This window comes from Oxyura jamaicensis, chromosome 4 (assembly GCF_011077185.1).
Source record: "Oxyura jamaicensis isolate SHBP4307 breed ruddy duck chromosome 4, BPBGC_Ojam_1.0, whole genome shotgun sequence".
In the NCBI taxonomy this organism is placed as follows: Eukaryota; Metazoa; Chordata; class Aves; order Anseriformes; family Anatidae; genus Oxyura; species Oxyura jamaicensis.
The window spans coordinates 18,426,037-18,493,907 of record NC_048896.1 but is presented as its reverse complement, the minus strand read 5'-3'; the positions used below and the strand labels follow the sequence as shown (position 1 = coordinate 18,493,907).

The window sequence follows — 67,871 nt, the reverse complement described above, 5'->3', positions numbered from 1 at the left end:
CAGAAAAAAAATGAGAGCTTCAAATCAGGTGTTTTACCCAATGACTACTCACAAAGGCAATACTGCAAGTTTTTTGTCCACAGAAAGATCAAACCCCAGCCCTGTAGGCAGAGTGAGGCATAATTGTTTTCTAATAACAAGCCCAGCAGCTCATCAAGATCTTCCTGCATAAATCAACAACTGAGCTGAACAAACGGGCTGTGTGGCTCATGCACTGTGTTAAGACAGACCTCAGAGAGGTCTCTTCTATATATACCTTGATTCCAATCAAAGGTGCAATTTGTGAAGCATTGCTCTGCAGTTCTGAACTGATCCCACGACTGCCTGATTATTCTGAAATGGAGCATCTCACCTACGGGATGGTCCCGCATACACAATTTAAGCCCCAAACTCTCATTTTCCCTGTTGTGAGACATCTGCAAAACAGTGCTCTTCCAACTTACTCAGCACCCTATTGCCATCTGCCCCTGTTGCATAGTTTGCAACAGGACAAGGCCCACAGCACCTGCAGTAGCCCTTCCATCTGATTCATTTATAAAGGCTTTGGGAAGAACATTTTTCTTAGCACAACTGAGATGAGTAACATGACTGGTTTTTAGAGAGTAATCCAAATAGCTTTTCCAAGCAGGGTTCTCTAGAAAATGAAGCTTAACATCAGCTAAGCAAAGGTCTTTAAGGTAGGAAAATTCCAGTCTCTGATGCATTTGTTCTTAGACTTTACGGAAAATAGCCTACTGTTTTTTTGATATCTGGCTTTCCTACTGCAGTTTCAAATGCTTGTAGCTTCTGTTTATACAAAACACTCTCAAGTGTTTCTCACAGCTTGCTTTTTACTTGCAATTCACAGGAATATTACGTGCTGTACAAAACAGTCAAGCTGCTGCTTTCATGAAAGATCCCCTTTGGATATATTTTTGCTTGCATGCTTGACATTTGCATTTGGCACTTTGCGTGGATGTGCCTGCTTACTTCTCATAGGTTATGTTGTGTACTCCTGAGGGTCCACAGGCCATTGTTTGAAAAATGACTCAGTCATACAACAGTATTTTCAAGTGATAATCTGATTAATTATTTAAAATGTACACAAGTGCTTTTTGTATGTATATATTCTTTCTTCTTATACTTACATAATATCTTTTCTAATATATTTGCAAAATTTCACAGAATTTCTCCTTTTTTTTTTTTCTTTCTGTGGTTGGGAAGCTGGGAGTTAGTAGTCATGTAAAGCTGTAGATGTGGCTATTGGTTCTTTGCTTTCCCAGCTTTATCCCCCCTTATTTTACAGTCTGCAAACACAACTAGGAAAGCTGAATGCACAGTCCCCTCCACACAGAGGTTTCGTAGCAATGAAGAAGGCCTCCTCTGTCCAACCCAGAAAGATGGCACTCAACACATTGTATGACAAGAACTATGTTTTCTTGTCAGAAACAGGAAGAACGATTGCGTATCCTTGGGCTCCGTGTTGTCCATTTTTACATTTTGGACCCTGCTGAAATACAGAAGGAGTTGATGACATGCAGATCCAGAGGCATTTTAAGTCCTGTCCAGATAAGACTGCAAGACTTCTGAGATCTTGTACTGTAGCAACTCAGCCTCTCCCAGACAGGGACTATTTGTCTTAGTGTGGTGAATAAGAGACTAACTGTGATGCTCTTCGTTTTTCTAACACAGATATATTGGTTTGGGGTAACTTTTAAAAATTGAACCACGCGAGGAAACGTGTATGAATAGCCTGAGTAGTTACCAGTTGTGAAATCTTGGTTCTCTTAATAATAGCAGCTTAAATAATAAAAACTGATGGAAATATTGGTTGTGATTTCTGTCTTCTCTGATGTGAAGCTCTGTCAGGGACAGGTGTACTTAGAGCAAGCGGCAGCAGCCTGCCCAGTGTCACTAGGTGGCAATGACACGCCGCGTGGGCTCGAGAGGTGGCTGCAGAGCAGTGGCGCCAGGTGACAGGGCGGCCTGTGCAGCATTTCGTGGGAAGCTGCCCAGTCTTAAAGCGGGTCTGATCAAGAAAAGGAACAGGATTATGCAAGTCTGATTTGTAATGCACCCTGCACCTGCTGCTGTTTAGTCATCCCCAGCGCTGCGTTGCGCCAATGCCGCAGTACTGGGCGAACCCAGCACCGCAGGTTGTTAGAAAGGGCTGGGGGCCCTCTCCTCGGATTTGGGTCTGTTGGCTCCCATGTGCACCATGAAGAGACGCTCCATGGAGCACTGTAGTCTAAAATCCCCATCAGCGATGTTGGTCATTTCTAGCTCGAATGTATGAGCTGAGTTCAGACCACAAATGCTGTGCGAGGCCTGTCCACAACAGCTGATCTGCAAATACATCATTCAGCACTGAAAAATGGGATAAAATAGCTAACACATCCTCTGTATCTGGTTCAAAGGACTGATGGTAGCTGTACAAATACCCATTGCTTTTTCCCACCTTGTACGCAATATTGAATTTTTAGTTCCAGGTTTTAGCAACCAAAGCTTTACTGTGATACTGCAAAGGCTTCAAACATGCCTGAACTTCCCAGCCACAGTTTTTTTGCTAAACCCTTTTATCACTTGATACTCACTTCTGGGGGGATTTTTATCCATTTGTAAAGGGAGAAGGCTGTCATCTCCTCCTGGCCACGACAAGCAACGTTTGTGCAGTCACGTTAGAACGTATACAAAATTTACCAAGCCCCATCAGCAACTTCTTGCAGATACCTTAACCAGCCATAAGCATACCTTTAGCCCTTTGCACTCTGACACTCAGTGCGGTGGCTCCTTCCCCTGTGCTGTGCCCCCCTCTGCATTCCCCAGCCCTGGCACTGCTGCTGGTGTTCCCGCAGCCAAGCAGTGGGTCTCTACAAGGTCTAAAAATCCAGCCCAATGGGGAGAAATACTGGTTTTCTCTCAGCTCAGCTTAGCAAATCTCTCCAGCTGCCCACTGTCACGAGGTAGAATGTGTCCACTTAAGCTGCCATAAACCAGGCTCTAGTAAGCAACAGTACCACTGTGTTTTTTGCCCTGTGAAAGACTTTAAAAGTGGTTTTTAGATCAAAGCAAAAGCTGTCAAAAAAAAAAAAAAAAAAAATCCAGCTGAAATAAATCTGAGTAGTACTTGGCTGTTCAGTGCAATTGCATCCCTTTCTCTCCTAACCTATGCAGTGGTTTTGCAATATTGAAAACCTATAAATAACCTGCCTAGAGCAGAGACAGACAGTATCTCACAACATTTTGAATATCTGTGAGTATCCAGAAAGCAGTTCAGTGCAGTATAGGCTTGAACTCTCTTTAAAGCTGCTTGAAATTGTTTCTTCACAGCTTCTATGCCCCAAATAAATTATCTTAAGCGAAAGCTTGTTTCTGGGGTTTGCTTTCACTCTGTCATCCCTAAGCCGATGGCAGGGTATTTGTAAATGTAACAGTTCTTGCTCAGAGGTTTTAGCATGCACCAGGATTTCCTTTAAGTACAGGAAACGTGTGGAAGGATGCTGCACAAGTACTGCCTCCATCAGCCTTGCAAGCATGGCAGATGCACTGCGTAAGCCAAACGGTACCGCTTCATTGCCTTTTTCTTCTGTGGAAGCCCTTTTGCTGCCAACCTTTTCACCTATTTTTATTTGCCAGCATCCACTCACTGTGGAAGACCAGTTCTGCCTAAGGAGCTGGAGTAGCTGTGCTTCATGGATTGTAGCCCACAGAGGATCTGCTTCTGCCCCCCATGCTTTGCTGTGGTGCTTCCCTGCCTGCCTGGCTGTCTTTCTTCCTCATCCTGCCATCAACCTCCCTCTTCTGCAGCAGTCTCAAGCACACAGCTGCCACCAAATCGTTCTTCCTTCCCTGCACTCACACTATTTACACGGGGCATCCTCTTACGCACGGGGTTCAGAAGTCTGAGCTGCCTGAAATTTGGTCTCCTTGCCGCAGTGCCCTCTCCTAACTACACACGGGAGCATTTCATTTTTCCCCGGTGTTTTGCCATCTTGGTGAAAGTCTCTCACAAACCACAGTGTAAGTTAGGTAGGGTTCCTGCAACCGTCAGTAAGGCTTTTATTGAACAATGCCAACAACGGAGGCAGGCTGTGTCCCACTTCAATTCTCCTACCTCAGTTTTCCCCTTGCTCTGGGGTTCTCTGGGCTCAGGAGGGACGTGCCGGGAGAGCCTCTCACACACGGGCTGAGCATTATTTATGATTACATATCAGAAAGGAAGACGGCTTTTCTTAGCCTCTGCACATAATGCAATGAGGAAAAAAAAAAATAAAAGGTTTAGATTTCTGAAAAGAAATCATCATCTTTCCTCCTGTATGTCCTCCCTCAGCCGTGAGGACTAGTGGGGCCACTGATAGAATAATATATTTGTGTGGTGAGGACAGGCTACAAGAGAAGAGAAGGGGCTGAACCGAACCCTGCGAGGCGGCTGAATTTGTCCTCGTGAGGGGACAGAGGGCGAAATGCGCCGTCTGCGGCGGGGAGCGGGCTGGGAGCTGTCAGGAGCAGCTGGAACATGCAGACCGTGTCACGGCTTTTCGGGGGCACGGGGCTTTCTGCCTGCCGTGGGAATGCCGCAGAGGCATGCGAGCGTTTTGCTGAGTAAGTGCGGTGCGAGCTCCGTCTGTAAACAGGGCACTGGGGGAGAGAACAGGGCTGTCCGCCCCGCGCTGGGGCTGTCCCTCGCGGGCTTTGCGGGGTTTTGTAAGCCCGTGTGGGGCTGGGCTGTTAATTGGACACTCTGGAGTTATGAGCCACTTGTAATTGTACATTTGGTGGCTGTCAGAGAGTACGGTGTGGTAAAACACCATTCTTAACTCTGCATACAATTCCTAGATGCCCCTGTGAGGTTATTATCATTTTTGTTGTTGTTTTAAGAAGAAAACACCATATTATGTACACAGGCAAGAGAATAGGAGGTCGCTGGCAATGCAGTCACCTTCAGCACCCAGCTATTCTGTCACAGCCAGCTCTGCAGCTTCGGTGGCCGAAATAACAAAGAGATGCTCAGTGCTGAGGGCATGCTAGCCGAAAAAGATAAGGAAGGACAAACAAGAGGCCAGAAAAAAAGGTACGGGGCAAAAATGCTCACAACGATGGGGTTCTTCTTTTGTAATTTAACACAGGCAAGTACCAAACAGAACAGAAGACAGGTTATGTGATGGGAGCACATCTTCCTAATCAGTGTCCCAGGAACATCTTAGTGTTGCCATTTCAGTTGCCCGAAGATGAATTCTTAGAGCAACACAGTGAGAAGCAGAAAACAGCAATATTGTTGGGGGGCGGAGTAGGAAAGTGCAAGTCATTATTAGGGAAATAGTGACCACCAGAGTAGTGGATACCAGCTCCGGGCTCTGTATTCCAAGAGCGAGATGGAAATAGCTGGAGAGAATCTGAAGGGGAAAACATGGTATTATTCAGACACCAGTAAACAATCCTCATAAACAGCTGCAAGGGAGCTCAACCCACAGATTACAGAGGAGAAGGTGAGAGGTGAAGTGATCTCTGTATGTGCTTGATATTTACTATGGGGGACTTGTCTAATATACTAAAAGTCACAGAGAAAATAACTGGAATGTTAAATTTAGATAAAATAAATTGTAACTTACTCAATAGACCACTGGAACAAGCTGGGAGGAAAGGGTTTTCTCTCATCATTGTTTGGCATCTTGAAGGTCAGATGAGGTAGCTTTTAAAAAGATATCCTTTAGTCCAGGCTGTGGGAAAACATTTGCTTGTGGGAATGTCAGCCTAGGTTACTCTGGTGTCTCTTCCTGCCTTGATACCCACAAATTTGTGAACCAAATAAGTCCTCCTGGTCCTTCCTTTCCTCTCCCTCCCTCCCGATTACTCTTCTTTCCACAGGGGAGGAAGGGTTTTCACTGCTCTCAGCATTCATCATAATCCTATCTGCCCTGCAATAATATGGAAATGGGCAAGTTTAAGTAGCGCGCTTGCTTCAGTCAGTTGTCCGTAGGGTCATGAAGGAATTTCCCATCAGAACGCCATTACCCAATTTGTTCTCTTCTCTTTTACTAGTAGCCAAGTGCTATTTCTCTCCGAAAAATCAGGAGAGGAGCAGAGCATCACTTTCACAACGAGCAGAGAGCTCTTGGGGACCAGGCTGAGGCGAACTGCACCCACATGCGTGGTCAAACCGATTGAGCCCATGCTGGTCTGCTAGGGGCACGTGTCAGATTAGTTTGCTGAGGACTTCAGCACTTTGTTTTCTCTGTAACAATGGCTACTGTTGATATCTACGAAGGCTTCTCAGCTTATGATTTTATTCTAGGAAGTTTCACTGCAAGAAATAAAATCTCTCTGCAGACTTTGAAGATTTGGTGAGGCAGGTTCTGCTCTTGTGCAGGAAAAAAAAAAAAGAAATTTCATCCTTATTGCAAGTTATTTTTCTTTTTTCCAGTGGTCAGTAATGTTTTTGAGAATATTCCTGTAGCTCTGCCTACAGCCGATTTGGAGAGGCAGGCACCGCTGCCTGGAGGCACCATCAGCCAGCCGAAGCTGCTCTCTTCCCAGGAAGCACCAGCTTATGTGTAAAATAAAAGCTTCAGAAATGAGACAAACAAACCTAAGCAAACAGCCAAAAATCCTACAGTTGCAAGCCTTTCAGCATTGCGGTGAAATTAAGAAAATAATTTTTATTTTGTATTTTTTTTAATTGGGGTTTGCTAATGATTTCTGCTTGAAATCCCAAACTGAATGCTAATGGACAAGTGCAAAAGCTGGAGCTAACACAGAGCACCCCAAGGGTTGTGCAGGATTGTTCAGCCAAAATTGACTTTCCTCTGGTATTCTTTCCCTTCGCTTTCCACTTGGATTCCAGCCTCAGCTCGCTCTCTACAAATGCCTTCATTTGGTAAAACTTTTAAAACAAAGACCCTGGCATTCACCATCTTGGTGAAGCGTATGCTTCAGTAAAGGATGTTGTAACTTGCAAGTTGTTGAGAAATTTGTGCACAAAGCAGGGCAAGAGTGAAATCCCTCTTCTTCCATCAGGGCTGGGTACTGCTCATTTTGAAGCCTGCTCTTGTCCGACACGTACCCGGGAGACACGTTATCAGCACAGCGAAACCCGCTAGGCTAAGAAATAACTTTGTTTGGAGCACAAATACCAAGAAGGCACAGCAGCTTTCATAACAAACATGTTACCCCCCTCCCCATGCTCTGTTTAATTTTGCTTTCTGGCTTCCTGCATTTCCCCCCAGGTTACAGGCACAGTGAGCAACCTGCCGTGGCTTTCATTTATCCTGAACGCACTGGGGAAGTGTGGGCAGGAGCCATCAAGGGAGCAGCCACACGGCCAGCAGGGAGCAGAGCCGCCGTGCTCCTCCTTGGCACCATAGCTACTGCCCAGCATGTGCTCTGGGGACAGAAGTGACAATTTAAGCAAGTGTTGATGTCTTTTGACTGCCCTGCATCACTGCCTCTGTTGATCACGCACGAGCGTGTGGTAGGCCACGGTATTTATCAGATCAGGAAACTAGTCTCGATCCTGCTGAAGAAAATAGCCTTCTTTATTTTGATTTTGGACTTGCCGTGTTCCCAAAAGTCACTTTCCTGATTCTGTTCATCACCAACCTGTCCAGTCCCTCCCCGCCTCTTGTACCACCGCACGGGAAGCAGCATGGAGGAGCTGGCGGGGACCCGATCGGTCTGAAAAGGATCTGGGGAAAAATCGGGTGTTGTTATGGCACTGCGGGGACAGCACACGAGGCATGCCCCCCTCTGCTCTGCCCTGGTGAGGCCCCACCTGGAGTGCTGCGTCCAGGGCTGGGGCCCCAGCACAGGAAGGATGAGCGGGTCCAGAGGAGGCCACGAGGATGATGAAGGGGCTGGAGCACCTCTGCCGTGGAGGAAGGCTGAGAGAGCTGGGGATGTTCAGCCTGGAGAGGGTCTGGGGGGACCTCACTGCAGCCTTTCAGTACTTGAAGGGGGCTTGCAAAAAGGATGGAGAGGGACTCGGGTTGATAATGGTAGGACGAGGGGGTTGGCTTTCAACTAAGAGGGGGAATTCAGATGAGATGTTAGGAGGAAATTCCTCATTCGGAGGGCGCTGAGGCGCTGCCCAGGCCGCCCCACCCGCGGAGGCGCTCAGGACCGGGCTGGACGTGACCCCGGGGCTGACCCCCCCCGGCCCCAGCCCCGCGGGGCCGCCTCGGCGCCGGGCTCCGCGCCGGGGGCGGCGGCCGGGCGGGGCCACCCCGGGGAGCCGCCCGGACCCGGGGGTGTCGCAGCGGCTCCCCCCGGCCTCCATCACGTGCTCGGCGAGCCGCGGGGTGGCGGCGGCGGAGGGAGGGCCGGCCGAGCCGGGGATCAATGTCATGACTTCCTCCAGCGCGCCCCGGCCGGGGGAAGCCGCTCGCACAGCGCCGGGGAGGCCGGGAGGCGCGCCCCCGCGGCGGGGGGAAGATGAGCGCCGGGGACGTGGTGTGCACCGGCTGGCTCATTAAGTCGCCCCCCGAGAGGAAGCTGAAGAGATACGTAAGTGGGAGATGCTCCCCCGCCGCGCCGTCGCGATGCCCCGGCGGCCCCACGCGGGGACGGCTCGGGGGGGACGGCTCGGGGACAGCCCCCCCCCGGTCCCCACGGTGCCCCCCGAGCGCTGCTCGCCCGCTCCGCTCTCGTTGCGCAGCGGCGCCGAGGTTGGAAACCGCAGCTCGGTTTCGGTTGGCGCTGCCATCGCGGACGGCTCGGTAACGGAATTGCGGGCGCGGCTGGTGCGGGGAAGGGCAAGGACCCCCCCCCCCTTTGGGGGTAGGGGGGAGAAAAGGAAAAAAAAAGGGGGGAGGAGAAAAAAAAAAAAAGGCAAAAAAAGGAAAAAAGGAAGAAAAAGGAAAAAAGGGGGAAAAAAGAAAAAAAAGGGGGAAATAGGGGGAAAAGGAAAAAAAAAGGAAAAGGAGAAAAAGAAAAAAAAATAAAAGGGGAAAGGGGTAAAAGAAAAAAAAGGAAAAAATAGGGAAAAAAGGAAAAGAAGGTTAAAAGGGAAAAAGAAAGTAAAAAAAGAAAAGGAAAAAGAGAAGGGAAAGGGGGAAAGGAAAAAAGGAAAAAAAAGGGGGGGGAGGAAAAAAGGGAAAAAAAAGGGAATTAAAGAAGAAAAAGAAAAAGGAAAAAAAAAGGAAAAAAAAAGGAAGAAAAAAGGGGAAAAAAATAAATAAATGAAAACGAAGAAAGGAAAAAAAAAAAAAAAAACACCCTAATACTTGACGTCCTATGTCCCGGCTTTGTTCGGATGCTCGGTGCTTTCTGTGCCACGTCCGTGCCGCTGTCATGCACCAGCTCGGTGCACAGGGGGCGGTCATTGGTGAAAAGCGCGTGGGGGGGCTTGGGGACCCCGGTGGGCCCTCGTGGGTCGCGGTGTCCCCGGGCATGGCCATGGAAGTGGCCCGCCACCTGCCCCGGCTGGGCTGCGTGCCCTGTGGGGCTGTGGCCACGCGTGTCCCCACCGCTGCCCGCGTTGCCCGCAGCGTTTGTCGCGCTCACTTCTGGTTTATCAGCGTTTTTCCCCGGGCTGCTGATGTTGGCTTTTTGTCGTGGCGTGAGGAATAGCTGCCCGGCGAAGAATGCAGCATAGACAGCGCTGGGTCGGGTGTTTTTCCTTTCTGCTTAACAGCGAGGAGAAGGGCTCGGCTTCTGCTGTCAGCATTGACTTTTAACTTGGTGGAAGGCAGAGTTTCTTCTCTTAGATCATAGTGTGGCATTGAGACGGCTGAATATTGCTTTGTTCCACTAACATTTTCCAGTTCGAAAATAACCACGCTGATGTGTCTCGAGGGAGCTGCAGATAAAATATGGATATCTAATTTTTGTTGTATTTTATAACGAGTGTGCTAATGGCCCTTCAGAGCAGACACCAGACAATGCAAGAGCCACTGATTCACACAGCTGGTGTCATTAGTAACTCTGTCAGTGAAGCTATTTCTGATGACTCAATATTCATAAAAGGGTGAAGCAGAGAAAACAGAATGTGATAAAAAAAAAGGCTGGGTTTTGAAAGCCCCCTTTATACGGTCGTGAGAGGACGGCCACAACAGGGGCTCTGCTCAGCCTGCAGGACTCTGCAGCCTGCTCCGCTCCGATTTTGTACTGCAAAACCTGGGGCATTTGGGTCTGTGTTACTCTGCAAACAAGAATCACGGGATTAGCCCAATCTCTGTGGATTAGGCTTTGTTTTCTGGTTAGGGGGATAAACTGCTCCGTAACAAAGCAAAAAGAAATCTGCTCTAAGTGCAGTAGAGGTTAGTGCCCTTTCTCATCTGCCTGGTGACACAGGCGATGCTACAAACCAAGTGGAAATCGCCTCGGACCTGCTGGGAGCTCTGTTTTTCACTTTTTGTATAGTTGCACCAGCGTGGCAGCTCGGGCATCATGCGCAGGGTGGTGGACAGCCCGTGCTGAGCCACCCTGGCTGCTTAAAACCAACACGAGCTTGGAAACAAAGCCTGTGTAAGCTGACTTCAGTAGGTGTCGAGCATCAGCTGCTCACAGCAGCCTCGCGTTGGCTCTGCTCCTGAGCAGCCAGCAGGCATAAATCCCCAGCTTTACTCCAGCCCTGGGGCTCAGCTGGCACAGCCCAGGGTCTGGGATGGAGCTCGGAGGGAGCTTCACAGGGGGCTTGCCCCTGCCCATGGGTGCCCTGCTCCCACCATGCTCCCCCAGTTGCTCCCACTGGGTCATTTTACTTTTCCCTGAGCTCAGCATCAGGCCCGGGGCTCTCTCCGTGATGAACAGGTCCGTTGGCAGTCCTCAGGCTCTTGCCATAAAACCCAGTTAAATTCACTGGGACCTGTAGTGAGGAGACTGGGATCAAATGCTGAATTCAGGCTGGGAGAACGGGAGCTGCAGACAGCCCCCCGAAGCCAGTGGGAATATTTACAGTGCTTATAAAATCAAAGTGCCTTTGCAAAATGGGACCCCAAAGACCGGAGCATGCCCTGCTTTATGTTTGTTCTCTGATGAAACCAATTAGGCTTTCTACGCATAAACAAGGTCAGGATTTGGCTCTAGGTGAGCAGGACGTTGTTTTCCAAACTTTGAGAAACGAAAAGCAGGTGTTAGGAGCCTGTATTTTTCCTGTAACGTCTTACAAAGCTGATGCTCTCAGTAGTGCTATTCTTAGAAGTGTCTTATCATTCCCTAACAAAGGCTGCTCTCTTACATGTGCAGGAAACGAACATGAGATTAATTACCCGCGTGTAACTTTCTGTAAAAACACAGCGCCTGATGCTAAATGCCGAGAATTCATTAGAAAGCACAGGGAGCCTCACTCCAGCAGGCAACTACGCCGAGAGTGTTTTTGTAGCATGCAAAATTCTGACACTGGAGACACGAAATCTGCCACGCCAGCCTATCTTGGAGAGGCAGAGGACTCTCCCAGGAGAGCTTTTGGTGTTTGCTGCAGTTCTTTGTCCCCCACATGTGACCTGAAAACTGTGCTGCTCTCCTCTCAGCTCCCGGGTTCCTCGTCCCTTGGGGCTGGGGGTGCTGGGGGCTCCCCAGGCTCGGGGGAGCTGGGTGCGGGGCAGGCAGGAGGGGAAGAAGCTGCTCCCCAAAACGGGGAAGTGGCGGCGGTGGAGGTGAAGTCTGTCCTGCTCTGACTGAAAATGCGAAGTTTCAGGCACACTCGGCCCTGCAGGAGGGAAACCTGGCCCCGCTGGAGATTTCTGTTATTGGAAATTAGGAAATTGGATGTCGTGGGAGAACCTGCTCCAGGTTTGATGGGTTTCTGAGTGCCCTGTATTAGAGCTAAATACATCCAGCCAGGGGGTTAGCTTAGGCACAAAGAGCCTCGAGGGGAAAAGGTGTTTGTTAAGAAGAAAAATCAGAAGGCTCAGGATGGTGTTGTTCACATGTCCCAGTTCTGTAATGTTAGCCTTGAACAGCAGGTTTTTTGGTGCTTTTCATGTTGAGACACAGCTGATCACTGACTGATAATATCTGTTTTCTGCTTAGTGGAGTCAGGGAGAATTGTTTCATGGCCTAGAAAACAAGGGAATTGCTGCAGCCAGTGCAAAATGTCACTACCAGGGAAGTAAAGGCACAGAGAGGGCGCAGAGGATGATGCCTAATGAAGCAGGAGCTCGATGAAATGCAGAAGACACATTTTTCGTGTGCTGGTAAGGAGAAGGAGACTGAATTTTTAGCAGGTGGCCAACTCAAACCTGTCCTCAAATCGCTGTCCGGTCGTTCCTCACGCCTGGGAGCAGCAGCAGGGGTAGTCAGCAGCCTGCCCGAACACCCCTGAGTTCAGTGGTTTGCAGGAGCAAAGGGTGATGGACAGATGCTTGCTCGATGTGAGTCAGTGCAGCTCCGCTGAAGGCAGTGCTGCGCAGCTGTACCCCAGCTGAGGAGCTATTTTTAATCTTCAGTACTACACGAATCGATGAGGGAAGGACCACTTGCTCGAAAAAGGCAAGCTTCCCGCTTTACTTCAGGGACTGCATTCTTCAGACCTTACTGAAAATCAAAATTCCTTCTCAGCATCTCTAGAACAGGAGTCCAAAATGGACTTGGGGGCAGAAAACTCAATATTGCACTTCTTAACTCTCTACTCGTTGAGGTGCCTGGGCTGGAAGGGCAAACAGAGGGCTCAGCTAGCCCTAGATGAGCTAACTGACCAGGCTGAGACTAATTTTTGAGTCTTTGCATCTATGCAAGGCCATACAGGGTGTCTGCAGGGGAGGTTTGGCAACTCAGGCCAAGTTTAAGAAGTTAGAGACCCCATACCTCACAGAGCTACTGCTTCCACGGCAAGTTGGGTAGGTTCACAGAACCCAAATCAGCAGCGGTGTGAATTAATGTTTTTGGCTGCAAAAGGGTAGGAAAATGATGTCCCTGCTGCTGTCTCTGCTGGAAGGGCCATCGGAAGGGCACAGCAGGTAGCAGGAGACGGTCGCTCCTGCCCGGCGGGATCAGCCAGGCCACGACCATGCCCCCACTGCCAGGGTTGTACGAGGTAAGAGAATCTAGACGACTTCTCCATTTTTAGCTGAAGTTCTGGTATTTATCAGGAGAACAAACGGGAAGTTACTGGTGTTACTGGCCACTAAGAAGAAAAAGTAAAGTAGAACTGTGGAAGAGTTTGCTCAAGTAATAGGAACAAGACTCCCCTGGCACGGCGGGCGGTGGGTGGGACGCGGAGCAGCTCTGGTCTAGCAAGGGCTGGTGTCAGCAGAGGACACTGCCACCCTCGGCTCAGAGAAATCCCCGGGTGCTGCATGAAGTCAAATACTTCTGCTGCTGGTTTGGGATTTGGGGGATTTCTCCAAAAAACAGCAATAAAAGAGCAATCTGAATTTAACTTCTATCCGTCAGGCTTTTTATCCAGATGTGTCCTACAAAGCCCCATCTCTCATGCTCTGCCCCTCTGAGCAGAGTTAAGGCCACCTTTCATACCCTGGTGGAATCAACATCTCCAGCTCACACTGAAATTACTGAGGTTATTTAACCAATTTATGCAGGTTTGTAACTCTAGTTTGTAGGGCAGATGGGAATAAGAGTACCCTGTGATGGAAAAAGATCACAGAGCCATTTATCTGCCTGTAGTTTTAAGCTTTGTACCTATGTTTTTCCCGTTCTTACTTCATTTTAAAGGCCAACATAAATTACCTCTGGTTTGTATATAGAGGAAAAACTCAATTTTGAGAAAGCTATATACCAGGTGAATATTTCTTTAGTATAGAAGCTCCTTTGTTGCAGACCCTACATCCCCTTCTTTGTGAAACCCTGAACAAATTGATCTCACTGGTAAAATACCAGCAGAAAATTTATTTTAGGGAGGAGTTTCCATCATTAAACATTTTTAATTAGCTCAGTGCAAATCAGAGTGTGCTCCAGCATTTAACCATGTTTTGGTAGGTTAAGTGGGATGTTTATTCTAGACTATTTTCTTCCATTTCAAACATGTTTTGGTAGCTTAAATGCAATGTTTAACGAGATAGGCTGACTTCTAAGAAAAAAATAATTTCTAAAAAACACTGCTGTTCTTGGCAACCTGAGTATCAGAATGTTAAGCAGAATAATTTCCCTTGGACTATTTATTTGGGTGGGGCCGTAATAGCTCTGAAGCCCCAGTTTAATCTTTGCCTACATGTTTTCAGTGTACAGGAATGTCCAGCTATTGGTTTCTATTCAAAACAGAAACCCACAACTTATCAGGTCTTTGCATTCAAAATAGAGACTTTAAAAAAACATGCTTGTTTCAAATAGAGAAGGAAATGTTAGCTTGAGTGTTAATTAAACTTGTGATGCAATCAAACATATATTAGAGGAAAAAAGCATTAAAGGTAGCACTTCCGTGAGCCATTTGTTGCAGCATGAAAACTATAATATGAGTAAACACATTACTTTTACCAGCAATGCATCAAAATGCTGTGAACGTGCATTATGCCTATTTGTTTGTTTTTTTTTAGGGAAGAAGAGAAGTTTACCCTTATAATGTTACTCAGTAGAGAAACAGTCACTCCATTTGCTTGCTTGTCCTTTTCATTTGAGTTGGAAATGAATTAGCAATGAGATAAGAAAAAAAAAAGCCTTGTTGGAAATAAAATTTGCATGTCAAAACATTATGCGGAGCCAGTTAAAATAGATTTTCCTCTTTCTCATTTCTTGTTGAATAAAATTCAAGATTTCAACCTTTTATTATTTGGAACTTTGCAATATTCCTGACTTGTTTTAGTTTGCGTTGCATCAGAAAAAAAAAAAGCTCTAAACATACAGCCATGCAAAGTTCATTTTTAAAAACTGCTGCATAATTTAGTACTTGATATTTCTTAAAAGTAAAACGAAGCTGATGACTAGCCTCCAGGCAGCAAAGCACTCTCTTTCCTTTCTGAGGTTAACTCATTAATACCTTTCTAATTGCTAGAATGAAACAACTGTTCTTAGAGATGTTGTTATTCCTTTCCTCTGAAGCAGCTGATGCCAAAAACCCCACCTGTACCCTGCAGTCAGAACTACCTTGCAGCTTTCTGCCAGAGCCTGGGGAGGTGCATTTCAGCTGCTTGGTATCTGTTCCCATAGAGCATTTTACGAAACGACAGTAAAATGTCATTATTAGTATGAATATAAAATTACTTAAATGAAGGTGTTAATTTAAATGGAACTTGGATTGACACCTGAAAGCTTTTGACTCATTTTTGACAATGCATTTTAAAAGACAATAGTTTCTGTGAGCCCCATTAGTGGCAAATATTATCTGCCTTTGAATCCCTAGTCTCGGGGATCGTGGGTTATGTGTTCGTATTTCTGTTGGGCAGAATAATGGTCATAACGGGGCCCTTTCTGAATGTGCAACTGTTGTAATCTCAGCAGAGAGCATAGTTTGTGAACAGTCTGTTTTCACATACCAGACTTGCAAACTGTTTGTGGAAGGTCAAGGATCTTGCAGTTGTGAATCCATTTGTTCAGGCTGACAGGAGCTGGTGGTGCCAAGGAGAAGAGGCCAGTAGTACGGAGCAATCATCGGCCATTTGTTACTTGCAGACCTCACGCTCTGGGTGGTAAAGCCGCTAAACTCACAGAAGCATTGAGCTGTTGCCTTGTGAAATCACTTTCTGTAAAGGCTGGGGAGGCAGGGCACACACGCCTGTGGATGTGCAGACACACATCTGCCAGCCAGCAGCTCTGGGCTCTGCCGCTGACCCCAGTGTGGAGCTGCCAGCAGGCCGGGGTGGCCATGTGCTGGCCAGACCTCTGGAGACAAGAAGAAGCATCTGACGAGGTGCCAGCGGGGCTTACAAAGGCAGCAAACCGTGGTTGCACAAGAGGTCCCACACTGCCGCGTGAAGTGCTCGCTGCTGCTCCAGCTACTACATCTGTGTTGTTTACTAATATTTATAGTGGAAGCTTTGTGATGTTAAGAACTTTTATTTTTAATAAGTTCAACATTTTGAACCTGTCCTAATGAAATGACTGAGTTTGCACTGAGGACGTAGATTAAAAATAAGAAGCACTTAAGCAGCTGAGGGAACTCCTTGTCTGAGATATTTAGGCGTCTTGCTCCCACTGAGATAGGATTTGCAAAATGTTCTCAGGCGGTACCCCTCTGATATGAGGAGTGTTTTAAAGCTCTCCACTCACTTACTGTCCCTGTGGTGGGATTTGAACTGCCAAATGCTGGCTCTAAATGGGACTCTTACTCCTATTTCACTTGGATGCTTTCTGTAATGTCCCTTCTGGACAGATAACCCTGAGCATCGTATCGTTCTGAGCTGTGGATCATATGATAATGGGAAACTGTTTTTGAAAAGTGACGGGAAAACACCAAATACATTCCAGCATTATTTCAGTATCCTCCCCAAACTCCCGCTTTCGTCTCTGCTGAGCCTGAGAAATGTTCGGGCTGAAACATCATTAGGACAAGCAAACAAGAAGGTCAGAGGCGAGTCGGACTTGCATAACGAGGAGCCGTCATGGTGGTGACACTGCCTGCTTCCCTTGGGCATCTCTGCGCTGGGTTTGCAGAGTGGAAACCTCATAATACTGGCTTGTAAAAGGGAAAAAGCATTTACTGAAGTGTTACTAGACTACAAGGCCTTAACAGTTTGGTTATGAAAAACATGTTCTTTTTTTTTTCTTTTCTTCTCTTTTTTCAAATTCACAACTGAAAGTACTGTTGCTATGTGACTGCAATGGTGTGTAGGCTGCTAAATAAATAGAGGCAGTTTAGTCCATGCCAGAAATAGAAAGTCAGGTCAGAGGTGACATTTGGGACATGTTGAGAAAAAAAGAATATATAATTATTTCTTTCCTTCCTATCATTCTCTTCAGTCTCATTAACCCTGGGCTTGCTTAGAAGGAAATTACAACAGAATTTTGGGGCATGTGAGAGTACTAAAAAATGACACCTCTGCCGTTTCACTGGGGCTTTTGGTTTTGTTTCTTGCGCAATCAAATTTGTAAAGGAAACTCTGGTGGAGCCATGGCACCTCACACGTTTCTGTACTGCGTGGCTGCTCCGCGGTACCCGAGGGACGGGGCACTGCCGAGAAGTCTCTCTGAAAAGGTGTGCTCTGGAGGGAAAATGCAACAAAGAGAGCAAGCTTTGAGAAAACACGCTGCCGTGAAGCCAGAAACAGGAAATCTGAATCCATTGTCCTTTTTGGGACAGCCTGGCGGGTGACCAAGGCCCAGGCACATAAAAACACATGTAGGCCCTTGCGCAAGCACCCCCGGGTACCTGCCGGAACCCTTGGCCCTCTCAGCTCCACTGTAGGCTCCAAATCACATGAGCTCTGGGTTTCACCTCTGGTGGCATCCCCAGCCTGTGGTCATAACCCAGACACTGAGGGGGTCTCAGGGGGCAGGACCCCTCCCCGGGCCTGCTCTGGCACCGGAGCGGCAGTGAGCCGCCAGGCCTTGCCCTGCCCGGGGGCGTGGGCAGAGCACTCTGCTCCTCTGTCAGTCAGCGGAGCGGCTTTGTGATTAATCTGGAAGATTATGTATACATATATACATAATTTACAAATATATATCTTCAGTTGTAAACAAATTATTGATGTGGTGCAACAAGAGGTGTCTGGTTTCTTTGGGAATTAGGGGAGAAGCCCACAGCCGTAACCTAAGGCAGTTTGGTGCAGGCAACCCCTTAGAGGTTTCTTTGCGGTGTTTTTGTAGTTCCACAGATCTGCTTTCCTACCAACCAAAAACGTAAATGTACCTCCGATCCAAGAGAGCTTTGGATCTAAAGTGGGAATCTGAGGCATTCCATAAAATGCCACATTGACCATAAAACTTAAAGAGGAGAACTAAATTAGAGGGTACAACAAGAACCAATGATGCTAAGTATAGGTTTTCTTGCTTCAGAATTGCAGGGCTTTTGTAATTCTCTTTTTATTTGTTAGCATATATTGAATGGAGGGATGGAATTTCAATGGCAAGGAATATTTCCTTACATGATGGATTTGAATAGCTGATTTAATAAGAAACTTTTCCTGATTTTCAGCTACAATCCAACTCCTGGGTGCCTTTAGACCTTGAGCCACAGAACCTTGATGAGGTTCTATGTCAGCACATGAATTAGTTGTTCAGGACCATCAGTTTTTTTTTTTTATTTATTTACATGAAGAATTTGCTGCTGCTATGATTGGAGACATTTGCTTTTTCTAGCACAGCCAGTATTCAACCTCGGGCTGAACGAGCCGGGTGTCAGAGGCTTTCTTGTGCCCTGTGGAGTTCAAGCTCTGGTTTGGGCTCTCTCAAATCCATTACCCTTGCCAGAGGTTGCATTTATCTCAAACTCTAAGGAGTAATTATTATGATTTATCTGTCTTTGGAGTGAAAAAGTTTTTACCAGGCATTTCCTACACAGAAATCTCCAGCCGGGAGAATTGCAACCTACAGCCTGTCCTTTCCAGAGCTCTGTTGCTCAGAGCTCAGCAAATTGCCCAGCCTTCACCACCACCAGCAGCATTGCTAAATGGAAAGGAGGATGAATTCCACCCTCTGCAGCTCTGTTCCATTATCTTCCAAAAGGACCTATTTGTCTCTCATTGTATTTCCAGGTCCTCTGTGCTTGACATGATCTTCTAAACTCTAAGTAAATTTGGTGTACCAGCTGGTGAGTTAAAGCTGTCTGCCCATTCGAACATTCCTTGTGGGCTGCAATGATGTTTGCCAGTTCTCTTTGCTGGGGCTAGCAGCTTTAATGAAAACTTATGTCAACCAGAAGATGTCTGACACGGCCAGGTTTCGGATATGCTATAGATAGCCAGGTGAAGTGTAGGTTTGTTTACACTGCTGCCTTAAGTCCCTAAGGGCTCCCCTTACCGCGGCGCTTACCTCATGGTGGCTTCAGAGAGGCTTTGGTGAAACCCGCCATCTGAGAGCAGGGGATGCAGGCTGGGGGTGAAGAGCCAGACAAAGTTTTCTCGAAGCTGTCAGTGTACTGTCCTTTCCAGAACAGGGATGGAGAGGGAGAGTCACAGAGATGCGCTTGGGTGCTGTGTCTCAAGAACATTTCCAGGCAAATGATTTGCATGCAGTTTAGCAGCCTGAGCTAGGTGAAGATTTCAGCAGTGTCGGCCCTAATTATCAATGTTCAGAACTTACTGTGCACCCACAGGCAAGTTTCTGTTTGACTCGTTCCTCAAGGGCTTACTGGATTGGGAAATTGAACTGGGATCTCTGTATGAGCATAGCAATGTAGATTTTAATTCAGAGATTGTTGTGTGTTTTTTTGTTTGTTTATTTGTTTGTTTTGAAGGAAGGAAGTATTTACACACCATCCATGCTTAGGAATAAAAGAATAAGGAGCAGAGGAAAGCAAACTCGGATATAAGACCCCGTCCAATTAATAGCCATGGCACCCAGGACCACTGTGTTGCAGGACAGCTGGTCACTTGTGGCATGAATCTAGCATTGCTGTGGTCAAGGCACTTGCTTGGGTTGGACAGATGGTTGTGCAGAGTCACTCCAGGTCTGGTTCAAAGTCTCAGCATAGGGCAGGATCTTCATGAGTCCTTGCTGGGACTGGCAAGAAAAGGGAAACGATGCTGCAGAGCAACAGCAGCAAATTGTACAGTGATGTAGCACAACTGAGTCTAGACTGTCAAGCAAGAAACCTTTGCTTTGCTGAAAAAAGTGCACCTGTAATGGACAGAAAGGCCAAGTAAGCATTGTCTTTAATAAACTGTTGGAATTGGGCAGGTCTGCCGTCATGCTGGAGCATTAGATCTGAAGCTTTCATTTGCATTTATTGGCTTGCACAAAGCTGTCTGAAATACCTTTTTGTCCTCTCTGGAAGGATTTCAGATAAAAAGTACTGGGCTCATCAGAAAAAAAGTCCTGAAATAGAAATGGCACCTCATATTCTATAGAAATACCAGTGCTTCAGAGAAACCAGAAGCCAAAAAATGAACCACTCTCAAATTCTAACCCATTATGACTGCATTTCTGGGCAACATTTAGATAAGCTGAGCTGTTTCCCCCACATATTCCTCACAACTAAGAGCAGTACCTTATGACTGCTTATATCTTGTCTTCATTAAGCACTGAAACTGAATATGAGAGTTGAGAGCCAGGCTTCTCTCTGCAGTGGTTTATCAGCTTTTGTACCAATTGGCTGCATAGAGATCATGGACAGAGCCAGGGTCCTCAGCAGCATGGGGATGGGGAAAGGAGGGCTCTGCCTCCAGGTAGGGACTCTCACTTCTGTCATTATCAGAGCTCCTGGTAGCTCCAGTGTAGCTGGATGAAATGGTATGAGGTATGGGAACTGTGGCATTTATTAGCTGGTAATTGGAAACAGAAGATAATGAATGGATAAGTTAAAATGCAGAGTTTGGGCTGATTTTGTGCTACATCCTTCACACAAAACATTTCCACTCATAGAGACTAGAGCCAGACAGCGTTATGGTGAAAAATAAAATAAGAGTTACACAGAAATGGGTAACTTCTTCAAAAGAGTAAACTGTCACTGAAAAAATCTCACTTTCTATTTGAGAGATAAAATCTATGCACGGCGCAGCCATTTTTGCTTTGCGTGGTGTAAGATTTGCATGACTCACAGCCAGCAGCACACCAAGGACCCAGAAGCAAAGCATAATACAGAAGCAGGTGCTGGCTGCTGGCTGGGGGATTCCCAGTGGTTCTGTGAAATAGTGATGCTGTTTGGTGGGGCAGCACCAGTCCATAGCTTTGGGACGACATCTTCAGCCTAGCTCTGCCCTCAACCGCAGCTGCTGGGCTATAGGAATGCCTCTGCTTTGAGCTGTAGAACAGTTCTCTGCATATTTTGGGTTTATTTCCTACAGTTCCAGGTCCTCCAGCAGTGAAGTCCAGCGGCCTGAGAGATTTCATGTGCCCCCTGTGTGACTTGCACCTTCCCTAATGTCTGCAGCCCTTTGGGAACTCTGTGGAAATCTCGTCCACTTCAGGAAGTCTCTAAAAATCCATTCTTCATTTAAAAACTGACCAGACTGCATCTCTCTTCCTCCAGGATATCTGCTTGTTGTGTCTGTGGTTATTGGGCTCCATTTGCAGCTATGCCATTAGAGCTAGATTCTGGAACAAGCATCTTTAGCGCTAATAGCCCGGAGCAGCCATTGCCACCTCGCAGTCACGTTGCACTGCCATGCACCATCAAGGCTGTTAGGAGCTGCTTGTTTTTTCCGGTGCCTGTCTAACAAACCTCTGTTAATCCAGAGCAATATATTCCTTTGGGAAATTCCAATAATCCAAGCTTGGTGATGATAGAGCAAAATTCTGTCTCACTAACCAGTTTATTTCTACTGCTGATGAAACAACCACCACTATGTTGTTTCAAGAAGCTCCATTTCCAATGTAGGCATATAATCTACAGGAAGATTATATACATGCATGCTGATGCGTGGATTTAAATCAATATAATTATTCTCATAAATGTCTTGCTGATATGTTCTTGGTCCGAGTGACATGTTTTTCCTTTATCTTAAGCCACTTCCAAGGCAATATAAACTAAACCAGGAAAAATGCTCTTTTTTTCCCGCTATCAGTGGCGTAGTTATGCCAACAGATACATGGCAGCTGTGCTGTGCTAGTAAAACTACAGACAAGCCCTTGGATTCAAACAGCAATGACACAAGCAGTCGTAATCCCTGCTTCCCCACACACCATCTTGACAAAATTCCTTTTACTATCTTGTGTCTTAAGACCACAGTTCAGTTTTGGTGGCTCTTTTGCTTTTGCTGTATTGGACTGTGAATAAAAAAATCCTCGAATCCCTCCTGGGTGCCCCCAGCCAGGGTGCTTGGACATGGTGGTGCACCAGCATCATCAGCCGAGGATATTTCGATATTTTACTGCTGGACCTTTAAAGGGTGCTTAGCAGGGAGCTTGCTATGTTCTGGGAATTCTCAGGAATTTATTTTATTTTTTTCCAGAAAATCATGCCAAAATAATGATCTTCCATAATTACGTTCCGTACGTACAGCAGCTAAACAAAAACAAAAAATCCAGGTCTGTATTCGCTGTTGGTAAAATAATACTCTCCAGAGTATCTGTCAGCATAAGGACTGTGAGTCAAAGTGGAAGGTTTTGTGTAAGTAAAGGAAAAATTAAACATCTTCCCCTGTCTTACTGTAAAGAAGCAGAAGGATGTGAAAAAATACGTTATTCTGGCTCACATTTGTTCTACATAAAGTGAATTTTTGGGACACTGTACATGCTTGCTGCAAAACAGTTAAATAGGAAATAGTGAAATCCGCCATGAATTTTACATAACTCTGTCTTTCATAACATACTTGGGCAACTGAAGAGTCAGTGCAATAATCTGACCATGGCTTTTCCATGCTTGAACATTGGTGACTGTCTGGAAAAGTACGTGAAGTATGTGCTACGTGTGCTTAGTGAATTGGCTGAGCAAGAAAGCCCCTTCCAAAGAAACTTAAACTTGTTTTATTTGCTTGGGTAAGGTGACTTGTGCTGGGAAGGAACATAACAAGGTAAAAAAAAATACTTTGCTACCATTCCTAGTTGGAGATGGTACCGGCTGGCACCGGGAGCTCTCGCTGTGCTCAGACCCAGCCGCCTGGCTTGTCGTGGGGCTGCCCTCACAGGGCTGGGGGCTGCTGTAAAGGCACCGGAGAAGCCTCCAGGGCAGCAACTAGAAATACCCAAGTGCTGGAAAAACAGCAACCTTCTTCAGGAAGAGAGCAACCTGAAGAAACCCCATCGGTTTGAATCCCCCAGGCCGGGCTTGGTGCCCTCAGTCCCGATGTGAGCCATCCTGTGACTGCGAGAAGTTCCACGGGGCTGTTTTCTCCTCTTCAGCCCGGTGTGGACACTATCAGCCCCTCTTCCTCCCTTCTGCCTTCGGAGGAGGTCTGGAGGGCGAGAGGAGAGGCTGATGGCTGCTGACAAGGGCTCTGCCATCGCAGATACCTCTTGTGCTTGTAGTGCTTCTAATTGCAGCGTGATGGCTCCCTGGAGGAGCGCTGTCCGGGGCGGGCAGTTATCGCCCTGCTAGCGCAGGGTGGTGCCTCCCCTCTTCCCGGTACCCGCATGCTGCCGGCGCCTCTTCTGGGAAGGGGCTGTGGGCACTGCTAGCCAGGCGTCATCCGCCGACAGGAGGCCCAGGCAGCTTCACCCCCTCTGCTTTTGCAACCTGTCTGGCTCTGTCATATATCCTGTTTATCCTGGATTTGCTCAGCTTTTTGGTGAAAGTGTCAGTAATTACTACTTTGGAATAAGAAAGGCTCCATCGGTGTACGCATATTGCATTTAGTGGTTCAGTTCGTAACTGCGTTTTACTGAATACAATGTCTTTGGAAAAACTCTTAATTTCACGGTGTCAAGCCATTAATTAGCCAAGGACCAAGCCTTGGTGAAGACCCTCAGCTATCCCAAATCACCGACAGCAGCTGTTGGTGGATCTGGTGCTTGGCTGCCGGTGGGGATGCGCCTCGCTGCTGTGTGCTTCCCTGGCTGCAAATGCAGTGAGTACTCAGGTACCCCCAAATTCCTTAAAACTCCATCCTCCTTTACTTCATTTTCCCTGTAAATCATTATGTATGTATATTGTAACTTCCTGACAGCAGTAGTGCAATGATACGACAACAGCGCACTGTATGTGCCGTAAGGCTCAGCTTTCTTTATGTATTAACACTGTCATAGAATAGCACATGAACATAATGTGATGGGTTTAAAAAATGAATTCAAACAATCAGCAATACCAGAAGCTCTGGAAGTGCCTCATTATTGTTGCAGAAGTATTCTCTTTTATCTGCGGGTCATAATTTCCAAGAAACGAGTAAAAAATGTAAACACTTCCAAGCATTCGACCCTTTGGGCATAGGGTGTGTTAAGCAAAAAATAGAAAGAAAAAAAGAAAAAAAAATCTTCATGGACAGAAAAGAATTGTTGGCCAGGGCATTTCAGACAGAAGCCAACAATGGCTAACCTAGCAAACAAGAAAGAAGAAATTTGCAAATGGTTTTATCACCTGATTCATGGAAATTCACCATACATGTCAGCCTTAAATGACTTCTTCTTCAAGTTTAAAAAAAAAAAAAACAACAACTAGAAACTCTTTTTTTGTAGTGGATTTCAGTGCAGGAGATGGTTGTGGTAATTACTGGTAAGCAAATAGTAAATAGGCTGAGAGGTAGAAACCACAGAGCTGGAAATCAGGCCTCAGCTAGGCTGGGTCAGATTCTGTGCTTGATTACGCTGCATGAATAAGTTATTGGAGGGCACATTTCCAGCTTTCAGAAGTGAGAAAATAAATTCAGATCTTAATTTTTGCAAAGCAGACCGGAAATTGCGGAAGAACACGGCATCATTACCTTGCTGTACTACTTGTTTAGAGGTGCCCTGTTAGTAATACAGGTAAAAATATCCTTGTGCTTCCAGGCTACATTGTAAGAGCTGTAAGATTGTATGAGTCGTTTAAGCTTCTCAGTCCATTTTGTTTCCCGTGTCAGCTCTTTGATGGTGGTTTGTTCCCACAACAAAAAGTAAAACAGCACATCAAAGATAGGGTGAACGAAAGTTGGCAGCACCCAGCCTTTTTGTTGATATGAACATTAACTGGGGGCACGAGGACCGTTTCATCTAAACCAAGGAGCAGATAGGAACGCCATAAAAATTAGTAAGGTTGTTTTTTCTTTAAGACCTCTTGGAAGCCAGCTGAGCAAACATTGCAGCTCAGGAAGGATCAAAGGCAGAGCAAAATTCTTTGTGTTGTACCTGGCGTAGACCAAGACCATGAGAAACCACAACTGGCAGCCAGTGGTGAGCGCAAAGCCAGAAAGTGGCCGGGGCTTTTCTGCCTGTTGCAGTCCTTGAAATTCCCCCAGTCGAATACAGTTTGCTCTGCGAGGATTCGTCTTGTTAAAATCTTCCTTGGCTTCTTTGGAAGCTTTTTGAGTTTTTCTCTGTGACTCAAGGTGAATCCATCAGCCCTCTGGGAAGAGGAGTTATCAGAATAATTCCATAGCTTGAGATACTACGATGTATTGTTTACCTTTATCTTGCACAGTCCGTGTTTGTTTTTTTATGTGTCTAATTGCTCTTGTAACCTGTTGAGATCAGATAAGGAATTCTCCCGTTTTCCCCAAGGCCAGGGTGCCATTCACAGCCTTCCAGTGCAAGGCTGTTTTCTCCCTCCCTGGTTTTCCCTCTGAACCAGATCTTGCTGAGAGCAGAAGAGACAATTACCTTGGGGAACTCCTGGGAAGCAGATCCCTAGGATTTTGCAATGGCTTCTAATGCACCAGAGAAGACAGCATCACCATATGATTCTTCCTGGGCCTTGTAAACAATTTAAAAATATTTTCTGCTTGGGAAAGGCTTTCCTATCCACAGCAGGATCAGATCAATCATTAAATTTTCTCACAAGTTCACATATATCCTCGACTCTTACCATATCTCTTCGCCTGTCCTTTAAACGCCTCCTAAATCCCTCAGCACCACATTGTCATCCTCCAAATGGCCAGCATCCACGTTGCAGCCACGTTTATTGCTTGGCTGAAAAACTTGCATGAATTTCTATTTCAGAATCCGCTTACTCTTGACTGATTCGGTATTGCACACTTTGGCAACACAGGTCTTCGCTCTCACCAGCGGGTTCTCTACCTCCCAGCTGGTTTTATTTGCATCGAGTAGTTTAGTCTGGAGATTTTAGGAACTGCATTTGCAACGCTCAACCTGGTTCATTTAACTCCCATTACTTGTACGCTGCATCCTACCAAGTCACATTTACAAACTGCTTCTGTGAAAAACACGGTAAGAGTCAGAAGCGAGGAGAAGAGTAGGAGTAATCCCGCGCTCAGATCTAAATTTGAGTCAAGTGTAGGATGCCGTTTAAAATAAGAAAAGATAATAGTCGGGGTTCTGTTGTTTCTTTCCACCTCTTTCAAAAGTCAATTTTGATCATACTCCTTACCTCTTAGAAAAAAGTAAATACAAGTGTCGGACCTTCGCTGAAGTGTTTCATGAGTTAAAATTAACCTCGAAAGTTTGCACACTCTGTTTTTTGAACTGCGTTTATTTCTATTTTGTTTGTTCATATCTGACCAGAAATGGGTAGCATGCAAATGTTTCCTTGTGGTTTAAACAAATAAGCCATGAAGTCTAAAAATGGAAAGCAGTTACTGCTTTCTGTGTACAACCACTGCTTTCAGATGTCTCTTTTGTAGCTGCTCGTGACTATGGCTCCATTTTTACTCAAAAACACGCACTTTTCTGAGTTGTTGGGGGAGGAGGGATCCAAGGAAGGGATTTCACTGCTCTGGTTTTCTCCTTGAAAGAGAACTCCTGCGGTATCCCTGCCCTGGCAAGGACAACAATCAGCAAAGACCGAGGATGAACCTTGCCTTCCCCTGCAGAACAAGAAGATTTGTTATTCAAAATGTCAGCTAATCCCCAGCAAAAGAAGCTGCAAAGGTCTCAGATGCGGTGCCCGTCCCTGAATTCCCCTGCCAACATCCGTTGTTTTACAACCGTCCTTCCGACACGCTGCTCCCGGCACTGTTGCTGTGTGCAACACCCAGACAACGCGGGCAATGCCATAAAAAAACCTGTATTCTCAGCAGGGCCACCCTTCTGGGAGACCACGTGCAGGAGTTATCTCAGCCTGTGCAGGGCAGAATTTCTCTCCTCCTTGCAACTTGGCTCCCAGACCATGGACAGCATTTTTGCGTTGGCATGTTTTAATGAAATCCAGAAGAAAGAAACTAACTTTTCCTTTTGCTCTTTAATATATTAGTTTATATTTGTCAATTTTGAGCTTTTGGATTGAGTTTAGTTTAGATTGTTGTCAGTTAGGATGAGGCACGTGGTGCTAGTGAACTGGGAACTCTCAGTGCGTTAGCTTTGCTCCTATACTTTCTCAATCGTTGCTCTGCCAGAAGGTTTGATGGAGGGTTTTTACAGAGAACAAATAAACCAGAAGCACAAATAAAGGCCTGATGGCCATTCTCTTTGCTTACAATATATATTATTCTTTATATTCAGAGTCGTTAGGCATTCTTGGCACTTTGAGAGGTCCCCACAGATTAGATCAGCCCTTTCTAGAAATAGGAGTTAAACATGCTGAAGTTCAAACCACTTTGTTCTTCATCTGTGATTGATCTGGTTTCTCACGTTGCACTTCAGCCTTTGCTTTGCATTCTTGGGAAGTATTTGGTTACTGAGCTCTCTTTCTTTGTAAAACCTTTAAAAAATCAAAATACATGGTATATTTTGACTCTTATAGGGGGAGGAGTTGAAGAAATCCATTGTGCCAAAGCAGCAGTGCAAGGCAAGGGCTTGCATAAGGAAATGCATTTTGGTTAAAAACAAAAGGTAGTGGTTTTGAGGCCCAAAGTAAATTGACAGCTTTCTGCTTCTTCTAGAAGTGCCTGCCCCTTCGAACTGTTGACCCAGCTGACAGCGAACTGACAGCTGCTGCGGGCACGGGAAGGCAGAGAGGGTAAAGGGGGTCTAGAGCTCGGATGGGATCTTTCCCATAACAGCAGCGCAAAGCCCTATAAAGAGCTCTCTGAAACGTATGGATTATGGATATACAGATGAAGAAGGGTGAATTTACAACCTTCATTAACCTCAAGTGGATTTACAAAGCATGTCTAATGATATTCTGCTAGGGGTTGCCTGTTGTTGCAAGGCAGCTGTGCAGGACCTCTGTGGGCAGCATCTCCCATGGATGGAGTGAGCATGTGGCAGCATCTGCGCTCAGCTCAGCCTGCTGAAGGTGTCGAGCTAGAAGATGGCTGCTAGAAGATGGTGCTAGAAGGTGCACTACTGCCTTGTTATCGGGACTTAAATTCCTTTTCATAACTATAGGTAAAAAACAAGAGTGATTCAGAGTTTGGCTTCAGCTGACCCCTGGGCCCAACTGTTGTTGTTTGTTGCTGTAATTTCTATAGTTACACTGGAAGCACTCTGGGCTCTAGGTATTTTGACTGCCGAAAGCCAGAAATAACTAGTTGGAATAAAAGTGTTAATAGCCTGATGGCTGTGTGAGTCATAGTCACAGTGGCCTTTGAGACAAAAGAGATTGCTCTGAGCACAGCAGTAGAGAAAGCCCTTCCTCTGTGCAGCCTTACTGCAGGTCAAATTTAAACTTCCTTACTCAGAGCACAAACAGCTCCTCTATTTATCCAGTCCAAGCTCCCATACTCCAGGATCCTGTTCAGCCAAAGCAAACGAGGAGACCATTGCAAGGCCTGCAGAGGCAAACCCAGCCTGGTGCTCGCTGCCGAGCCCTGGGGAGATATCTTCCCGGGCAGCTGCTGGACAGGGAGAGGTTTTGCACAGCCCACTCGCAACTCAGAATTTACGGATCATCCAACGTTCAACACCCAGGAGGATTCCCACGTAGCTCACACCCATTCATGTGTGGTGCTTACTTGCATCTCCATGGTGCATTCTGCTGGCTTTTGCACAAGAAGAGGAAGTGTCCTCTCAGTTTCACGACACCATGCACAACATCTAAGTTTCAAATGAATACTGTAAGATTGCATTTTTCGGGAAGAAAACCTTTACTGTCTTCAAAGTGAGGAGGTGGTTAAATGGGAGCTCGGCGGTTGGTTGGCGTCAGGGTTCTCACTTCATCTTGCCAGGCACTGTTCAGGCTCCAGGTAGAAAATGGCAGGGAGAACTTGGACTACAGCCCAAATGAGTGCAGGCTCAATTCCTCAAAGTATTTTAGTTGAACTGAGGTCAAAAGACTGTTCTGAGCTTGCTGCGAAGTGCATGCCCAAGTAGCTTCTGGATCTAAACTGCGAAGCAAGTGATTTGGTTATAAATGGTTTGGCTTTTTTGGTACCTTCAGGAACCAGGCTGCAAGGAAAGAGTTTCTGACAGGTTGAATTTGGGAAGTTAAATAGTGCATTTATCCTTTTGGACTTGGGAGAGAGGTACTACCTTTCTACTGGTACCAACCGTCCTGAAGCTGCAGGACCAAAATGCTTTAGGGCGTTTGTTTGTTTGCTCTGTATTCAAAGTGCCCTTATCTCACATCACGCTTTGTGGGATCCAGATAGCAAAAACAGTGACTGTGAGCTTCACACTTCTGCTTAGAGCTCCTGACACGATCACTGCCTTGTGCACTCCGCAGATGGAGTAGATCGTGTTGAGTTTTGCTGTTGTTGTGAAGATACAGTAGCAGGGGCACAGCTTCCTGCTCTGCGGCCAAGCCTGGAACTAGGTCAAGTGGCAAAAGCAAATTGCTAAGTGTGAGATGTGTGTCTCCAGGAATGGGAAAGGGAGCTCTCAGCTCTGTTGCCAAACTGCAGGCCAGTTTTTGCAGAGACTTCGAGGAACTTCATTGGAACACATGCTGAAATTCAGGACAACCTAATATTTTTGCTGACACCACATTTGCCTGTTACACTGAAAGTTCTCTTGATGCTGAAGGATCACACAAGTGCCTCGGCATGGGATGCCCGTCTGGGTTTGTGTCAGAGGACCGAGAGCTTTGGATGGAAAAAATAACAAATCCTAGGATGCTTCGCAATGAGGAGCAAAACTGTACAGAAAGGGAGCTGAAGTCTGAAGGAAGTCTGAGGAACAGGCTCTCTGTTCCGGGGCTTTGTTTTGCCAGTTTAGTAGAGAAACAGCCTGAGTTTACAGAGAGTGAGCTGCAGCGTTTTGCATCTTTATTAGTGTTGTCTATTTGGGGGATCTGTTGTTGGTGACTGGTGAGAGCTCTCACACCTACACACGGAGGTACATGATACCTAGACAGACGCCGCATCGCCGGAGTACTTCACACATGCTTACCGAAGTGTGAACTATTACATACATGCTGCGGGCTGGTCTCTTTATGATAAAAGCAGCATCAGGCTTCATTGCATATTGGCCCTTAAATAAAACGAGAGGTGTGTCTGCAGTCACCAGCTCAGTGTCTGCTAACAGGGCGGGAGGAAAAAACCCACGCATACAAGAAAGGCAGAAGAATCTGTCAAAGTGCATTGTTCTCATGGACATACGGTACATGTAGGTATGTATATGCAGATACCTGGTGGTTTCTAACCCCAGAGAAGCAAAAGCAGTGGTCAAACTTTTGGAATTAAGTTGTGATGAGGACTAATGACTCAACCCTCAGATACCTTTGAAGCTGCAGGTGAATAGATGCTCCATGCTGTGACAATCCCTTGCTGTGTTTTTGGCATTAGTGACCGAGGGTAGAAAAAGAGGACTGTAGACAACGGCATGTATCACAGGCTTTAGCCTCTGATTTTCAGACTGTTAGCACTAGTAGTTTTATTTTTATTTTCAACTGCTCGCCTCACAATACTTCCCTAATCTAGTCTAATCCCCTTGAGGAAGTTTCCCTACATAGAGCCTTAGTTGATGTTGACCAGTGGTATCGCAGATTTCAATCCTGATTTAAATGAGAGGGTAGAAATCTTTGAATTAAATTAACATTTGTTAATGCCATTTTCTCCATAGGTACTTTTAGTTTTTTTCCATTGAGATATGCTTTCATTAGTTGCTCTCTAATGATTTACCACTAAATGTAGTCTTTACAATGAATGTGGCACTTATTTTCACTAACAAGGATACTCTGTACCTGTCCATGACTATCTCAGCATTTGTGTAGCTTAGTATACAATTACTCACATTTTTTATGTGATCATTTTGATATTAAAGAGGTAGCATTGTGCAAAGCTTTACTCCCTCAGCAGGGATTATTTTATATGATTTGAAACAAGCTGCATTTGAATGAAATTGGAATTCAGTAAAAATGCACAAAAGCATTTTAAAAAACTTCTTAAAGCATTTAAAATTACTTGTTTATGTGAAGTTAATAAGCAGATGAGCTAGGTTGCTTTTATGCATTAAATCACCCCCTCCTCTTCGGTTGTACTTCTTTTCTTTGTCTTCAAACCAATTTGCATGCAAAATTTCAGTTTCTTTGGCACTGCCTGTTCAGAAAGCAGTAAGTGGAAGAGATATCGGAGTCAGAACTGGAGTGCAGGCTGAGAATCGGCAGAGTCAAGAACCGCTTCCTTCGGCTGTTTAAGAGAACTGCTGTGCGCTGCGGCTCAGAGCCATGTTACAAAATCATACTGCAAATCTACGCTGACACATATCACTAACACTCCTGAATTCCCTTGAAGATGAAAACCTGTGAAGGGTGTCCATGCATGGAAGTGCTAAGTATGCTGGACATGTGTTTTAGTGCTTACTTTCAAAACAAACATGATGTGCTTTGGGATAGCTTTGCTTTTGCTCAGTAAACCAACTTATCTCATGCAAGACATGCTTGCAGGGGGGAAGGCACAAACATAACCTCCAGCTGCAGGCATAGGGAGAGTCCTTGACCCAGGCAGGGAGACCCTGGCAGCAAATACCTGCAGAGCCCATGGGGGAGCAGATATGGCTGGCAGCTTGGGTAGCCTGCATGTGGCATCCCCAGATAGCTCTGCTTGGAGACTGATGGCCAGAGGAGTGCTAACCTGCCTTTTTCAGCCCAGGATTCAGCCCACCTGGTGACAGTATGCTCACTTGTTCAAAGGAATACCAGTAAAAGGCAAAGATCATTCGTACTCCAAATTTCAGGGAGAGAGAAGCAGCCAGCCCGCGGGTGAGACACGCAGGAAAATACTACCACACATGACTTGTTCACAGTGATTTTGCCTACTGATGAGCAAAATACAACTAAAAGCTGGCTTTGAAAAGCCTTCGTTTAAAGTGCACATTTCCTTAATTCCCTGGGAGCTCCTGGCAGCTCAGCCAAACAACAAGAGGCCATCGAGGTTTGGCCCTGCCCTGCCTTTCCCAGCAATGGCGCAGCGTGGGAATAGGACAGCGATGGCAGCTCAGGCGCTGAACTCTTCCCTACAGGCTTTTCCTAGGCTCAAGCTGGAGCTGGCTGGCCCTTGTTTACCTGGGAGCAGCAGAGCTCTTGCAAGTGCAATTACAAGCTGCAGTGCTGTGATTGTAAACTCCTTGGGTCAGAAACCAACTGTTTGGGGTTTAATATTTTTACCTAGTACAACAGAGTTATGAGTGAAGACCATTAAGGTGTACAGTACAAGGCTTGCATTCAGCCTTTTTTTAGATTCCTGAGGATGCACAGGTTTACCAGACTGAAGGCATTAGCTTCCTTCATGGTCCAGCCTCCCTCCGGGTACCCACCACCAGTGCCAGAGCCACCAGCCTAGCACAGGTGATGAGACTTCCCCTCAGCCAAACTGCTCTGCTGAAAACATCAGACCTGGCAATGCCACTTTTAAAGTCAGGGAGGGATGTAAGGAAAAGATGCATGCAGCTGCTAAAGGTGCACTGAGAACAGAGCAGAGCAGCCCTCAGCCTCAGCCCCGGCCCAGCCGCACGGACAGCTGGGGGAGGAGGGGAAGCTTGCACAGCAACATTCTGCTCTCATCATCCCAAAGGATCCATTCTCAGACTATTATCTACATTCCCACACGTGCAAACACACGTGCCTTAGTGATCCAGGGAGGATTGGTGAGTTACCACCCGAGGAACAACCATCCCTGTAGGACAAAATTTGCTCAAGAGGTTGCCAGTGGCTGCCCAGGCCCCACTGCCCCACCACAGACAACACACAGTGCTGCCAGCTTATTTTTCTCTGGGGCACATGCAGTGTCTTTGGGATCTTTTAAATCTGTCTTCAGCCCAGCCGCAGGGCCGAGGCTTTCTCCATTCCTACGCCAGCCCGACAGACACAGCTATCTAGCAAGTCAGACTAGCCCTCCCCAGCACAATCGCAGGAAGTTATTCCAAGCCTCAGACAAATCCCATTTCTATCTCTGGAAGAGTAAAAGGTCAAAAAACACCAGGCTGTAGCGCTGCCAGCAGCCGGAGCAAGCCGCGTCCCCGCGGGGCAGGGCTGAGGCGTGAGGGGCGCCGGGGGGCTCGGTCATGGCCGGCCTGGGCCCACAGGAGGGGAGGCCCAGCTGGGGACAGGGACATGGCGTCCCGGGGAGCCCACACAGCTCCGGGCCCACCCGCCCCGCTGCTGGCTCCCAGCCACCTCCCTGTCCTCTGCCGGCGATCGGCAGCGTAATTAGCACAAGTCCTGATTAGCTCCTGCCCTCTGCTTGCAGCGTGCTAGCAAAACAGGAGGTGTCTGGGGCTCGGGGCCATTCTTCAGCAGCGGCTATGGTGTCCTGAGGCGCCCAGGCCCGGGCAGGCCGTGCACAGTCACAGCACAGTCACAGTCACAGTGAGGACATCTCTCGTCATTCCCTGTTGTCCTCCCGGGACTTCAGGAATGTCCCCTTCCCTCCTGTCACATTGCTTTCCTTTCTGCTTGGCCCTAGTGAGAAGGAACCCCCAACACCGGCCGGGCAGAGCATTGCTGCCAGCCCTGCGGCTCCTGGCTGGGGACCCAGCAGTTCCTCGCCCAGGTTTTCCATCCCTGCTGACGAGTCCGTTCATTTTGTGTTTGTCCTTCAGCTTTCCTGCTCCTCCCATTCCTGCCCGTCCAAGTTTCTTGCCAGTTGGGGCTCCCCTGCTGTCCCCCAAGCTCTTGCTTTAGCTTCCCTTGTGAAACCTCTCGCCATCACCTACTCCTGCTCTGCTACTAGGACGTGAACCCCTGAGCCACCCACTTAAACACAGCCCTCATCCCTCCTCACGTTGCTACCTGCTGTCACTGTTCAGTTATCTGAGACAAACACGGCCTGCCAAAACAGAGGTGGTTTGAGACTTGCAGCATCCACGTGCAGAGCTACGGGCCGAGGCACATTTTGGCCACTGGCTGAAAGCTCCCACAGCTCCACTCCTGCCCACACGCGGTCATGTCCTCTCCCCGGGGTGCTGAGCCCTTACAAAACGGGCTGAAAGACTCCACATGGCTCCAGAGCACCCGGTTTCAAGTGAGGGCAGCAGCAGGGAAAGTCTTGTTTGTTTTTCTCGAATAGCCTGCACACAGTGGGATCAGCCCCAAGCGAAGGGCTTTTCATATGGTGCCTTTGTGGGGAGTCTGCCTCCACACCTTCCCTCAGACAAATGCTCTGAGCGGTGGTTTCTTTGCCACTGCCATGGCATAGACTGTCAAGGGTCTGCGCTCTTGGAACCAAGCTCACAGCAAAGGGTTGGGCACGAACCGTCAGTAATTTAACCATTTTGCAGCAGGAGCACTGCTGTTTGGAGGAGTGGGAGAGGTCAGGCTGCGCAGGGCAGATGGGCTCTGCTCACAGGCTCAGCTGAGCAGGAACTGGTGATGTCCCCAGAGCACTGCACTGGGAGGTTTTGTGCGTCTGCTGCATCCTTTGAGCAGATCTCAACGCATGGGGCTGCCTCAGCATTGCTGCTGTTGGTTTCCCTTCTTCATGGATCTCTCCCATGGGGTTACAAACAACAAAAAGCACTTAAAAACCGAAAATGAGGTTCTGCGATTTAAAAAATCAGCAGAGGAACTCCAAGCTAGGCTGAATTTCACTTCAGCTCCTGTTTTGCAGTTCAGGTTGACAGTGTCACGTTAGCAGCAGCAGAAGCCACGCTTAAATTCAGTTCCTTCTGAAGCACATGCAAGTGCTGCAGACTGTACAGTGGACTGTGCTCCTTTGGTTTTGAGGATTTATGAATTTTGGGCTGGGTTCAATAGAAGGCAATGGCTTTAAGAACAGTAATAAGACCAGTGACAAAGCTTTCCCATCAGAGGAAAGCAAAGATGGTGAGGCCACTCTCAGGTGTGCTTCAGGTGCCTCATTTTGGGGGCAGGGGGAAAGAAGGCACGTTTGTGACAGTGCTGGGGGCACCCTGACCCTCTGTGACCATCTGAGACCATCTGTGACTGGCTCACAGGGCGTCCCTGCTGCAGTGGCAGGGGCATCCTCCAGCCTCGATGCCTCCTTGTCCCTCATGCCACCGGGGCACCCAGCGGGACAGCGCTGGCAGCACCCAAGCAGAAAGCATCCGCATCCCGAGTGCTGCCCGGTGACCTCATCTTCTGGGTGTAGCTCGGCGTGCAAAACCCACGAGAAAGGGATAGGGAAGGGAGGAGAAGAGAGAGAGAAGTTGCAGAAAAGCAGAAATAAATGCTGCAGTTTTGAAAATGACTGTGGAAAAACCCAGCTGGCTCATTGTCCTCACTTTTGTAACAGTAACATTGATCCTATTTCACCATCCCACGAGCACATTCTCAGCAATAGTTTTATGGTTTAAAGGAGATGAAAATCCGGGTAAGCTGCACACCACCACTGCCTGCCACCGAGTTTACCCGTTTCCATTTGGTAAGGCTCTGGCTTTTGGTGTTTTAATAGATCAGTGCTCTGACAGGCTGAAAAATGATGGAAGGGGAGCTATTACCCTTCTCCCACATTGCTCATGTTTGAGATATTGCTGAGTACATTAATTGCACGTTGTTCCCAATAGATCAAGCTGAACTTTTGTTTCTGAAATCTGTTTTTACTCCCAAACCGTTCCACTCTTTGCGGAGTTTGGCAGAGATTTTACTCCTGCTGCACTCGCAGAGAGCCTGCGTTACAAAATACTGACAACTGGCTGAACGTAACCCCAAAGGGAAGGCACCTGCTCAGGAAAGCCAGCCCACCCTCTGGAGGCTGGAGCAGGGAGGTTTGGACCCGTCGGTTTAGTGCCACGTTGAATTTTGCCTTTCCACACTACAAAGAGAGCAGGACAGCAGCCACTGCTAGGGCAGGCACACAGCTGAAGGGCACCGACCCCCTGCCCTCGGGCCAGGGGTAGGAGCCTGGTTTGGGGCATCCTGAATTCATCGCCTGGGCTGGGCACTGCTGCGGGCACCCAAAACGTAGGCTTCTAGGCAAGGAAGCTTGGCAAGTCCGGGGATTTCCTAGGAAATGAATTAAAGCACACAGTTGTTTTCAGTGCTGCTGTGATCAGAGTGCAAATCCACAACACGAAGGGGCTCCAGAATTCAGAACGTTGAGGCAAAAGCGTGCAACGTGCCAAATGTGATTGTTTTCCTTTCGCAGCCCGTTATATTCAGATGTTGAGGAAATGATTTAATATTTCTGAACATGTTGTGATTTCATCGGTGGGTCCAGCAAGGGAAGTTTGAGAAGTCATGCAAATTAAGATAAACATGAAGCACGCTGTTGGTGCTAACTTTGCCATGCTGTTTTCTGGATGTGAGGCTCAGGAGGTGGAAACAAATAGCAGTGCTGCACAGGGCATGCCAGCCGAGGGCACAGAGATGGCTTCATGACAAGGCAGCAGCTGCAGCATTAACAGGGGACTGGAAAAACTTAATGAATCTGTGGGTCACAGCTTGAAGGTCCCAACTCAGGAGGGCAGAAGAGAAAGGTGTGAGGATGAGTGATGCAGTCGGGGAGCGGTGCCAGCTCTGGTCCTCACTCCATCTCTGCCGGAGCATCTTGCCCCTCATGCTGGTGTGAAGTCAGCAGGGCATGAAGCAGTACAGTGAGAAAAACCGCGTGGATCTGCAGAATTTCACAGGCAGGGCGAAGAAATGTGCGGCTGCCCCTGAAGCATGGGAAGTTTACGTGATGGGTGTTTGGATACTCGAGCTGACTTTAGCCAGCTGAGTTTGTGAAACATGCCTCAAGTGCGGAGGGAAGCGGAGCTTGCGGGGTGTTAGCCCGTCAAGCCTCGCCCTGAGAGCCCTGCTTCCTTGGATGAGATGCAGGACGCAGCAGCAAAAACTCCAAAAAAAAACTCCAGAAAAACTCTGGCAACTCAGAGAGGATTCTTAAACAAACAAAAGAAAACCTGGCACGGGGAGCGTTGTTTATATTTTTCCTAACATTTATGTACTTTAAAATAAAAAATGACGGGCAGGAGATGCTGTATATTAGGAGTCGTATGAGTGATGACCACTTTTCCACAAACTAAGGAGAATGAAAGTATAATTCTAAAAATGTCTAAAAACCAGCTCAATCTCCTGTGCAGTGTAAAGCAGAGAAGATCAGTTTAAGAGAGATTTTAAAGAAGAAGGAGAACCGGTTCTTAAAATGTACCAGTGCCTAGCAGAATACTTACGGGCAAAGCAACCCAGTGTATTGGTGAAAAGGCAGTCCAAAACAGCAGAACTGCAATCAAAATAGATATGTAAACTCCTTAGCACAGCTGCTTTTCTAATATTGTACTTTGAAGTGAGCAGGCGGGTGTGAACCCAGCCACTTAGCACTTCCAGCCTCCTTCGGTGCTGTGGGGCTCGGTGTGGCCACGCTCAGCCCCACCCGTGTGCCCGCAGCCATACAGACGCGTGCAAGGGAGCTCACCCAAAGTATTTCACCATATATTTCAGTTTGTCTTACCACACTCCTAGTGTGCTCTTAATTGCAATTATGGTATTTACTGGAATGGCCAGACAGGTAGCACCCAGCAGTGGGAGGGCCTGTGTCCCCCCAGGATGGGGTCTCGTGCCTGAGATCACCAGAAGACGTTCGCTGTCCGGCTGGAGAAAAGTCAGGGCTGAGGGCAGCCTGTGAGTAACCCACAAACCCCAGGCTAGACCCGTGAAGGGTGAGTTCATCGTCTGATGTAGTAGATAGAAAGGCTGCTCATCTGTCCAAGGCAGATTTTCTTGATTCAGATGATTCCTTCTGCTTGTGTTTCCATTTTTGGGAATCTCTGCATTTCTCAGAGCTTCCTGTCGAGAGGAGGACCTGGCCCTCTCTGAGCAAATGGGAGCTTTGCCATTTACTTCAATAGAGTCTAAATGTCACCACGAAGGCCGGGTGGCTCCTGCGGGACGGCTTGCGAGCCAGCACGTAGATCCCAGCGGAGATCTTCAGCGTCTGCACAGCTGGGAGCACGCCGAGCCCTCCGAAACCAGTGCCCCCTCCACACGCCTGGATCCCGAGCTCTTTTGGACGCGCAGCCGTTGCTGCTGTGACATTGGACCTCTCTCTTTTTTCCTTCCTATCTCCGTACATGTGTCCAGAAAGGTTGGTTCTTGTTTTCAACACACTTGGCCTGCTCTGCAAGACAAGCCCTCCCACGCATGTGCGCCTCCTCCCCGCTCTGCTGCCTGCCTCCTGCACACTTCCTTTCTCCAGGCAATTTTAGGAGAGAAAATGAAGTGCAAAGGTCAAAGCCTTTGCAGCCTACGGCAGGGAATTGGACGCGGGTGGACAAAAGGATGGCCGAGATTTGGCCCACGGTGGATGTGGGGGCTGCATCCGATACCAGCTTGTTCCCTGCGCGCCGGGAGATGAGCCCAGCTTCCGAGCGCAACCCGGAAAGCGGGGTCATTTCGCTGCATCGAGCACATTGTTACCATCAGGCAGAAGTGTCACAGCGTAAACATCTGTGGCTTTTTTTTTTTTTTTTTTTTTTTCAGGTCGTGCTGGCTACTCTGCTTTTCTTCATCAGATCCAGCAGTGTGTTGTTAAAGCGTTTAGCTACCGAAAAAGGAAAGAAAGAAAAAAAAAAAAAACGGTGTTGTGGTCCCCTACTAAAAGAGTCACTTTGCCCAATTTCCTGTTTATGTTCCTTCTCTTCGGAGCCGTAGCATCATGTGAGCTCAGACAGTTATAGATAGGCTGCGTGACTGTTGCTGACCTCACACCACATGTTCAGTTAACAAGGTGAAACAGCAAAATTTGTTCTGTTGATGTAAAAATACTGAGAAAACTGCCAGTTCCCAGTAACACAGAGGAGAGGGACTCCAGATAGACCGAGGCAGGGCGCAATCTCCAAGCTTGAGAAACCTGCAGTTCCTTCTGGTCTTTAACTGCTTCACACATCTGTATTTACATCGTGCTGGCGAGCGGCAAGGAAGGGGATTAGCCCCAACTCAATTTCTTCCCTTAGCAGGGGAGGTTTGGAGTCCTTCCATAAAAGCTATTAGTTTAGCAAATTTGCTCAAAATTTGTCCAAACTTTGGTCCCTTTAGTGTATACATTTTCCTGTGTTTGCTTCCAAAAATAACTGCAAACTCCTTTGAGCCGAAGAGCTTCGGCCATCCAGCAGATGCTCGTACCCAGCTTTTGTGGTTCAGAGCTGCTGCTCCTTAAACAACCTGCGGGCAGCCTCACTTTAGGGGGATCTCAAGGATCTGCACGGAGCCTTCTAAAAATCCTTTAGGATTATGCAAGAGTTTTGGATGAGAGCCTATCCAAGAACTTGAAATTTACCTCTAGTCAAGATTTTATCTTATTACTGTGTTGGTGTTAAAGAATTTATTGTGAACAAGTCAGAAGAGCCTTAAAGGTTTCCAGGCTGTCTTACACAAGTAGTTTTCATGCAATTGTAGGATCCCTGCTGTGCTGCGTGAGGTTTCAGTGGCCCCTTTCCCACTGATAGAAAATGAAATTATGTTGTCAAATCCAGGAGGGCCTGGAGCAGTGTGTTGGTTTCTCTTTTCTCCCTGGTTTTAACTCATTTCTGCAAAAAGCACAGTCTTGAGAAATAGGGATTTCATTTTGTAGCTGACGAAGGGGCGGCACGAAGCCAGACCGGCGGGTTTCTACCTGTCATCCTCTGCCACATCACACAGGGAAACGAGGATTTAGGATGGAAGAGACCAGCCAAAGCCAAAGGCACGAGCATCCTGGCCATGTGGAGCGTGGCACGGCGTCGGCAGCAGGTGTACCCTGGGGCAGGTGAAGCGGTCACCACATATGTGGCGTGTAACAAGCGTGTACCAGCTGCCAAGTGCTTCAGGACTTCGGCGGGGGAAGAAAGCACTCGAGAAATCCAAGCTGTGTTCAGGACGGTAATAATAATGTCATTTGAGATACTGCACATAAGCATGCTGCAAGGGAATATGGAACTAAAACTCTTGGCTAGCTGGCGAGGCTGTAAACATCCTCATGTGAAGAGCCCTGCCTGTAAGTCTTCACTGTCAGGGAGCTTAGCTGCCTGCAGAAACGTAGCAGCAGCCAGAAGGTGTCAGCTGGGGGGCAGCGGGAAGGGATTCATGCTTCGCAGTGCGTGCCCTCAGGAAGGAAAAAGTGTGCCCCAGCAGCGAGGGGGGGTGTTGCTGGGAGGAGATCCTTCGGTGGCTCCAAACCAAGCCCTTTGCCTGATGGTTTCGGGGCTGCCTTCTGTTGCTGGGATGTCTCATCTGAACTGTCTTAAAACAGACTAAATGAAACAGAAAGGAGAGTACAAGGATGCTGAAGGCCACGTCCCCTTGAGATGCTGGTGGGACAGGGTCCAGCAGCCTGCCACGGGTGGGCACCCAGTAGGGGCAAAGCAGGCTGGCCAGCACCAGCATCCCTCCCCACGGGGCTTTTGCAAGCCCCTCGTGATGAGTGGTCCACCGGGATGGCTGGCGGGCTGCTGGAAGTGGTGGCAGCTCAGGTTCAATCCCACCTGGAGGCACAGAAATTTCTGTCACGTCCTGAAAGCACCTGAGTCCACCTTCACTGCCTCGTTCGTCCCAGTGATGCGTGGCCAGACACACTGGGGGAATTATTTTATGCATTTATTAGTGGTGTCATTTTTAATTCCGCTTTCAGAACTCGTTTGCTTATCTCCTGCAAGGTTTCTAAGAACTTAAGCCTCCCAGGTTTCTAGGTCGCTGTGACTTTGACCCTCCGTGCCCAAATGGACCCATAAGCTTTACAAAGAATCTGCATGTTTATTAAATAGCAGTGACTCATTTGGTTGCAGATGTGTGTATATGTAAAGCACCATAAATATTATGGATTGGGATGTGGAGCAGGCAGTAGGAATGTGTGTAGGTTAGCAGACAACATTTGGGTCTGGGTCTTTTTCTTTTCTTTTTTTTTTTCATTCTGTGTGTCATTTTTTTTCTACACAAACCACAGGCTTCTTTTTGTGAGAAGCAGAAACAAAGGAAACCTCCCTGGTTCTAAAGGACGTCACCTTAGATGCTTTATTACGAAGCTTTCGCTGCACGTACAGTGCAGGAAATTTTTAGGGTAGCATTTTTAGTCAATCGATGTATCTGTATCACCTTGCAAAGAAGAAGGTATTTCCCCTTCCCCTGCGTCTCCTCCGAGGAGGGCTCATGCTGACTTTCCTGAAATAAGATTCATTTAGACTCATACTGAAACCACCACGAGCAGATAGACAAGTGACTCAATCAATGACTCACGGCTTAGCAGATGGAAGTAGGGTGTTAGACAGGAGCTCGTCCCGAAATCATTGTATTATGGTGCTCTGCGCAGGTTGCACAGAGCAGCTGTACGAGGCTGTGCTGAACGCTGCTTGCTGTGGGCACGCCGGCGTACTTCAGAGCCCTTGAGAAAATGGAGCTGTGAGGGCAGGAGAAGATTCGCTGACTTTTCTTTCCCAGCCATTAGCTCTGTTTCAGCCTCCTGCCACTGAAGTTTGTGAGATCTGAGCAGAAAATACAAGAAGCTGGGCACAAAGGAGACAAAACCCAGGCAAAGTGCTAAAGCCAGGGGTGATGGGCAGCGAGCTCCGCTGTTCCCCAGCAAAGGGAGAGGCAGGCAGCCTCGTTAAGGAGATTTATTATGCAGAGCTGATGGGAGCCACAACCCTACAGCCAGGACTGAAACAGCAAAGCTGTTGCTCCAGCTGGGGGAAGGTTGAAGAGGTCTTTTTCTTCTCTGATTTCCACAAGCGAGTTAATCGAGCCCAACTGCCCAGCAAGGCGGACAGAGAGCAGGAGGCAGGGGCCCTCCTGCGAGGGGCCGGCCCTTTGCTCCTGCAAAGCCTGAATTGCTCCCTACAACACCCTTGGGCTCTGAGCACGAGGGTTCTGGTGGGAGCTGACCCCCTCCTGGTGCACCAGCCTGCGGGTGGGAGCTCTGAACCTCCACGGTGTCGACAGGCCAAGACATCAGCTGCTCACAGGGCTGTCCACGTTTGAATTTGAACTTCCTCTTTGAAATCATTTATAGGAGAGGCTATAAAGTTCCACCTTGTTTTCTTTTTTATTTTTTTCCTAAAATAAGACGTTTTAAAGTGGTTCTTTGAAAACTTCGGTTTCAAATGCCGGCACTGCTGCAGGACGATCGCCCCGCAGCTCTGCTGGAACCCAAAAACACCCCGCGGCTCGGGCAGCTGAAGGAGGAGCACGGCGCACACGAGGACACCCAACCCCGGGTCAGACCCTCCCTATGGCACCCGCTGCTCCCCTTCCTCCCCGCACTGAGCTCTCGGCCTCTCCTTTCCCTGCCACAGAGGCCAGCACGCTGCCAGGCGAGCGAGGAGCTGGCGCACCTTGTCCTGCTTCCCCTTGGCTTCGCTGTGCCCAGTGGAGATTATTCTCGTGGGGGAGTCACAAGCATTAATTCAGCTGGTAAAGAAAGTCAAGTTTTTTGGCCATCCCCTGGTTTGTTATTAAAACCAGAAAAAATCAAACCCCACAGGATAAATGCTGTTTCGGGCCAATTCACCTCGTGGAGCTTGTGTGCGCTGCGGTTAATTATTTAGATCTCATGTGCTGGGTTTGTTTCTTGCAGTAAAACCGAACATGTGCTCCCAGGCAGAAGGTAAGCGGTTACAGTCCTTGGCTAAAACCTTCCCGTGCAGGCTCCCAGCTCCCACTCTCCCTTGGTTCCTAGTCAGCTACATTTTCAGCACATCCCTGGTTTGTTTGTGGCCTTTTTTATCTGGTGTTGCCACCGACACCCCTGGTGCAGCAGTCGCCCATGTGCAGTAGCAGCCCTGGTTCAGCCTCCCTTACCACTCCCTTACTGATCGCTTTCTTAAAATCCCCCCCAAAATGGCAACAGAGCCGCTCCTCTCCCCCCCCCCCAGAAGCAGCCCTGCCAGTCCCGAAGGGAGAAATTGGGGAGTGTGGAGCAAACGCTGCTGGCTTGTGCCATGCCGAGCCGCGTGCACCCGACCAGCGCCGCCGCACGCTCTGCCAGCCTTTGGCCCCGAGCTCCCCCACTTACGAAGGGCCGGTGAAAATTGTTCTGGATTCACGTTAGCGCTTGTCTGATTGGGGTTGTGCTGTCGTGGTGCAGCCAGAGGTACGGGTGCATATCGGTGAAAGCTTTGGGGTGGAAATCGGCCACTTGGGGGGAGAGAGCGGTGGCACTGAGGGTGCAGAATGGGAGAAGAGGTGGAAAAGATGGTGCCTGCTCCCCACGGCTAGACTTTGGGGTTTCTGCTGGTTTTGCTCCCTTGGCGGCAGGTGAGGAGCAGCCCTGGCAAAGTCCCCATCGCCCTCCCCTTGCTCCCGCGCTGATTTCGTTATTTCCACCCAGCCCTGTGCTCTGGCTGCCCGGGTGTGAGAACCAGGGCTTCTCACACAGCCTCGGCGCCGCTCTCCTCTCCTGTCATGGACCACGAGCACCAGGCACCTCCCGATCTCCTTGCAGAAAGCCTGGTGGGGCTGCCTGCCTGCAGGGAGGGTCAGGGGGCAGCTCCTGTGCTTGTGCCAGCTTGCAAAGCACAGCTGAGGGTTTCTGCTCTCCTCGCACCAGCTGCCCAGGTTCTCCTGCAGCCCACAGATCCCATTAGGCTCATTAAAGTCAAAATGCTGAAGAAATGGGGACAGAGGCTCTACTGTGCAGCCTGACCCAGGGACAGCCACCTCCTCCTCCCTCACCGTGCTCCCATGCAGGTGATTTCCATCCACTCTCCATCAGGAGCCAAATTTAAGCTGCAGGCCCAGCAGCCTGAGGGCAGTGGCAGTGCCCTGGGGGAGCTCAGGTGGTTCCCAGAGGGCAAAGGAAATGGTTTTTGGCTTATTCCTCCCGAGGCATTTCTCTTCTTGTTGCCTGGGGTGTGTGTGCTAGGGGAGCTGAGCTGTCAGTCCTGGTGCACCAGCAGGGTGTGCATCGGGCACGCGTGGTGCTTGGACAGCACGTGGTGGCGTGGCCCCCGTCCGGGGCTATGCAATGCAAGATGCCTGCTGGGCTGGGCTCAACTACTGCAGTTTGCTTCTCAGGGAGCTGTTTTCTCCTTTAAACGCTTCATTTTTGCTTTAATTTCATTTGGGGAGGGTGCGGGTGTCACTTTCCTCCTTGGTTCCTACACAATCCAGCTTCTCTGTGAGATCTCGGTGATCTGATGTTGCCTCTAGCTACTTCTAACAGAGACCAAATCGCTTTCAAACCTTGACAGGTCGTAGAGGTGAGCCTGAATTTTCTTTGTGCAATACTTGGCACCTCACCTCTGCTTTGCATCCGTTCCTGACGCGGCCCTGCTTTGAGAGCCACTCCTGTACACCAGCTGCTGTGTGTTGTTCAGCCTTGCAAGAGCTCCCTCTAAAGTACTCCAGTCTCTGGTCCCTCTGTGTTATTTATGACTAGTCTATTGCTTTCAAAACAGATTAAGGTACTGCCAGGCTGAGTAAAATCATCTCTAGATAAAATATCAGATGTGTATAGAAAGGCAAAAGCTTTGCACTGTGAGGAAACCTCTGTTCAGTGCGGGGAAAAAAATAAATCAAACGCCTCCTAACAAAGGAGTGTTATTTTTTTGTTGGTTGCTTTCACTGGCGCTGTAGTCACAGGGACTGTCGGTGAAACCTGTAGATCCTGTACGGAGCCCCAGGTGTCCTGGTAAGGATTCGTACAACGTGTGACAACATCCTGAAATCAGCTCCTTTGCACCAAGGCCAGGTGGTGGGATGTCAGTCCAACAGCCGCTCTGCCAAAGGAGCACTGTGTCGATGCACGGTGCAAGCTATTGCCCCGGTTCGTGTTGTGATGAGTCGCTTTGTGGCAAGCACTTGCATAATGCTTAGGCAGGGGGTGGTTGTTAGATGTCTCCTTAATAAACTTTTAACTAATGAAGGCAATTAGAGCATCTGGGGCTCTATGGTGACTGTGGTACCTGTGCATTGTGCGAGCCCCTTTGCCCCCACAGGGCTGCCGTCGGAGCTGGTTTTATCCAGTCACTATTTGTAAGGAGTGTGCTGAAGGGAAGCTCCCCACACCTTGTTTCAGCTTTCCTCTGCAGAGCAGAGCTCCGGGTGGATTCCTTTTGGCCCTCGAAGTAAGCCTGCTGGTGACAGCTGCAATCAGCACAGGGGCTCTCGTGCTGCTGAGGAACCGGAGCAGCTGCTGGAAGAGCAGAAAATGTTATTTTGTTCCTAGAAACTTGCCGGTAGCTTAATGAAGTGATGCGGCATCTCGGTCTTCATTTTAGCCTGTGTGGGTTCCACACCTTCAGCCCAGGAGATGCTGGTGCTGACAGGGTTTGGTGCAGGTTGCAGCGTCCCTGGAAGCAGTGTCTGGGTAAACAGATGTTGTTCTGCAACGCTGGGGAGGTTCCCGTTTAACTTCTTAGCACGACGGCTCCCTTAGGGTTTGCTCTGGGCTTCCAGAAGTAGCTGGCAGCTCATTAACAGCTTTTTCCTGGCCCTGGAAGCCATGAGGGAAGCCGTGCGGGTCATGCGGAGGCCTTGCTTTGGGCAGGAGGTGCGTGTTGCCAGGTGTTAGCTCACGTGCTGCAGCACATGGTGTGGTCCCAGCTGAAAGGAAAATGTGTTATAATCTCTTCTTGGTTCACCCGCAGTAGCTAAAGGCAGGTGAAGCATCAGAGCCGTCGCACCGTGCTGGCAGGCTGAGGGCGAGAGGAGAGAGAAGCCTTGTTCCCTGTGCTCCCCCAGCTGACAGCCCTTCTCCTCCTCATCCTGCCCCAAATACAAGCTGAGAGCAAACGCTGCAGGTCCCAGTCCCAGTCCCACAGGCTTATTCAAAAGCCCTAATGCCAAAAAGTGCTGCTGGCTGTGTCGCGAGGCTGACGGGCGCTGTCTGTGCCATCCACAGGCATGGAGGAAGCGCTGGTTCGTGCTGCGCCGAGGCCGCATGAGCGGGAACCCCGACGTGCTGGAGTACTACAGGAACAACCACTCCAAAAAGCCCATCCGCATCATCGACCTCAACGAGTGCGAAGTGCTGAAGCACTCGGGGCCCAACTTCATCAGGAAGGAGTTTCAGAACAACTTTGTCTTCATCGTGAGAACCACCTACCGCACCTTCTACCTGGTGGCCAAAACCGAGGAGGAGATGCAGATCTGGGTGCACAATATCAGCCAGATCTGCAACTTCGGGCACCTGGAAGATGGCACAGGTAGGATCGTGCTCGTCTTGGGGCTTGGGGTTGGCTTGGGGTTGGGGTTTTCCATAGCATTGCTCGGGGCAAAAGGAAGCGTGGGGCTTGTTGGGGTGGCAAGGGATGTGGGACTTAACATTTCCTACTGCTCCACGTGGTCCTGAGGTGGTGCAGACCCTGCTCTGAAGGTTCCTGGGGGGCTGGCTTCTGCTGGGCAGAAATAATAGCTGGCCGCTTGGTCTCACGTCGATGAAGCAATCGCTGCTAGAATAAACAGCAGGTCCTTAATAAGAAAAGGTACTGTTTATGTGAAAAGCTGATTGAGTGTTATCTTCTGGGGTTATTTATTTCATTACACGGCCCGTGTTTATTTAGTTTGGCTTAACGTAAGACACCTGCTCCAGGAAAGTGTTCTGCAAAACTTGCATTTTCTCAAGCTTTGTTGAACGTGGAATGTGCACAGATCTGGGTGTATGTGCACACATAAATCAGTGACAAAAATGCTGAACTATCTTAGCCTATTAATGAGAAGAAAAATAAAGCAAAGGCAGAGGACAGGAGAGCGCTAGGGGTGTGTGTCTCGGCTGAAGCGGTGGTCCTCCAGTGCAGCATGAAGCCGGCCCGCTCTGCCAGCCCTGCACCTGCGGGCAGTCAGTGGGGTGAGTTTCCTGGAAAGCTTCCAGGAGTTAACCACTCCAAGAGGGATCTAGCCAGTAATTAAAGCCAGGACCCATGTCATCGTCAACTTACCTTTCAAATGGGAAAATCAGGCTCAGATAACAGCAATCTGTCTTTCCCTTGACATTTCCAATGGGCAGATACAGCAGCAGTTTCAGAGCTTTGTAGGAAGTGAGTCAGAGCTAAGCCCTTCGCTGTGATAAAAGCCAGCCTGAGAGCAGAAATGGGTGGTGATGGAGGGACTCGGCCCCACCAGAGGACTCGAAGGGCAGCAAGATGTTGAGGGGTGTCGCAGCATGGCTGGGTGGTCTGTCCTGCCATGGTCTGTGTGCTGCTGCACTCTCACTGCTGTGTGGGCGTACCGTTACCTGGTACAGAGGAAGCAAAAGGCCGTGAGATGTTTGGTTTTAACCTATCCCAGTTCCCCGCCTTCTTTAATCATCTTTTCAGTAGTTTATTCTGAGGGGAAATGGGAGTGGAAGAGCTCTGCAGCGTTCCTGTTATAAATCTGATGTCTGCTGTTTTCACGTTTGCTCTAGAGAGCACCAGGAAGACTTCTGGCACGAGTTCTTGTGCCAGTACATGCTGCCCATGGGTATAGCTTGGAAAGTCGTGCTGGTAGCTCTGGGGGATGGCAGTCGGTAGCCCATTGGAGTTTGGGGTAATTAGGGACCATTCAGGAACCCGCTTCCTGCTGGTCTGCCCTTGCTGAAACGGAGATGTCACTCGTGTTGCTGCTCTCGCTGCAGTGCTGCGTTGGATGTAGCTTTACCAATTAGCCTGAAACGAAGCAAAACAAAGAAACCAAAAGTGTTTCTTTGTCTTCCCAATGTACATGTAGACTTCGGGCACTGCATTGAGGACATGCACAGGGAGGTGTGATCTGAGGCAGAGGAGCCAAGGCTGTCGCCAGGAAAGATGCATTATTACTAGAAACCTCTGTTATACTGGTCGGGCGTAGCATTGCTCCTATGTGGGCAGCACTGACAGTAACCCACGGGTGCTTCCCAGCCAAGACCACCAGTGTAGATGCTGATGGATGAGAAGTGACAGCTCTTGCTGTGGCGGGCTGAAGAGCTGACATCCCAGCTTTCTGCTCGGCTCCTCCAGGCAAATGTCCCCCACAGTGCAGAGCATTTGTCTTGGTTCAGCGTCAAGTCTGGCATCTGAGCCTGCAGTCTGCATCGCGGGCAGTGTGCGCTACGCTTCCAGGCATGCACTTGCTACATCTCTCCTGGCAAATAACACCTCCTATTTATCCTGCAGCTCCTGCCAGTGTGGTCGGGTCTGGTGTGGATTCGGGTCAGGCTGCAGGGCATGCTCAGCTCCTATTCCTACCCTCAGATTTCAGTCTGCACAGTTGCACAGGTTGCACGGCACGTTTCACATCCTGATAAATTGCTTCAGCTTTCTGGAAGCACAGAAATCCCCCAAGAGGTTGGAGGGTTAAACAAATTACTCCTAAAAATTAGCATAAGAAAAGCTCTATTAAATGCAATACGCTTTTTTAACGTGAAAGCTACCGTTACGACAAGTCACAGTCCCTGCAATGAATCACCACAAGGAAGACACGTGCAGAGCAGGAAATCTTACCAAGCTGCTCCGTGTTGAGATGACTCTCCCAGCCAATACTACCGTGGGAAATCAATCGCTCACAATCCTGGCATCGCTCTGAAAATTCACTGCAGCTTTGAGGCCAAGCCTCGAACTAATGAACCCCCGAACTGATGCTTTGTGGGCACAGACAGCGTGGTCGTGGCTCTGGGCCGTGACTCAGCCCCTGACAGCCACGATGAAGCCAGACTCAGAGCCGGGTCCTCCTCACCGGAGGCCTCAGGTTTGACATTTAAGGAGCCAGGGCCAGCTCAGAGCTGTCCCCGTCAGGACAACGTTTTTGTCAACAGGAGGGGCCGGCTGGCTGGAGGAGGGGAAGCGCGAGCTCCAGCAGATGTCAGGAAGCACCTGGGCGGGCGGCAGGCGGGACGGGCTGGCCACCAGCCACCAGCCACCCTCGCCCCATGGCACTCGGCTGCCACAAGGAACCGTGCCCATGACTGTGCTGAAGGCAGCAGTGTGGGGCTGGCACCCCCAGGGAGTTGCTGGGGGAGGAAGAGCCCCCCTGCATGTTTTGGGGTGAGGCGAGGTGGCCAGGGGACTCTTGCGTGGCCAGGGGACTCCTATGCAGACTGAAAGTGTGATGGGCACAACACAGGACAGCAGCCTGCGATGGCAGAACACTTGAGCCTGATTCATTAGGAAGCCTCACTTACAAGCCTGTAGCTGTACACAAAATGCTCCCCCAGGCCGTGCCTTGGCAGGCAGCTCCTAAGCCAAAGAGGGACCTTTGGCCTTGGGTTCCCTCTTGATCTCCTCCCCGGGCTCCAGGTATCACTCTGCATCCCTGTAACGCGTGGTTCCCTCCCCGTGCAGCCCCTACTGATCCCCGCCAATCCCCATCACCCCTCTGTACCTCCACCTTCTCCCACAGCACGATGGAGCCTGACACCCAGGATGTCACTGCTGTCACCTGAAGCAACCAGTCACCCGTGGTCCCTCCTGGCTGCGGGAGGTTGGACAGGAGCCTTCTGCTCCTGCACTCCATCCACCTCTCCCTCACCTCCCCATGGCTCCGGTCACTCCTGCTTGCACCCATCCTGGGACTTTCTCCCTTCCTGCTCCTTTCTGATGTTTTTTTTTGCTGCTTTTAATGCCTTTTTTTTTCTTTTTAAACCTTGCTGAGAAGTGGTTTGACACCCCAGGAGCTTGCCACAGCCACCCTGAGGACACCGCTGGCAGCCAGGGCAGCGCGCTGGGCTGCGGGGAGCCAGGAGCCCCGTTCCCTGCAGGGACCCCGCTCTCCCCGCAGAGATGCTTCCCCTCGGGGGAACCCCTTCATGTCCCTGCTGTGCTCCCACACAAAGCAGCGGGCCTGCTGGTGGCAGCGCCCGGCCCTTGTGTGGGAGTCAGGGGAAGTGTGAGGGCTCCTCCCAGCCCTCCTCGGGAGGAAATCCCTCCCTGCGCTCCTCAAGGCTTCTCTTTCATGTCAGCCTCTGGCAGCGTTTCCACCTCCCTGCAGCCCGGTGGGGTGGGGGGAGCTGGAAGCAGGGACCCCCGCTTTCACCGCGTCCATTGTGCCGCACAAGGACAGTTTTGGGGCTAGGGTCTGTAGCAGGAGGGAGAAGCCTTCTGTTTTTCCAAGACCTACATTGACAGGGAAAGTTGATGGGGTATCCTCCATGGTGAGTCTTCCCGTCAATGCAGGGCAGAGATTTTGGGGCTACTACCCACCAAAACAGCTATTTTGCCAGCCGAAGCTGTGCTCGGCCTTGCTGGCAAATGGGAGGACAGAGGGAGAGAGGCACCGAACCTGTTCTTTGCCTGCTCTCCCTTGAAAATGGGCATGCATAATTCATTCTCCCCAGCTGCCGCCGCAGTACGACTTTAATGCATGCTGATCCAGTTACCAGCAGAGCTGGCAGGGACGGTTCCTGCCAGGGGCTGGCTCTGGGTAGCCACGTCCCCAAAGGGCAGCCACGGTGAGCGGGAGGGACAGGGACGGTGCAGACCTGCCATGTGTTGTGCAGCCCTCAGCCCTTCCTGGTGGGATAATCCGAGGCTAAACCCTGCGAGCAGCAGATGGAGCTCAGGCCTGCTCAGTCTCTGTGTTAGTAATCCACAATGTCATTTATTTTTCTGGTGCATGGTGTTGTTTTTTCTATTTCTTTAAATATGCGGTCAGATGGTGATGTTCACACGCTTGCTGAGGTCTCTGTGGAGTTAGCCTGGTGCACATTTGATCGCCCTCAGCTTGCAAGCTAGCTCTGAGTCCAAGCTCTGCGGGCTGAGCTAGTGCCTGAGCCAGCAGGATGGAAAAGAGAAGTTATTTTTCAGCTGGGACGGCTTCAGCCGTCAGCCCTGCTTCACGAGTGTGAAAGCCTGGAAAAGCTGTTCCCTTCAGATGAGCGCTGGGGCAAAGAGGGCCGCTGAAGTCCTGCTGCTCCAAGCACCTGCTGAAAATTAAGCAAACGCTTTGCTGAATAAGCTCGAGTTGAAGCATGTGTGCGAGTGCTTTGCAACCTGGGGTTCGCTGCAATACTGCAAATCCAAGCTAGCAGGAGGAAGCAGCTGGTAGAGAAGGAAGATGGCTCCCCCTGCTTGAAAGGGACAAGCCACGGGGTAGGGCGAGGAAGAATTCGCCCTTTTTTCCTGCTTCTTTTGGCTTAGAGGGGGAAGGAGCTGGGGTGAAGCCTGCTGGGGCTGATGTGGAGGTGTCGTGTCACTGGAGGGGTGGGTTCCTTGCTGGTGATGTTGCCTTCCCCATACACCCCGGGGCTGAGGAGTGACCACAACAGCCAAGGGCGGTGCAGGCACTGAGGACTGGGTTGACCTGCTGGGGACCTCGCATCTCACCTTGTGGCACGGGATCTGGCCCACAAAACCGTGCTCCCCGCGATGCCTTGTCGCCTCGCCCCGCTGTGGCTCAGCCAGGGCCGTCACTTCTCCTTGCAGGTTCAGTGGAGAGCCTGTCCCACACCACCTCGTCCCCGCAGCCCTCGCCAGCCGCCTCCACGCACGCCTCCCGCATCGCCGATCCCTCCTTCTCGGTCGACCACGCCGCTGCCGACACTTCTGCCGCAGAGGAGACCCCCAGCGAGTCGGAGTCGGTCTTCCTCCCCGACTACCTCTTCCTCTCCAACTGCGAGTCGGGCAAGCTCAGCCACACCAGGTAACTCCGGGGTCCACCGCACACATCGGGCTGCAGCCACCTCTGCGTGCCCCTGGGACACTGGGGCAAACTGGTCCCTGAGTCCTGCAGCTCCTGAGCCTGATCGGACCATCAGAAATCCAGTTCTCAGGGGGAGCTTTCTGTAGTGGAGGTGAGCGGTCAAGCATCAGCTGTTGGTCCTGGCCTATGCAGTGTCCCTCCAGGTGCTCTTTCTGCCTGCTGCTGCCCCGGGTGCTCCACAAAGTGCCCAGCTCGGGGGGACCCTCCATGGCCACAGGGAAGGGACAGATTTGGGATCAGACTGAGATTTTTTTCACACGGTGTCACTCGGGAGGAAAGAATGGGTGAAGCCTCAGGAGGACAGTGCTCGTGCTCCTCCCCTTCCTTCTCTGAAAGTCCCCCTGGTTTTTAACTTGCGTTCCCGCAGCATGACAGATGCCTCACTTGGCGAGCACACAGCTTTGGGAGCCACTTCTCCACTTGCCTGGTAACCAGACAGGAGGAAATAGGGGCTGTAGCAAATGCTGCAGCGTGGAGGTTGAAATTTGAGGCATGGTGGTGCGAGGGCTCCCTATGCTGAGGGCTCAGCCTTACAGGGCTGGAAGCCCTGGGCTGGTAGAGGAGCATCGCTGCTGGCCACGCTCCCTTGGGGGTGAGGATGGGGCCCGTACAGTGCCCTAAGGGTGTGCGGGGCCAAGTACCAGCAGAAAGGAAACCCTGAAGTGGTCAGTGGGCACGTTCCAAGCTGGGAGTGAAAAGCAGCCCACGGAGCTGCTCCCAGCAGATTATATCCCTCAAGCCCCGCACGCTCACCTGGTTGCAACCAAGAGAAAAGGCAAGCACCAGCCCTGCTCTGTGCCCCGTGCAGGTGTGATAGCTGGTCCAACTCAGACAGATCCCTGGAGCAGACCTCATCGGACGACGTGTTTGTCGACTCGCTGCAGTCCCAGCCCTCGCCGTACCTCGTGCAGCCCTGCGGCACCATGCACCAGGACGCGGCCCTGCTGGCAAACCCCGGCGCCGTGCCCAGGAGCACCGACGTGAGCGGGACGCCCAGTGACTTTTCCTCCTCCTCTCCGCTGCTGGGGACGCCGCTGACGCCGACCTTTCAGATTGACCAGAGCCAAAGTGCGCTGCCCTACGGCGTGAGCCAGCTGGATGTGCTCTCCAACACGCCCCCCCCCGCGGCCCCCCAAGCCCACCCACTTCTTGGACAGGCGAGGAGACGAGGCGGGCGGCGGGGCGCTGCAGAACGGCCACGCGGGGACCTGCCGGGCTCCAGTGGTGCTGGTGCCCAGGAGGATCTCCCTGTCCAGCCTGGACAACGTGAGGAACTGGAAAGGTGAGCGTGTCTCAGAGGTGGTGGCACTGGGAGGGACGGGAGGGTGCCCACTGCTGTGATGCTTCATGTCAGCCCCAAAATGGTCTGAGTAGGGTTTAGACCTGTCCGAGTAGGGTTTAGACCTGTCCGAGTAGGGTTTAGACCTGTCCATCGCTTGCACTCAGCTCCTGCCCCTCTGTTTCTGGAGGTCAAAGCGTGGGCTCGTCCAGGGGAAGTGCCTTTGTGGCTCCGCACACTGAGTCCTCTCCGTAACAGCAGCGTTTCTTTTCTCATGCTAAAGGACAGGATGCCAGGGAGATGCTGGGGATGGGATGTAATCCTGGGTGCACTGGGGACTCGGTGTCCTTCAGCAAATCCCCCTCTATCCTTGCATTTCCTCCTGGCTAGCCTGGAAACCTGCTGCAGAGGGAGACGGCTGCAAAGCAAGCCCTGCTCCCAGCTGGGGTGCCTTTCTGTTCTTGAAAACAGTCTCAAGGAATGGCTGAAAACCAGGAACATCCAGGTGACAAAATCCAGTGTACACAGACGATGCGAGTTGTGTTTTGTGGACCCACAGAACAGAGGGAAGCAGCTGGCTGGAAAGCATCAAACATTTTGCAGTGACGTGTCATTTTTGATGAGGAGACAAGGCAGGGTTTTATGGATGAGCATCCTTCAGGCCCCTGTAGCCTGAATGAGCTCTCAGTGTCTGGAGCCGTTAGATCTTGCCCTTAGAGCTCAGGCACCAGAGCAAGGAGAGCTCTGCCCGGGCTGTTTATCAGTGTACAAACAATTCTTGGAAGGTTTCTGCAGAAACACCCATCGGTGGAAATGCTCTTCTTTGTTATCAGTTACGCCTGTTTGCTCCCTAAAAACGCTGCTTTCGCTACGCCGTGTGTGCTGCTCCAGCACTGCTGGCATGCGTGAGGTGGTTGATGTTTCTCCATCCCAATTCACACCAAAAGGTTCGTACGAGGATGAAGTGTCCAAATGTCATGTTCTGCTGCTGTGCTGCAAGGTTATCTCTGCCTGACAGGGGGCAGCAATGAATTAATAAGTGCTGCTGGGTGTTTTTTTCTTCCCCCAAGTGCAGCTGAAACTAATTGAAAGGTTAAACTCTGAATTAAAATGTGCTTCACAAAGGACAGTCTGAAGAAGAAACAGGGAGAAAGCAGCGGCTGCTCGTGGGCTCCTGGAGTGAGCCCATTTGAGTTTGGTTCATTTTTTTTTTTGCCCTTAGCAATGTGTAAAAGCTGAACGGCTGTGAATCAGCTGCAAACGTAGGATGGGCTGGTAAAGCACCTGTACCGGTGCACCTGGCTGCTTTTGTGCCAAAATGAGGAACTTTATCCCTCCCAGGACAACGCCTGCCCACCCCAACGCCCACCCTCACCATCAGTACTGCTTCCTTCTCCTTGGCACTTCTGTGCTGAGCCCTGAGCTGCAGTGCAGCACGGACACCTCCCAGCTACAGCAGGGTGCAGGGCTCACCGCGCTCCTACCTGGGGGCCCTGAGAGCACAGAAAGGCACTTTTCTGATCAGAAAGTCATTTTCCAGAAAGGGATGGTAGAGTTGTAAGTATGGGTAGAACTGTATGTAACCATGCACGCCTGTGTGTGTGCTTGTATACATGCCCATGTGGTAGGAGTGACAGCAGTGCTGCTTCCTCCAATTCCCCCAGTTCCTTTTTTCTGCCCTACTTGAAAACAAACTGTAACAGCCTTCCATTATTTACCATAAAATCAGGCAAAAAACCTTCCGGCAGCTACCACTGCTGATCTAAATACTGAATGCCATTTTTCACTTTTTGTTGCCTTTTCCTTCAAAAAGTAAGTTGACCTACATGGAGAGGAGGGCAACCTGCACAATGGGACCTTCCCTCTGGCGGATTGTCCCCCACAGCTCGAGCCACGTGCATCATGTCAGCATTTCTGGGTGGCAGAGAAGAATTTCTCCCCTCTGTTAGGCTTGCTTGCGCACCCCTGCTAGAACAACGTGCATTTCCCAGGCACCCCGCACCATAGGCACCCAAATGCTTTCCAAACAGCAGAATAACCTTCCCTACGTCCCTTTGCTATAATTCCTTATCTGAGAGATGGGAAACAGAGGGACTAGAGCAGATATTGGGTTCAGATGTTAGTCTGCTTGGTTGCTTGCTCTCCGTGCCAGTCTTTCCCCCCAGCTGCTTGTGACTATGGGAAGCCTCAGTTTCCCAGGGGTACACGAGCATGTTCCTTGGCTTCATCATACTGAAAATAGCCAAAATTGCTCTTGAAACACTACCAAGTTGGTTCTGGTCTTGTGTGTCATTTCCTCATTTAGGGTAAATACCAGGAGTTTGGGAATCTCTGTAACGCTCTAGTTAGTGTAGAGCCACGTGTTTTACTGCAGCATTATTGCCATCAGGTTGGACTACCTTGCACATTTTTAATCGCTTTTTTCTGTGCAGCAGACGTGGAAGGCAGTTCTTTAAGAAGTCGGGACAAGAGGCTTAGCTTGAATTTGGTAAGTACTCTGCTTGCATAAACTTAAACACTGATGCATGTGGGCTTAAGAAAGTGAGACATTTCACATTCTGGTAGTCAGTCATCTGCTGGACTCAGCAAAAAAAAATAAAAAGTAGGAAGAAGCAGCCCTTGGCTTCAGATAACTTCCATGTTGCTTCTTTGTGGCAATGGGAAGAGGGAGGCCACACCATGGAGCCCCTGGTTTTAAAGCAGACAAAGCCAGGTCTGCTGTGAAGGACTCAAGTAACCTCAAGAATGGAGCTGTTGACCACAAGCACCTGAGAAAGCCGCTTCCCTCTTGGGGAAAAAAGAGGCTTAACGAAGCCTATTGCTTCCTGATTCCGAGGGGTATCCCCTCTTCAGGATGTAGGAGAGGCTGTGATCAAAGCACCTGTGATTCAGCACTCTGTCAGCCCAAAGCTCCTGGCCCAGCTTGGGCAGATGTGGGTTACGTGTGGCACCAGCAGGCATCACACAGCCAGCCTGCTGTCTGGCATTGCGCGCTGCTTTCTGTGCGGGAGCTCCTTTGCTGCTTGTATGCAAGCCCTGGTGGTGTGCAGCTTGTGTGCCTCTCCTCTGGAAGCTCACAGGGTTGGTGATCAACCTTTAGTGTTTATTTTCAGCTATCAGAAGTAACTTGTGTCTGTATCTCTGCTCTCTCGGCTTCTACATGTGCAAAAATCCAGTTGTTCTCCTTTCAGAAGTTTTTTGTATGAAAGGACTTCCTTCATTCTGTAGGTCCGAATTGCTGCTGGGAGAGGCAAACCTACTTAAGTCACCCCTAAGTTTGGTCCTAGTGTCCAGCAGCAAGTTGCTGAGCTCCTCCCGGGCTGGCACGAGCACCTGAACCGAGTGTGTCTCCTGTCCTTGCGTGTCGTGGCGAGGTCTCAGCAGGACCTCCCAAGCTGCTCGGGGCGAGCTGTTTGTTCACCACCATTTCTTTCTCCTTTCTTCCCTCGCTGCTGAAGCCCTGCCGGTTCTCCCCGCTCTACTCGACAGCCGCGGATGGCGCAGAGGACAGTTACGTGCCCATGCGCCCCAGCACCTCTCCCTCGGCACCCGGCTCCGACTGCTCGCCCGACGGCTACATCCCCATGAGCCCCAGCTCAGCCACCTTCACCTTCCCTGTGGTTAGCACTGAAAAACTCACCAGCCCCTTACCCGAGCTGCCCTCCGACCTGGAGCCACCTCCGGTGAACCGAGACCTCAAGCCTCGCAGGAAATGTAAGGCCAGACCTAAAGAGCAACTGGGATGCGGGTGGCCTTGGCACGTCCCAGGGCTTCTTCCATCTGTAGAAGGGGCTGAATGCCGGTATAGGAGCCTTGAGTACTGCGGTGTAGCAGGGTGCATCCATGGGGCTGCTTGCAAGCAGAGGACAAGCGTCTGCACCCACTTCTGCTGCAGCCACGTCAGCGTGGGGCAGGAGTGAGGACCCGCTCTGTAGCAAGACGGGAGGCTAACCCCTGCATGCTGCTGCCTCACCAGCTCCCCGGCCTCCCAGGAACGGGGCATCCAAATGCTCAAATCCTCCACTCGATGTGTGGGCTGTTGGTTAAAGCCCTGCTCGGTGGGTGCAGCTGTCTTGGTTTCATCAGGAATTTCCTGCAGATTCTGTTACTTTCCATTCCAGCTTCTCAAAGCACTTCCAAAATTTGGGTTGATGATGTGCTGGTGACAAAATATGGCTATGCAGAAAAAAAATTGCCAAAGCCTAACCTATGGGAAAGCTGTGTGGGCTACGGAGCCACAGGGGTACTCAGAAATGGGTTGAGGAAATGCTACGTGAAGCCGGGGGAGAAATGCAGAGCACTGCCAGGAAGCAAAGCAAGCTCAGGTCCGTGCTTAGAGGGTTTTGAGAACTGAAAGGAAAACATACGGAGGTGTGAGGAGAGATCTCCACGTGTAGGACCTTTGGGTTTAGGAGAGAGCCCAAAGCCTGCCGTGACCTGAAGGCTGAACTGTCCATTGCAGGCAGCACGTGCTGGGCTGCTCTGAGGCAAGGGTCAGACATGGATCTTGCAGGGCATTTGCTCTCCTAGTGCCCGATGTATTCATCCTATGGGTTTTGAGTACATGAGGGACTTTGCTTTCCGGCACTGACTGAAGTGGTCATCTGTTACTGACTTCTGTCTCAGTTATATCAGTTACATCCTGTGAAATACTCGATTTCTTGCATTTTTCTAATCAATTCATGCTTTTCTTGAGCCCTGCTTTTGCAAATGTCGTTCCTTTTGTGTCTCCCTGCAGCACGGCCACCTCCTCTGGACTTGAGGAATCTCTCCACAATCCGTGAGCACGCTGCCGTGACCAGGATGTGGACTGTGCCTTAGTAAGTCACCACAAAACCCACCGTTGCAATCTTTCAAGCATTAACATTGCGGGATAGAGTTAAAAGTAACTTATCACATTCCACAAGACACCGCTTCCTGGCAAAGTCCACACACCAAAATTCCCCAGGGCTCCTTCCAGCGTCCCCCAGGAGTTTGCTGTCTCTAAAAAGCAAGGCTCCCTTTTGAGACTGGCAGCTCCAGGAAGTTGAGCATCACCCAGTGCTGTCAGGAGGGATGTGTTTTGGGTATCTTGCAAATTAGGGTTTGCAAGAAACTCAGTCTCTTGTGAAGGTTCCTTTGGGAAAGGCCAGAGCTAATCTGCTCTGGTGTGGCTGCTGTGATGGCTAAAAGCTTCACATGCCTCAATTATCTTTTTTTCTGGAGTGATAGCATCATTTTTGTTTCTGAAAACTGAGATAGAAGATAGTTAAGATCAAGATCTGCCTGACTTGTCGCCTGGGTGCAGGCTTCTGTGCTGCCACGTGGAAACTGAGGTTTGATCTGCTGGTGTGACCTTGTGTCCCTGGAAGTGAGCTGTGGGGAAAAAACAAACGCTTTTGTTCACACAGGCAGTGCGAACGGGTGGTGCTGTCGGGCTCCAGCTGCAGAGAGATTCAACCTGAGGGAGCTCGAGAGGAGGGGAGGCCACAGGGAGATGCTCGGGGGAAAGCTCAGTGGCTGCAGAGCCCTCTCCCAGCCCATCTTTCTGAACCAGTTAACCCCACGGGCTGCCTGTGAGGGCAGCCCAGCAGCCTGCCTCCCCAGCATCCCTGCCAGAGCGCCGCAGCTAATTAGTGCTGACACAGTGCAGAGTCCTGAAGGATAACGAGCTCAGGGGGGAGTTTGCATGTTTCACATTAACAAAACTAAAAAAGCAGGCTGCCCGGAACTAATAAAGCAGAAGGAATTACGCCGTTCATGCTGCACCAAGTAGCCACCCAGTTTCCTAATAGCTAACCCCCCTGTGCCAGCCTGCCATCGTTCACTCGTGGTACACCTCGGACAGCTCTGAGAGTGGAAAAGATTTCCTTGAACAAGGGCTGAGCTGCAGCCATCTCCACGGCACAGACAGCGTGTGTTTACACAGGGTTTGGAGCCAGCCAGCTCCTCCGTGTGCCCCTCCAGTAGCTGTTTAATTTGTGTCAGTCCCCAGAAAGGGGGTGCCCACACAGCTAGCAGCCCCAGTGGCACTCGTTACCCTAATGAGTGCTGTCTGTGCCCCTTGCTGGAGAATGGCTCCAACGTTTTATGCTTTCTGTCATACCAGAGACAGCAAACTTTCATAAATCCTCCCCCGAAATAAAAAGACACTTGGAGGAACGTAACACTTTCTGGAACTAAGGAATGTTTTTGGACATCCTCTCTATAAAGGCTGCAGCGTTAGTGCGAGCTTATTCCCCATATGGACTGTGTCAGGCTTTGGCTTCATTTCAGAGCATCTGTAAGATGCTTCCTTAACCTCTCCTGTGTTTTTCTTCATAGCAATCGAATGAGCTTTATCTCACCAGAAAGAGACGGTATTAATTCAGCAAGAATATTTGCCAATTCAGTTTCCGGAGAAGAGGAAGAAAGTTACATTCATATGGTAATCTTCATTTTCACACAGCCATCCTTTGCTTTATTCTGCTCTGTCACATTGATGGAGAATGCAGAAGTTTGTTTTCTAAGAAAAAATGTTGAGGAGGTTTGTCCTTTGCCTTCTGTTTGAACAAAAAATGATGAAATGGTTTTAAACCCAAGACAGTGGGGCCAATTTACAGAGAGATAAGGGGAGCCCTTCTTCTGCTCCGCAGAACTCAGCTGTTCGCCCACGAATGTTGCTGAGCAGTTCCAAGAGAGCACAGGGATCAGCCATATTTACATGAGAACTCATTAAGGTGAAGGCAACTGAAATCTTTTCACCTTTCAGAAGTGTGCCCTGCAGAAATCTCCTAGGAAATGACAGCAAGCCGTTAGTGCACTTCCTAAAGAAACACACCAAATATTGTGCAGAAACAGAATGCCCATTGCAGTCTCCTATTGCTTCTGCTTTGGCTGGTGGCACTAACCCCACTTCCCATCCCACGAGAGAAGAACATCTGGCTTTGTGGCTTCCTTTTCTTCATTCACTCTCTAGCCATATCTTGCAAAAGACCAGAACCTCGGTTTCCTCTGAGTTTTAGGTGGAAATTGGCTCAGATCAAGAGATTTGAGATCCATGTCTGCCCATCTGGCTCCAGAGCCGAAGCCCCGCAGCAGTGGCCATACAGATGCATTGCGAAACTGAGCACAGCCTCCTTAAACAATCGGCCCAAATTTCAACCCACACCATTCCCAGACCAAAATCTGCTTGGTAGGGCACTTGCAATGTAACTACTCCCCGTTTGATTTTCCGCTCAATTAAAACCTTCCACATGCTTGTGGTCGCTTTGATTTCCCTGGCACTAGATGTGGACAGATACCACCACGATGGCTCAGCTGACCCTGCTGTGAACCTGAGCCTTCCAGGGTTTGGGGCAAGAAGCTGGGCTCCTGCCTGGGGATATTGTCGAAATCAGAATGAGATTCAGCACGGTTTGCTGGTTTTGCCATAATGACCGGGAGAAAAAGGCACTCTCCATTTCCTTGTGGAACCCTCCAGCTAGTCAGTGTTACCCCGCGGGTCGTCACCAAAGGCTGTCCCGTGGGTGCTGGCCGGCCTCACTCGCGCGCTGCCGGGGGAGCCTCCTGCTCCCGGTGCCGTCCTGCTTCCTCCTGGGGTCGTGTTTTAAGAGCATTAAAAGTTTCTCTTCTTTCCTGACAGGAACACAGACAGGCAACATCTCCATACAGTGGTGCTTTTCCATGGACAAGGAAATCTAACCTTGATTACTTAGCATTGGATTTTAATTCTGCTTCCCCATCCCCTGTACAGAAGGTATGAGTCCCCTGTGAAGAAAAACCAAACCTCCTCTCTTTGTGTCTGCTGGGAGGAAAAGACTAAGAGCCATGCTCTGTTAGGTACCAGTCCCGTTTCCAGTGGCAAGATTAACCCCTTAAAGCAGAATTAGGGCGATGGCAAGGTGTCCTTAGCTTGCCTTGTAGGGCTGCCATTCACTTGAGCTCAGCAGAGGGCAGGAGGCTCCACCTGTGGGCGAGCCTGTTGGTGCTTGAAGGATCTCAGCATGCTCTTCCATTTTCATAGTCTCCCTTTCCTACTGGTTTTCCCCCCAGTCTCTCTGCAGTAACAAGTGTACAGCCCACGATAAATTCATCAGGTAAAACTGTACCATCTCTCGTAACACGGCAAAACGCGCACTTTTGTTCTTGCGTCTCCAAAAGCATTTTAATTTCTTTAGCAACGCTGAGAACCTGCAAACCCTGTTCCAAAGAGCTTCCAGCCTGCCCAGGCAGTGGGCAGGTACCGCAGCAAAGCCAGGCTGCTGAGGACGTTTTGTGTCCTGTAGAGCTTTTTATCCATCCGTTAATACTCCTGAAGGCAAAAGACTTGGGACACCAAAACTTTCTTAAAAGCAGACCATTCCTCTGGTTAAATGCAGGCGGGTTATCCCCAGCAGGATGGCCTGCGTGACGAGGCAGCGGTGATCTGCAGGGGAAGAGCCAGGGCAGCGGTTTCCTCGCCCAGCAAAGCAAGCTGGGCTGAGCGCCGGGGAGCCAGGTGGGGGCTGCAGCGCTGGCAGGCTGTAAAGCAACGCTTCTGTCAGCTGATGTCACTGTGAGCTTCGAGGTGGAGCCAGGCAAGCAGGGAACAAGGGGTAACAGAAAATCAAGCCGGGTTTCGCTCGCATCCCTTCTCACAGCCTAAATAAATGTGTTGGTCTTTGTCTCCCACAGAAACCGTTTCTTTCTGAGGAGCAGAGAGTGGACTACGTGCAGGTGGATGAACAGAAGACTCAAGCTTTACAGAACACTAAGCAGGAATGGACAGATGAGAGGCAATCAAAAGTTTAAAGGAAGAAGGTTGGGATCTGGAGGAGATTTTTTTTTTTTTTTTGCACTGGAACCACGACGTTAATGAAGCAGCTATCACAGAGCTCAAAGGTGGGGCTGTAAGATGCTTGCAATCTCCCAAGGAGTGGCATTTTTGCTGGAAACCTTTGATTTTGGCTGGAAGAAGCATGTTGAATGAGTGAGTGGTTCGCTGATGACTGAAGGAATGCATTACCCTTTTTACTGCCCTTACTGGTAAGCTACATGGTACCATGCCCTGTCATGATTCTGGGACGAGTCGTACACCTAACCGTAACAAATCCACTACACGTCGCATTAATCTAGGTAGTCCTCCCCTCTCCCTCTGTCATGTAATTCCTAGTTGCTAAAGCTATTTTTTGATGTTCCTACGGACACTGCGGGTGCTCGGGCTGCTTCTGGCAGCAGGCACCTGGCAGGTAGCAGTGACTAATCAACTAAGGGCTAAAATACTGAAACAAAAAGAAAAAAATAACTTTTTATATAGCGCTCAAGCAAAGAGAACTTGGGGAAATTGCTTTTTTTTTTTCCCCTGGGATTAAAAAGCCTGACTCCGAGCTGCTGCTGTCAGAAGCTCAAAACAGGAGTGTGGACCGACGGGACCGGGACGCGTGGTTGCTGACCCTCCGGCTGACGGTCATCGTGTGAAGCTTCTGCTCTCCGTTGTGGCTTGTGCTTGTCGCCTCTCTGTCTGATTACTACTGATGTTTTCTTCCTATCTCGAGGAGTGTCTTCAGCACAGCACAGCTGCTCCTCTAGCAGGAGGCTGCTGACACACAGCTCTTGGCTGGCCAAAAAATAGAAAGGGAAGCTGTGAGCCTGTTTCTGCAAGTCTTGGGAGACCTGGCAAAGGATCAAGAATGCTTTCATCCGAGCTGCAGAAGAAATGCAATTGGAATTGCTGGTAGCAGTCATCAAACTGATTGTTTCATCAGACCCACCCCAAAAAAAAGGAGAATTAGGAAGCGCAGCGCGGTCCGCGAGAGGCTAGCGAGCCTGCCAAAAGCAAACAACAATGCACTCACGCGGCGCGAGGACCTCTGCGTTCAGGAAGCTTATCTACCTTGGGACTTGTTAGGGGTGCTATCTCAGGATCACATATGTGTATAGTTTATGACATATTTAACTTTGAAAAGCTTGGCTGCGATCTGTGTTTTAAGGTGGCGCACAGCCACTCGAGCACTGGCAGCGTGGCCCACACTGGATCGGACCTGGCAGGCTCTGCTCCTGCAGGTAAGTCCCGCTGGCTGTCGAGGTGTGATCCAGCCAGCGAGGACAGCCAGCCAGGGCCCTTATGGAAGATTTCCTCTTTGACAGGGCCAAATCACTGGCCTCCCTCGCGTGCCTGTTGTACCACGATCATCTGACCTCCCCGAAATGCTTACGGACCGAGTCGAGGCTGTAGGAACGTCACTGCAGACGTCGCTGGCGCTGAAGGTTCCTCCTTGCTCTTCTCCCTTCTGCCTCCAGCCCCTGAGCTCTCGCAGGGTGGGAGACGTGGCCAAGTCGCACGCCCTGCTGGCAGGGGCAGCCTCGAGAGCAGAAACGCCATTTTCCTCCTACCTCAAGAGAGCTGAAGTGCTCGCAGGCCTCGCCGTTTCTTTAGAGCAGATGCAGAGCTGGGAGCTCCGTGGTGAGCACCCTGTAAGAACGAAGTTCGCCAGCAGCTTGGCTGGCTCTGGGGCAAACTGGGCACTTGGCTCCATCCCAGAAATTGTCCTGGGTTAGAAAACAAGCTGGTTGAAACAGGGGGTTTACGCTGCAATGAAAGCTGATGCTCGGAAAAGCTTTGAAAATAATCCAAGCTTTTCAGCGTTAATCTGGTGTGAAGTTTAGTTTTTGAACCCCTTTTTTTTTTTTGGTCCTAAAACTGACGTAGGCGAGTGCTGCGGGCGTAGCCGTGGGAGAGGGGAAGTGGGCTCAGGGTGGGGCTGTGGGGATCCGCACCTCTGCAGGGCTGTGCCAGAGAGGGCTGCAGTTAGAAACACGCCTGCCTCTGCTCAGAACTGCCACTGCCAGGCGTACAAATAACAAATGTCACTGAAAGCTTTCAGCGTATGCTGCAGTATGGAGTTACATGTCTGGACGAGATGTGTATTGCATCAGGGGACCGTCATGCTCAGGAGCCTTGCAAAGCACAGAAAGCATCCGCAAAGGGCGAGCACAATGATGCTGCAGAGCCCCAGCTGCAGAGGGAGGGCATGCCAGCCTCCAGTTCAGGCTGCAGGAGCGCGCAAATCAGCTCGTGTTTTACCGGTGTTTCTTTTCATGCTGTCAGGAAACCTGAAGTGGAAAAATACCATGCTATTGAGAACAACTGTCACGCTTGTTACTCTAGTTCGTTGTAAAACTATTTAAACTTGGACAAACGTGGCTACTGGGTCATTCAGAAGGTTAGGAAAGAGCAAGCTCTTTTGGTTTTATTTTCCTAAAAATAAACATTCAGCTTGGAGGTGGCTGTCCTTAGCTCAGTCTCCCCCTTAAGCTTCCGCATGTCTCCTTCCTGCCCCTGGAGCTATCTTATCTCCATCAAACACAGCTTACTGGTTTCTAACTTTCGCTTTGAAACTAAAAGCCAAGTATGGGGTTTTGTTCAGATTTCTCATTTAAGGTCCCGCTCCAGAGTCTGTGACATGTATTCCTGCGCAAGTACAATGCACAAAGCAGGAGCAATTAAAATGCAGAAGTTTAAAAGCAGAGCAGTCCTCCCCAAATGGCTTTGTGTCCCCTCCACGTAGTCAAATTGTGCAATACTCTGAAGAGGGTATAGAAAACGAGGGTGGTGTGAGGATGGCAAAGGCTGACTGCAGAGGTCACCCCCATCATTAGGAATTTCAGTCCGAAATGGAGCCACCACCCTGCCATGGTCCACCAGCGACGTACCCGCATGCTGCTGTCAGCATCCCTGCAACCTGCTGGCAGGAGGAGAGATGTTGCAGTGCTCAGTAAATTCTGCTCGCTGGCCAAAGAGGAAAGAAAAACTGTGAAAGCACCTGAAAACTGAATGAGCTTTTGACAGCGCCGTGTCTGAAAATGTAGTTCAGGCAGGATGCCAGGCACGCCTCTGGCAGCCTCCTCTGTTTACTGCAGGGCTATTGTTTCGTTCTTTGTACTTCGTAAAAAAAAATCAGGGGAGCTGATGCAGAGGGAGGCTCTGCGCCTTCGTGAGCGTGGCACGGGCAGCAGCCCCTTCTGAAGCTCCTGTGTCCTGGGGAGCTCTGCCCTGCCCGGGACCTGCAGTGCCTTCTCCAGCACGGCTGGGGGTTCTGGGTCAAAGCGGGGAAGCATTAAACAAGCGGAATGGGTTTGTTTAATTAGCAGCGTTGCCGTGCGGGGTTTCCAGGTGCAGCTGGACTGTGTGATGAGGTGGAGGACAGGCGGATGGGGCCGGTGCTGTGGTTGCTGTGCGAGCCCCACGAGGAGGTTGTGGGGTCCAGCTGGTTCCTGCACGGCCGGCACCGTGGGGCGCTGGCCCAGCAAGGCACAGGCAGGAGGAGGTTGGGGCCGGTACGGAGCTCTGCTGCCAAATCGCTGTGGCCAGCAGGTGCAAGAACACCTGCTGGAAATAAATCCCAAGGAATAGAAAGGGATTAAACTGCTCTGAACTTCTTTCCCAAGGAGAGCAGGATTTAAGGGCTTGCTGGGAGTTGCACTTGGTCCCGAGGTCTTTGCTCAGTTTGAGTTTAACACAGCCGCATTTGCAGTCCTTCAGTGATCACGCAAAGCATAGCAGGATCCAGGACTCTTGCTTTTTAGACTAAACTGTATTTTCCATTTATAACTCCTTTCTTACAGGAGACAGCATTAAATACCTTGCCATCAGATAGGAACACTTCACCTGAGAAACGCCAACAGCCATTTAACTCGAGCCAGGTGGTTTCCACCCGCTCGCTTTTGCCAAGGGTAGTGCCCGCTCTCTTCCGTGCCGCTGATTACATCATAGATGTACATTTTGGGGTTGACTTTCAGTGATTCAGTGGTTGAGGAATTCAAAGACCATCAGATGCTGTGATGAGAATGAAGCACAGGGCAATGCCTTTCCTTTGTTCCCCTGTTCCGCGAGAATTGCTCAGGTTTGAAAAAAAAAAAGCCACCAAAATAGCAGACTTTGCCATTTCGAAGCCAGAATATTTTTTGTTCAAATAAGAATAAACTTTTTGTGTTGTGCAAATGAAGCATTATACTTTTTTTTTTTTGTATTTGTAAATCTGTGGGGAAGCATTAAGCAGTCATCTCTGTTACGAAGGAGTAAGTCATTGATAGAGCGGAGGGGCTCTCCCTTCCCGATGTTTCATTGTAATGTTGGTTGTACATATTTGCACATTAAACTGTGTATCTTTTTTTTCTAATAAATTAATATAAAACATAGCTGCGATCTTTATGTATTTTGATAAGCAAAGGGAAACCTCCCACATCTTTCATTTTGTGCTTTCTCCATTTTCCAGCCATTATCAGGCTGTGACCTGTTTGTATAAATTATTGGAATGTAAACTCAGATCTGCAAACCATTGTCACACAGCTGTGTGTCAGGAGATCATCTGCAGGTGCCTTGAGGAACAAGCGACGACGAAGCGGTGGCTGCATCCTCCCTGGGGTGTGGGTGAGTGGCTCCTGCTGCAGCCCGGGATGAAGGGGCTGTGCTTTTGCTGCCCAGAGAAGGAGCCTCCAAACGCCAATTTGCTCAAGAAATGCTCTGGGTTTGGGTGCGAAGACTGGTCGCTATTTCGTCTGATCCTTTAATGGTCCTGTGCTGAGGAGCTTGGGTGCTGTCAGTGCAATTTCCCCACTGAGCAGGTGAGGTGGGATCCTCCCAACACACGCGTCTTGGGATTTCACAAATGAAGCGAGGCGGGCCGTGGGAGCAGAGCTGCTAACAAGCGAGGTGGTTTGGGAAGCCGTTTATTTATAGCTTTGGGCACATTTACCTTCTGGGACGGGAGGCTTCATGGTCCTGGTGGGACACCCCCTCCTCTGTGGGCACCTCCTAGCTCAGGGACACCCCGAGCAGCTTGGACAGGGGCAGCCCAGCCTTGGGAATGTGCCTGCTGAGCCCAAAATCACACTCGGGGTCAGCAGGTAATGGGACAGGAATGAGGTTACGGGTTTTGCACCAGCAGCAAAAATCCTCTGGGTGTGTTGGGCCATAGCCCTGTTCCTCTGCCCCCAGTTAATGTGGGCTGCTTGCTGTGTTTTGACAAGCCTTAAGATCTGCATTTCCCCCAGACACCGTCCAGAGCTCCTCTCCTGGGTGTTTTGGGCAGCCAGGGACTTGGCTGTACTGGGTACACGCTGATAGCCTTGGGTGTCAGCAGCAGCACCTCCAGCGCCTGGCAAGGAGCAGCGGGGCAGGAGCTCAGCCCCTTCCACCCTCTTGTAATGCCGGGCTTCACTCGGGAGTCCCGGCTCTGCTGGTGGGCTCCTGCTGAGGGTTTCAGAGCTTGATGTGTGACCTTCTCAACAGCCCGAGCCAGACCAAGAAAGGAAGCCCCCTAGAGAGGAGGTCTGAGCTGCTACCCTGCATAAAACCGCTTATTCCAGGCTCCTGAGCCTCTCATTTAATTTCTTAAAGAAACATTTGCACCATAGGGAGAACTCTTTCAGCCTGCGAGCTACTTTTAAATAACTGCTGGGCAATTCCACTGAAGCTGGCAAATAAAGCTCCCAGAAAAGCACAGGGGCTTTCCAGCAGAAGGTGTACTTGGCTTTGGTGCATGTTTTATCTGTGAGGATGAGGCCATGAGCAGGATAGCAGGCAGGCTGTTTCCAGCACAAAAATAAGACACGTCAGGGTTTTTAAGTTATTTTAAAAATATTTTTTTAAAAAAAAAAATGGAAGATTCATCATTTCTTTGGCTTGACTTCCTCTGCAGTTAGTCAGAAATCATCAGGAAATGCCACCTAAGGAAATCCTTCCCCATCTGCGTGCTCAGCAGAAGGAGCGCGTGCATGCGGAGGGGAAGGCGAGGGAGGTTTCCGTGTTCCCAGGCGAAGAGCTGCGTGACCCCGCAGGCGGCTCGAGAGCAAGCCACTGACTGGCACACAAAGCAAAAAAGTCAGGGAAACACAGGAAAGATGGACGGGGAGGTGAGCAGCAGAGATGGGCAATGGTTTGGAGCAAAGCGAAGACATGGACATGGGGTTTGATTCCTGTAAACGAGATGCTGCACAAAAAAGGCTGCGTAGGTGAACAGCCCCAAATTCAGTTTTACAGGCTAGGAACAAGGCCAAATCTTTCCTAATTTCCTTATGGAGAAAAGGACCTGTATTGCATTATTCTATAGCGGTGATTAAAGTGTGGCGGGGTTTTGCTGTTTGTTTTAAGCTCCGTTTTGCATTACCTGGAGCTCCCTGGCTTGTGCAGACGCAGCCGTCGGAGCTCACCTTCAGGGGCTCCTTGGCATGCAGGGCAGCAGACCCAACCCATGCCCGCAGGCCCCCAAGCCGCTGCAATACAAATTTGCTGGCAGGAAAGCAACACCCCCCATGAACAGCCAGAAAAGGATTAAAAACTTGATTTCCCCGGTAACTCTGCCGCTCACACCTCTGCCGAGTGGAGTATCT

At 49.6% G+C, this 67,871-nt stretch overlaps 1 protein-coding gene across 1 annotated transcript; it reads left to right on the top strand.

Annotated features, from left to right (window-relative positions):
- Window positions 1–8,197: 8,197 nt before the first annotated feature.
- GAB3 (GRB2 associated binding protein 3) lies at window positions 8,198–65,678 on the top strand. Its single transcript, XM_035324807.1, is given in 11 exon segments — window positions 8,198–8,478; window positions 45,513–45,816; window positions 50,986–51,202; window positions 52,071–52,377; window positions 52,379–52,544; window positions 54,974–55,029; window positions 56,000–56,255; window positions 57,280–57,361; window positions 58,845–58,947; window positions 60,145–60,258; window positions 61,176–65,678. Coding segments are annotated over 11 exon segments (1,794 nt in total). The 5' UTR covers window positions 8,198–8,406; the 3' UTR covers window positions 61,293–65,678.
- Window positions 65,679–67,871: the final 2,193 nt, after the last annotated feature.